We start from the raw sequence: 72,089 nt of genomic DNA, 5'->3' as shown, positions 1-72,089 counted from the left end.
AGACAGATTGTTTCTAAGATGAGACACAGCAACAAGGGGTCACAAATGGAAGCTGAAAACTCAGATGAGTCACAGGGATGTTAGGAAGTATTTCTTCAGTCATAGAGTTTCCAGGAAGTGGAACAACCTGGAGAATGATGTAGTGGAGACAGTATCCATACATAGCTTTAAGAAGAGTTATGATAAAGCTCATGGAGGAGGAAGAGAGTGGACCTAGTAGCGACCAGTGAAGAGGCGGGGCCAAGAGCTGTTAATCAACCCCTGCAACCACATATAGGTGAGTACACACATACACACCAGTAAGCCCGATCGACAAAACTTAAACACGGAGGACAGGAGCCGTGTACTCGACCCCCACAAACACAAATGAGTTAGGACAGAACTGTCACACAGCATTTCACAGGTAAATCTGAGAGGAGAACCTGATTCTTCCTCTTTAGTCTACCTGGGAGGGAAGAGAGCATTGATCCTGGAGCACTGGGTGATGCTGCTCCACTCTCACATCCTGCACGAGGAAGCCAATGTTTTCTCTGCTCAGAGAGAGAGAGAGAGAGAGAGAGAGAGAGAGAGAGAGAGAGAGAGAGGTGGCTCCAACTTCATCCTGTCCCATATCTGCATGTCTCATAACAACAAACAGGCTTTCAAATGAGCTGATTTAGGTAACAGCTTTTAGCTTGTAAATAAAGTTAGGAACCCTTAACCTAACCCTGTAAAACTGTGGAGAGAGAGAGAGAGAGAGAGAAAGTACCACACTTAGATCCACTTCGAGGACAGCGTGAAACAAGCTTTTATGCCACAAGACGGGCAGAAAGCAGCAACTTCGCTCTGGCTGTACCCTTCTCCAGAACATCACTCCATCTGAGATCATATATATCCAGGATGACTCGTGTATGGAACACATTCGTACAGAATAATGATGTCAACGAGATAAAGTCAGTTGATCACATGAAAATGCTGGTCCACAGATGGCTCCACCTTCATCCTGTTCCCTACTTGCATGTCACATAACAATAAAAATGCTTTCAAATGAGCTGATGCAGGTAACAGCTCTTAGCTTGCCAATAAAGTTAGGAATCCTTAACCTGTAAATAGCTTGTCAATAAAGCTAGGGATCCTTAACCATGTCAAACCCTGTGTAAAAAAAAAAAAAAGAGAGAGAAAGAGAGAGAGGGGAGGGGGGGAGAGATCATCAGCCTATACAAGACAGACCATGATAAGAGGTAAACTGAGCTAGATACAAACACTCTTAAGTACCGAAGTAAAAAACTGTTCACTCCTGAACAAAAGAAACAGTCTACCCAAATGTGACACCAGAACAAAACACTGTACTCAACCTCCACACCAGAACAAAACACTGTACTCAACTTCCACACCAGAACAAAACACTGTACTCAACCTCCACACCAGAACAAAACACTGTACTCAACCTCCGCACCAGAACAAAACACTGTACTCAACCTCCACACCAGAACAAAACACTGTACTCAACCTCCACACCAGAACAAAACACTGTACTCAACCTCCACACCAGAACAAAACATTGTACTCAACCTCCACACCAGAACAAAACACTGTACTCAACCTCCACACCAGAACAAAACACTGTACTCAACCTCCACACCAGAACAAAACACTGTACTCAACCTCTGCACGAGAACAAAACACTGTACTCAACCTCCACACCAGAACAAAACACTGTACTCAACCTCTGCACGAGAACAAAACACTGTACTCAACCTCCACACCAGAACAAAACACTGTACTCAACCTCCGCACCAGAACAAAACACTGTACTCAACCTCTGCACGAGAACAAAACACTGTAATCAACCTCCACACCAGAACAAAACACTGTACTCAACTTCCACACCAGAACAAAACACTGTACTCAACTTCCACACCAGAACAAAACACTGTACTCAACTTCCACACCAGAACAAAACACTGTACTCAACCTCCGCACCAGAACAAAACACTGTACTCAACCTCTGCACGAGAACAAAACACTGTACTCAACCTCCACACCAGAACAAAACACTGTACTCAACCTCCACACCAGAACAAAACACTGTACTCAACCTCCACACCAGAACAAAACACTGTACTCAACCTCCACACCAGAACAAAACACTGTACTCAACCTCCACACCAGAACAAAACACTGTACTCAACCTCCACACCAGAACAAAACACTGTACTCAACCTCCACACCAGAACAAAACACTGTACTCAACCTCTGCACGAGAACAAAACACTGTACTCAACCTCCACACCAGAACAAAACACTGCACTCAACCTCTGCACGAGAACAAAACACTGTACTCAACCTCCACACCAGAACAAAACACTGTACTCAACCTCCGCACCAGAACAAAACACTGTACTCAACCTCTGCACGAGAACAAAACACTGTAATCAACCTCCACACCAGAACAAAACACTGTACTCAACCTCCGCACCAGAACAAAACACTGTACTCAACCTCTGCACGAGAACAAAACACTGTACTCAACCTCCACACCAGAACAAAACACTGTACTCAACCTCCACACCAGAACAAAACACTGTACTCAACCTCCACACCAGAACAAAACACTGTACTCAACCTCCACACCAGAACAAAACACTGTACTCAACCTCTGCACGAGAACAAAACACTGTACTCAACCTCCACACCAGAACAAAACACTGTACTCAACCTCCACACCAGAACAAAACACTGTACTCAACCTCCTGGCTAGAGAAAAGCTAGCCAAACTCTAGATTGGAATCGGTGAGTACAACTAGGGACTCAAGAGCTCTAGCCAATATTTACAACAAAACTTGCTAGTGTTGTACTTAGGAGCCACTGCTCATAGAATCTCGGTTCCGTCTCCATGTCATTTTTCTTTTTAGTCACACTACAATAGCTGCAAGATATCTCTCTCTCTCTCTCTCCACTATAATAGCTGCAAGATCTCTCTCTCTCTCCACTACAATAGCTGCAAGATATCTCTCTCTCTCTCTTTCTCTCTCTCCACTACAATAGCTGCAAGATATCTCTCTCTCTCTCTTTCTCTCTCTCCACTATAATAGCTGCAAGATCTCTCTCTCTCTCTCTCCACTACAATAGCTGCAAGATAACTCTCTCTCACCACTATAATAGCTGCAAGATCTTTCTCTCCACTACAATAGTCGCAAGATCTCTCTCTCTGTGTGTCTCTCTCTCTCTCTCTGTCATTAAGGGCAATATAATTGGTAACATCCTCAACTCACAAACTGACCATCTGTGGTTTGATCCCTGGTACGGACGAAAACATTAGGTATACATATTTTTTGTACCTGTTGCCTCTGTTCAACTAGAAGTAAATAAGTACCTGAGATATTAGTCAACTGTTGTAGGTTGCATCCCAGGGTGGGACGCAATCCATAACAGTTGAGAGATGACTTTTTTAAAATAAGATGAAGGAGGATAACTCTTAACTTGTAAGTTCAACTATGTAAATAATGCCATTACTGCGTTATAAGTAAGTAAGTTTATTCAGGTATACACAAATACAGTTACATAAAATTATCATACACAGCAGCATATGTGTAGAGAACCTAGAATAACCCAAAAAAGTCAGTCAGAGTGACTTATTTCCACCAGCAGTAATAATAACAACAAAAACAATAATAATAATAATATCTTTATTTACTACCAGTATATGTACAAGGTATACAGACCATAGATGACATCACTGACATACTACTATATAGAAAGTACCTTGTTATGCAGAGCATTTCCCGCAAATTAGGTCAATTTTGTCCCCAGGATGAGACCCACACCAGTCCACTAACATCCAGGTATCTATTTACTAATGGGTGAACAAGGACGGTAGGTGTCTTGTGGAAACGCGTCCTAATGTTTTCCAGTTGTACCAGTGATATGCGAGTCATTTTAGACGTTCATACATCACATATTAGACTTTAACAACAGAATACATAAAGCCCAACATAAAGCTTGTCTTACATACTGTGTAATACCTGCGAGTATTACACTTCTACAGCCTCTCATTAGTAGGCGCCAACTAATTACTATGGTAATTCCTCGAAGCTAACAATGAGATAGAAAAAAAATGTCGATAATGAGTGAAATTGAAAGGATGTGAATGGAATATAGATAAATGAGTCACAGAACTGACAAGTTGATAAATTAGACACATGTGCAACATTTGGGTATCTTTGTGGAAATATTTCGTCACACAGTGGCTTCATCAGTCCTATACAAAGAAGAATGAGGAAGATCAGAAGGCGTTTGAGATAATCAGTCTTTCAGCCTAGAGTTTATTTAATCAGTCTATCAATCTTTTCAAGAGTGGTGGACTGATTACATCGACTGATTAACTCAAACTCCTTCTGACCATCACTATTCTTCTTTATATAGGACTGATGAAGACACTGTGTGGCGGAATATTTTCTCAATAAACATATCCAAGTATTGAACATGTGTCTAAATTATCAAAATATGGATGGAGAGGGGGGGTAGGTATTGAACATGTGTCTAAATTATCAAAATATGGATGGAGAGGGGGGGTAGGTATTGAACATGTGTCTAATTTATCAAAACAGGGATGGAGAGGGGGGGTAGGTATTGAACATGTGTCTAATTTATCAAAATATGGATGGAGAGGGGGGGTAGGTATTGAACATGTGTCTAATTTATCAAAATATGGATGGAGAGGGGGGGGGTAGGTATTGAACATGTGTCTAAATTATCAAAATATGGATGGAGAGGGGGGTAGGTATTGAACATGTGTCTAATTCATCAAAATATGGATGGAGAGGGGGGTAGGTATTGAACATGTGTCTAAATTATCAAAATATGGATGGAGAGGGGGGTAGGTATTGTACATGTGTCTAATTCATCAAAATATGGATGGAGAGGGGGGTAGGTATTGAACATGTGTCTAAATTATCAAAATATGGATGGAGAGGGGGGGGTAGGTATTGAACATGTGTCTAATTTATCAAAATATGGATGGAGAGGGGGGGTAGGTATTGAACATGTGTCTAATTTATCAAAATATGGATGGAGAGGGGGGGTAGGTATTGAACATGTGTCTAATTTATCAAAATATGGATGGAGAGGGGGGTAGGTATTGAACATGTGTCTAATTCATCAAAATAGGGATGGAGAGGGGGGGTAGGTATTGAACATGTGTCTAATTTATCAAAATAGGGATGGAGAGGGGGGGTAGGTATTGAACATGTGTCTAATTTATCAAAATAGGGATGAAGGGGAGGGGGGGGAGGTAATGAACATGTGTCTAATTTATCAAAATAGGGATGAAGGGGAGGGGGGGGAGGTAATGAACATGTGTCTAATTTATCAAAATAGGGATGGAGAGGGAGGGTAGGTATTGAACATGTGTCTAAATTATCAAAATAGGGATGGAGAGGGGGGGTAGGTATTGAACATGTGTCTAAATTATCAAAATAGGGATGGAGAGGGGGGGGTAGGTATTGAACATGTGTCTAATTTATCAAAATAGGGATGAAGGGGAGGGGGGGGTAGGTATTGAACATCTGTCTAATTTATCAAAATAGGGATGAAGGGGAGGGGGGGGAGGTAATGAACATGTGTCTAATTTATCAAAATAGGGATGAAGGGGAGGGGGGGTAATGAACATGTGTCTAATTTATCAAAATAGGGATGACGGGGAGGGGGGGGAGGTAATGAACATGTGTCTAATTTATCAAAATAGGGATGAAGGGGAGGGGGGGGGAGGTAATGAACATGTGTCTAATTTATCAAAATAGGGATGGAGAGGGGGTAGGTATTGAACATGTGTCTAATTTATCAAAATAGGGATGGAGAGGGGGGGTAGGTATTGAACATGTGTCTAATTTATCAAAATAGGGATGGAGAGGGGGGGGTTAGGTATTGAACATGTGTCTAATTTATCAAAATAGGGATGGAGAGGGGGGGTATGCATTGAACATGTGTCTAATTTATCAAAATAGGGATGGAGAGGAGGGGGGGTAGGTATTGAACATGTGTCTAATTTATCAAAATAGAGATGGAGAGGGGGGTAGGTATTGAACATGTGTCTAATTTATCAAAATAGGGATGGAGAGGGGGGGTAGGTATTGAACATGTGTCTAATTTATCAAAATAGGGATGGAGAGGGGGTATGAATTGAACATGTGTCTAATTTATCAAAATAGGGATGGAGAGGGGGGGTAGGTATTGAACATGTGTCTAATTTATCAAAATAGGGATGGAGAGGGGGGGTAGGTATTGAACATGTGTCTAATTTATCAAAATAGGGATGGAGAGGGGGGGTAGGTATTGAACATGTGTCTAATTTATCAAAATAGGGATGGAGAGGGGGGGGTAGGTATTGAACATGTGTCTAATTTATCAAAATAGGGATGGAGAGGGGGGGGTAGGTATTGAACATGTGTCTAATTTATCAAAATAGGGATGGAGAGGGGGGGTAGGTATTGAACATGTGTCTAATTTATCAAAATAGGGATGGAGAGGGGGGGTAGGTATTGAACATGTGTCTAATTTATCAAAATAGGGATGGAAGGGAGGGGGGTAGGTATTGAACATGTGTCTAATTTATCAAAATAGGGATGGAGGGGAGGGGGGGTGGTAGGTATTAAGAAAACTAGTTTGTCAAAAGTCAGAAGAAGAGTCAGGAGTGAAAGTTGGAAGTGGAGGTAAAATACTGGCCCTAATGATCTCTAGTCTGGTTGAGAGTTAACGACCCACCATTGCCAATGATCTTCCCTGGTGTCCCGTGGCTTGGTTGGTTATGCACTCTCCTCACACAGTGTCCGTGGTTCAATCCCCGAGTGGAAATGTTGGTCATCTTTCTTTACACCTTCTGTCCCTGTTCACCTAGCAGTAGGCAGTAACCTGGGTGTTAATCACCTTTACACCAGCTGTCCCTGTTCACCTAGCAGTAGGCAGTAACCTGGGTGTTAATCACCTTTACACCAGCTGTCTCTGTTCACCTAGCAGTAGGCAGTAACCTGGGTGTTAATCACCTTTACACCTGCTGTCTCTGTTCACCTAGCAGTAGGCAGTAACCTGGGTGTTGATCACCTTTACACCTGCTGCCTCTGTTCACCTAGCAGTAGGCAGTAACCTGGGTGTTAATCACCTTTACACCAGCTGCCTCTGTTCACCTAGCAGTAAGGAGATACCTGGGTGTTAGTGGACTGGTGTGCATGGCAACCAGAGGGACAAGATTGAAAGACCACAATGGAAATAAGCCAGACAGTCCTGGGAGGCTAAACCAATCCCTGGCTAAAAGTCCCAAGAAATCTTATCTTAACGACCCACCATCGTCAATGGCTTATGACCCTTCACATAGATAAATGGCCTATTCATAGGTCGACAACTTACGACCCATCCATAAATCGTTAACCAAATTGCATGACGTAATTCCTACCTCTGGTAGATTTTAATTCACTTGTTGACTAAAATAAAGACGCTAGAAAATGAGTTTTTTATTAATAGTCATTTAATAAAGTCTCCTTACTGTCTTTGTCCGATTTATCCTCCTGCAGTTTGTCTCTCATTTCAACTTAGCCATTGTTCCAACTCGAAGGTAAAAGATCAAAGCATTCGAACACAGGGTAAAAGACAGAGAATCGAACAACAGAAACTGATCGACAATTTCTCGGATATTTTACCACCAATAAAAGTGAACAGTTTAATATATAAAGTCTTGGTAAAACAATACATGAAGAGTATCAAAGCTTTCTACGGGTTCTTAACTACCCAGGGTTGATAAACCAAAAAAGTCAAGCAGTTTGGCTTGTTTCCGATAGAAATAAGTCACTTTGACTTTTTTGGGGCTATCCTGGTGGGTAATTTACACTAGGTATAATAACTGCACTTATGTCTACCTGTACCTAAATATATTTACTTGAAGTCCTTAGATACTCTTTTCTAAGACGCCACCCAAATAGTTAACTAACACCCAGCCAACCCAAGTACCTATTTACTGCTAGGGGAGATGGGGCAGTACGCGTGAGATTTCATCTTACACTGCCCAGAATGCCACTATAAGAGCTGGCTAACACGCAGGTACCTATTTACTGATAGAGGGGGTAGAGGCAGTAGATGTAAGAAATGTACATACATGGTCATGTTCTGGTTATTTGTGTATTGTCTACTGAAAACGGTACCCCATGACCTGGTGGCTAAAGCTCTCGCTTCACACGGTTAGTTTTAGGGTTCGATTCCCAGCGAGGGTAGAAACATTGGGCATGTTTCTTTACACCGGTTGTCTATGTTCACCCATCAGTAAAATAGGTACCTGGGTGTTAGTGGACTGGTGTGGGTCGCATCCTGGGACAAAACTGACCTAATTTGCGGGAAATGCTCATCATAAGAAGGGGATCTCTATATAGTAGTATGTCACTGATGTCAGCTATAGTCTGTATACCTTGTTCTTGTAGAAATAAAGGTACTACATTATATTATTATACATCTCATCCTGCCTACGATGCCACCCAAAACAGTTGAATAATACTGTGGTACCTATTTACTGTTGAGTTAACAGGTACAACTGGCGTAAGGGAACTTACATATTCGTCTACCAACCACTACTTTCTAAGACTTTGATACTTATATCCTCTGTTCCATGATTCTATTTTTTTGATCGACACCATGCCCAGCCCTTCTAGGGTAGGGTAGGTGCCTGAGCCCGAGCTTACAGCTCACAAGCCTGTCATTCCCATTTGCCCCCTTGGGGCGGGGATGGCAGACCAGAGAGGCCTAGCTTGTGGCTAGGCCTGGGGACAGTTGGTCCCAAAGTTGAGGAGGTACTTGTACCTCCTCCCATGGGAGACTTAGGTCTCAGACACTCCCTAAAGAGGGAGCCAAGGCCGGGCCACCACTTGGAAAAGGCCCGGGCCGGGAGAATACCGGCTAATCTTTAATAATAATAATAATAATCTATTTTATTTTCATGACCCTTGATATTTATCCTCTGTTGCATGATTCTGTTATATTCTCATGTCCCTGACATTTGTCCTTTGTTGCATGATTCTATTATATTCTCATGACCTTGACGTTTATCCTGTGTTGCCTCATTCAGTAATATTTCAGAACCTCACAGGTCATCACTCTAATGTAATTTGCTTTTTACATTATTGTTCACCTTTCCTCTTGTGTTTGTTGTGTGTCAGACAGTGATTACACTGTCCCAAGTGCACTCACGCCCTGCCTGCCTCGTAGTGTGTCTGGCAGTGATTACACTGTCCCAAGTGCACTCACGCCCTGCCTGCCTCGTAGTGTGTCACGCAGTGATTACACTGTCCCAAGTGCACTCACGCCCTGCCTGCCTCGTAGTGTGTCAGACAGTGATTACACTGTCCCAAGTGTACTCACGCCCTGCCTGCCTCGTAGTGTGTCAGACAGTGATTACACTGTCCCAAGTGCACTCACGCCCTGCCTGCCTCGTAGTGTGTCAGGCAGTTATTACACTGTCCCAAGTGCACTCACGCCCTGCCTGCCTCGTAGTGTGTCACGCAGTGATTACACTGTCCCAAGTGCACTCACGCCCTGCCTGCCTCGTAGTGTGTCAGGCAGTTATTACACTGTCCCAAGTGCACTCACGCCCTGCCTGCCTCGTAGTGTGTCACGCAGTGATTACACTGTCCCAAGTGCACTCACGCCCTGCCTGCCTCGTAGTGTGTCACGCAGTGATTACTCTGTCCCAAGTGCACTCACGCCCTGCCTGCCTCGTAGTGTGTCAGGTAGAGTGATTACACTGTCCCAAGTGCACTCAGGCCCTGCCTGCCTCGTAGTGTGTCAGGTAGAGTGATTACACTGTCCCAAGTGCACTCAGGCCCTGCCTGCCTCGTAGTGTGTCAAGTAGAGTGATTACACTGTCACAAGTGTACTCTGCCTGCCTCGTAGTGTGTCAGGCAGTTATTACACTGTCCCAAGTGCACTCACGCCCTGCCTGCCTCGTAGTGTGTCAGGTAGAGTGATTACACTGTCCCAAGTGTACTCACTCTGCCTGCCTCGTAGAGTGAATTCACTTTCACTGCCTCGTAAGTAAATGGACACAGCTGTAACTAATGTGACATTTTTTTAGCAACGTTTCGTTCTCCAGGAGCTTTGTCAAGATGTTACCAAAGCTCCCGGAGAGCGAAACGTTGCCGCAATAAAATGTTACATTAGTTGCATCTGTGTCCATTTACGTAACATTCTCAAAGACAGTTATTTTTCTTCAGTTAGCCTAGGGTTATTTCCCATTTTTTTCAATGTTTATATTTTACCGTTTTCTTTTTAGTTTCCGTTTTATCAGCGCTAACCATTTTATTTATAATAATAATAATAATAATAATAATAATAATAATAATAATAATAATAATAATAATAATATCTTTATTTACTACAAGTACATGTACATGGTATACAGGCCTAGTTGACATCAGTGACATACTACTATATAGAAAGCCCCTTGTTATGCTGAGCATTTCGGGCAAATTAGGTCAGTGTCCCAGGTTGCGACCCACACCGATCGACACCATGCCTAACCCTTCTAGGGTAGGGTAGGTGCCTGAGCCCGAGCCTTTAGCTCATAAGACTGTCATTCCCATTAGTCCCCTTGGGGTGGGGATGACAGACCAGAGAGGCCTAGCTTGTGGCTAGGCCTGGGGACAGTTGGTCCCAAAGATGAGGAGGTACTTGTGCCTCCTCCCATGGGAGACTTAGGCCTCAGACACTCCCTAAAGAGGGAGCCAAGGCCGGGCCACCACTTGGACAAGGCCCGGGCCGGGAGACCACCGGCTAATCTTTAACTAACTAACGACCCACACCAGTCGACAAACACCCAGGTATACCTATCTTACTGACGGGGAACATAGACAACAGGTGGAAAGTAACACGCCCAATGTTTCTACCCTGGCTGGCAATCGAACCCAGACCCTCGCCGTGTGAAGCGACAGCTTTAACTTAACACCGGTTAAACTCTGCCTTCTTGATACATTTTTATTACTGGTTTTATTTAGGCAGAGGTGGAGGGAGGTAGAAGGAAAGGACCCAGCATGTATATTCACCGGGAAACATACATCTCTCCGTGTATATAGACATACCTCTCGGTGTATATACACTGAGAAACATACACCTCTTGGTGCATAGACATTGACAAACATATATCTATCGATGTGTATACAATGAGGGAATTATGTACATCTCAGTGTATAAACAATGATGGACATACATCTCTCGGTGTATATACACTAACAAACATACATCTCTCAGTGGGTATATACACTAAGACATTTTTTGTTTCACTGTGACTTGCTTCCATTAGGTGTTCTTAATAATAATAATAATAATAATAATAATAATAATAATAATAATAATAATAATAATAATAATAATACTATCCTTATTTACCACAAGTACATATACAAGGTATACAGACCATAACTGACATACTACTATATAGAAAGCCCCTTGTTATGCAGAATATTTCCCGCAAATTAGGTCAATTTTGTCTCAGGCTGCGACCCGCACCAGTCCACTAACACCCAGGATGTGACCCGCACCAGTCCACTAATACCCAGGGTGTGACCCGCACCAGTCCACTAACACCCAGGGTGTGACCCGCACCAGTCCACTAACACCCAGGGTGTGACCCGCACCAGTCCACTAACACCCAGGGTGTGACCCGCACCAGTCCACTAACACCCAGGGTGTGACCCGCACCAGTCCACTAACACCCAGGGTGTGACCCGCACCAGTCCACTAACACCCAGGTACCCATTTTACTGCTAGGTGAATATGGACAGCACGTTCTAATGTTTTCCTGCTCAGTGTGAGAGCTGAGTGCGCTAGAGATCAAGCTACGGGACACCTGGTGAGCAAAAGCTCCACCAAAGGCTACCCCGTAGCCTGGTGGCAAAAGCTCTCGCTTCACATAGTGAGGTATCCGAGTTCGATTCCCGGCGAGGGTAGAAACACTGGCAGTGTTTCCTTATACCGGTTGTCCACATTCACCCATCAGTAATAATGGATACTTGGGTGTTAGTGGACTGGTGTGGGTCGTATCCTGGGACAAAACTGACTTAATTTACCCGAAATACTCTGCGTAAAAAGCGGCTTTCTATACAGTAGTATGTCACTGATGTCAGCTAGGCCTGTATACCTTGTACTTGTAGAAATAAAGATACTAAATATTAGGAGAGTGAAAGAGAGCGAGGAAACCTACCTGAGAGTGGTATTTGGGTAGAACTCCAAGAGCTCTGGCACGGGTACGAGCGTTCAGAACGTGATGAAGCAGCAGGGAAGGTTCTCTTGGAGAGACGCCTCCTCCTCCAGCTGTTCCTCCCACTTCACTACTCTTCTCTACAACCTCTTCCTCTTCCTCCTCTTCCTCTTCCTGAGATGCCTGCAACCACAAACTCTTTATTGCATTCAACTTTCGATATTTTTTAAAGAATAAGATCAACTTTCATACAATTTTAGCTGTATAGCTCTCTGTGTATATACTCGGTGTATTTCTCATTGTATACACATAGGGTTGTATGTTTCTAAGTCGATAGGTGTATATCTCTCCGTATGCATATACCGTATGTATACTTAATGGCGTCTATCAGCATATATACACCGTGAGGTATCTATCTCTCAGTGTATATACACAGTTGTCTATCTCTCTATACATACACCAAGGTGTCTATCAGTGTATATACAAAGAGTTGTCTATCTCTCTCTATACATACACCAAGGTATCTATCAGTGTATATACACAGAGTTGTCTATCTCTATATACATACACTGAGGTATCTACCTCTGTGTATATACACAAGAGTTGTCTATCTCTCTATACATACACCGATGTATCTATCAGTGTATATACAGAGTTGTCTATCTAACTATACATACACCAAGGTATCTATCTCTCAGTGTATATACACAGAGTTGTCTATCTATATGTACACCAAGGTATCTATCTCTCAGTGTATATACACAGAGTTGTCTATCTCTCTATATATATACACCAAGGTATCTATCTCTTAGTGTATATACACAGAGTTGTCTATTTATACGTACACCAAGGTATCTATCTCTCAGTGTATATACACAGAGTTGTCTATTTATACGTACACCAAGGTATCTATCTCTCAGTGTATATACACAAAGTTGTCTATCTATATGTACACCAAGGTATCTATCTCTCAGTGTATATACACAGAGTTGTCTATCTCTCAGTGTATATACACAGAGTTGTCTATCTCTCAGTGTATATACACAGAATTGTCTATCTCTCAGTGTATATACACAGAGTTGTCTATCTCTCAGTGTATATACACAGAGTTGTCTATCTCTCAGTGTATATACACAGAGTTGTCTATCTCTCTATACATACACCGAGGTATCTATCTCTCAGTGTATATACACAGAATTGTCTATCTCTCAGTGTATATACACAGAGTTGTCTATCTCTCTATACATACACCGAGGTATCTATCTCTCAGTGTATATACACATAGTTGTCTATCTCTGTGTATATATATCGAGGTGAAGCGTTAACAACCCTCGCGAATTAGATAGACTTGAAACCTAACAAACTAGCCAACTAACTCGTTATTTGTTAAATAACAAAAAAGTCACAATACCGTGACTGGAACAATACACAGATAACCCGCACATAGAAGAGAGGAGCTTACGACGACGTTTCGGTCCGACTTGCACCATTTACAAAGTCACACAAAATGCGTGACTTTGTAAATGGCCCAAGTGGGACCGAAACGTCGTCGTAAGCTCCTCTCTTCTACGTGCGGGTTATTTGTGTATTGTTATTTGTTTTTATTGTTGTTGATTGTTGTAGTTATTGTTGATGATTGTTGTAGTTATTGTTGATGATTGTTGTTGTTGTTGATTGTTGTAGTTATTGTTGGTGATTGTTGTTGATGACTGTTGTAGTTATTGTTGGTGATTGTTGTTGATGACTGTTGTAGTTATTGTTGGTGATTGTTGTTGTTGTTGATTGTTGTAGTTATTGTTGGTGATTGTTGTTGTTGTTGATTGTTGTAGTTATTGTTGGTGATTGTTGTTGATGACTGTTGTAGTTATTGTTGGTGATTGTTGTTGATGACTGTTGTAGTTATTGTTGGTGATTGTTGTTGATGACTGTTGTAGTTATTGTTGGTGTTGTAGCTATTGTTGGTGTTGTAGTTATTGTTGGTGTTGTAGCTATTGTTGATGTTGTAGTTATTGTTGGTGTTGTAGCTATTGTTGGTGTTGTAGCTATTGTTGATGTTGTAGTTATTGTTGGTGTTGTAGTTATTGTTGGTGATTGTTGTTGTTGTTGATGACTGTTGTAGCTATTGTTGATTGTTGTTGTTGATGACTGTTGTAGTTATTGATGATTGTTGTTGTTACTGTTGTAGTTACTGTTGATTGTTGTTGTTACTGTTGTAGTTACTGTTGATTGTTGTTGTTATTGTTGTAGTTATTGTTGATGATTGTTGTTGTTGTTGATTGTTGTAGTTATTGTTGGTGATTGTTGTTGTTGTTGATGACTGTTGTAGTTATTGATGATTGTTGTTGTTACTGTTGTAGTTATTGTTGATGATTGCTGTTGTTGTTGATGTAATTATTCTCAGTTCTCCTCCTCCACTTCTCCTCCTCCTCCTCTTCCACTTCTCCTCCTCCTCCACTTCTTCTCCTCCTCCTCCTCTTCCACTTCTCCTCCACTTCTTCTCCTCCTCCTCTTCCACTTCTCCTCCTCCTCCTCTTCCACTTCTCCTCCACTTCTTCTTCTCCTCCTCCTCTTCCACTTCTCCTCCTCCTCCTCTTCCACTTCTCCTCCACTTCTTCTCCTCCTCCTCCTCTTCCACTTCTCCTCCTCCTCCACTTCTTCTCCTCCTCTTCCTCTTCCTGCTTCACCCACCAGTGTTATTATCCTTGCTCTGACCATGTACTCACTCTATCATAAACATTTAAATATCTCACATCATTGCTACTCAAGGCTCCTTTTTTGCCTGGGTGTTCCATTATTCTAGTGTTACTGTTCCGTTTAACAGGCTTCCTGCCAGAGTGCAAAATATTTAACAGGCTTCCGTTTCACATTCATTCAGCAGGGCGGTAGTACCTCCCTTTATGGTTGCTATCTACCAACCTGCTATCTATTGTGAAGTAGATGTAATTGTTACAATCACGGTATTGTGGGCAGTGTATCGTTGCAGCCATGGTATTGTGGGTTGAGTATCGTTGCAGCCATGGTATTGTGGGTTGTGTATCGTTGCAGCCATGGTATTGTGGGTTGAGTATCGTTGCAGCCATGGTATTGTGGGTTGAGTATCGTTGCAGCCATGGTATTGTGGGTTGTGTATCGTTGCAGCCATGGTATTGTGGGTTGAGTATCGTTGCAGCCATGGTATTGTGGGTTGTGTATCGTTGCAGCCATGGTATTGTGGGTTGTGTATCGTTGCAGCCATGGTATTGTGGGTTGTGTATCGTTGCAGCCATGGTATTGTGGGTTGAGTATCGTTGCAGCCATGGTATTGTGGGTTGTGTATCGTTGCAGCCATGGTATTGTGGGTTGTGTATCGTTGCAGCCATGGTATTGTGGGTTGTGTATCGTTGCAGCCATGGTATTGTGGGTTGTGTATCGTTGCAGCCATGGTATTGTGGGTTGTGTATCGTTGCAGCCATGGTATTGTGGGTTGTGTATCGTTGCAGCCATGGTATTGTGGGTTGTGTATCGTTGCAGCCATGGTATTGTGGGTTGTGTATCGTTGAAGCCATGGTATTGTGGGTTGTGTATCGTTGCAGCCACGGTATTGTGGGTTGTGTATTTCTCTAGCCAATGTATTGTGGATTATGTATTACCTGGAGTTTACCTGGAGAGAGTTTCGGGGGTCAACGCCCCCGCGGCCCGGTCTGTGACCAGGCCTCCTGGTGGATCAGCGCCTGATCAACCAGGCTGTTGCTGCTGGCTGCACGCAAACCAACGTACGAGCCACAGCCCGGCTGATCAGGAACTGACTTTAGTTGCTTGTCCAGTGCCAGCTTGAAGACTGCCAGGGGTCTGTTGGTAATCCCCCTTATGTGTGCTGGGAGGCAGTTGAACAGTCTCGGGCCCCTGACACTTATTGTATGGTCTCTTAACGTGCTAGTGACACCCCTGCTTTTCATTGGGGGGATGGTGCATCGTCTGCCAAGTCTTTTGCTTTCGTAGTGAGTGATTTTCGTGTGCAAGTTTGGTACTAGTCCCTCTAGGATTTTCCAGGTGTATATAATCATGTATCTCTCCCTCCTGCGTTCCAGGGAATACAGGTTTAGAAACCTCAAGCGCTCCCAGTAATTGAGGTGTTTTATCTCCGTTATGCGCGCCGTGAAAGTTCTCTGTACATTTTCTAGGTCGGCAATTTCACCTGCCTTGAAAGGTGCTGTTAGAGTGCAGCAATATTCCAGCCTAGATAGAACAAGTGACCTGAAGAGTGTCATCATGGGCTTGGCCTCCCTAGTTTTGAAGGTTCTCATTATCCATCCTGTCATTTTTCTAGCAGATGCGATTGATACAATGTTATGGTCCTTGAAGGTGAGATCCTCCGACATAATCACTCCTAGGTCTTTGACGTTGGTGTTTCGCTCTATTTTGTGGCCAGAATTTGTTTTGTACTCTGATGAAGATTTAATTTCCTCATGTTTACCATATCTGAGTAATTGAAATTTCTCATCGTTGAACTTCATATTGTTTTCTGCAGCCCACTGAAAGATTTGGTTGATGTCCGCCTGGAGCCTTTCAGTGTCTGCAATGGAAGACACTGTCATGCAGATTCGGGTGTCATCTGCAAAGGAAGACACGGTGCTGTGGCTGACATCCTTGTCTATGTCGGATATGAGGATGAGGAACAAGATGGGAGCTAGTACTGTGCCTTGTGGGACAGAGCTTTTCACCGTAGCTGCCTCGGACTTTACTCTGTTGACGACTACTCTCTGTGTTCTGTTAGTGAGGAAATTATAGATCCATCGACCGACTTTTCCTGTTATTCCTTTAGCGCGCATTTTGTGCGCTATTACGCCATGGTCACACTTGTCGAAGGCTTTTGCAAAGTCTGTATATATTACATCTGCATTCTTTTTGTCTTCTAGTGCATTTAGGACCTTGTCGTAGTGATCCAGTAGTTGAGACAGACAGGAGCGACCTGTTCTAAACCCATGTTGCCCTGGGTTGTGTAACTGATGGGTTTCTAGATGGGTGGTGATCTTGCTTCTTAGGACCCTTTCAAAGATTTTTATGATATGGGATGTTAGTGCTATTGGTCTGTAGTTCTTTGCTGTTGCTTTACTGCCCCCTTTGTGGAGTGGGGCTATGTCTGTTGTTTTTAGTAACTGAGGGACGACCCCCGTGTCCATGCTCCCTCTCCATAGGATGGAAAAGGCTCGTGATAGGGGCTTCTTGCAGTTCTTGATGAACACAGAGTTCCATGAGTCTGGCCCTGGGGCAGAGTGCATGGGCATGTCATTTATCGCCTGTTCGAAGTCATTTGGCGTCAGGATAACATCGGATAGGCTTGTGTTAGTCAAATTTTGTGGCTCTCTCATAAAAAATTCATTTTGGTCTTCGACTCTCAGTCTGGTTAGCGGCTTGCTAAAAACTGAGTCATATTGGGACTTGAGTAGCTCACTCATTTCCTTGCTGTCATCTGTGTAGGACCCATCTTGTTTAAGTAGGGGCCCAATACTGGACGTTGTTCTCGATTTTGATTTGGCATAGGAGAAGAAATACTTTGGGTTTCTTTCGATTTCATTTATGGCTTTTAGTTCTTCCCGCGATTCCTGACTCCTAAAGGATTCTTTTAGCTTAAGTTCGATGCTTGCTATTTCTCTGACCAGTGTCTCCCTGCGCATTTCAGATATATTGACCTCTTTTAGCCGCTCTGTTATTCTTTTCCGTCGCCTGTAAAGGGAGCGCCTGTCTCTTTCTATTTTACATCTACTCCTCCTTTTTCTTAGAGGAATAAGCCTTGTGCATACATCGAGTGCCACCGAGTTAATCTGTTCTAGGCATAAGTTTGGGTCTGTGTTGCTTAGTATATCTTCCCAGCTTATATCGGTTAGGACTTGGTTTACTTGGTCCCACTTTATGTTTTTGTTATTGAAGTTGAATTTGGTGAATGCTCCCTCGTGACTAGTCTCATTTTGTCGGTCTGGGGCTCCATGCATACATGTCTGAACCTCAATTATGTTGTGATCTGAGTATATTGTTTTTGATATGGTGACATTTCTTATCAGATCATCATTGTTAGTGAAGATGAGGTCTAGTGTATTCTCCAGTCTTGTAGGCTCTATTATTTGCTGGTTTAAATTGAATTTTGTGCAGAGATTTAAAAGCTCGTGTGAGTGTGAGTTTTCATCAGAGCTGCCTCCTGGTGTTATTACTGCAACAATATTATTTGCTATATTCCTCCATTTTAGGTGCCTTAAGTTGAAATCCCCCAGGAGCAGGATGTTGGGTGCAGGAGCTGGAAGATTTTCCAGACAGTGGTCAATTTTTAACAGCTGTTCCTGGAATTGCTGGGATGTTGCATCCGGAGGCTTGTAGACTACCACAATGACTAGGTTTTGGTTCTCGACCTTTACTGCTAAAACTTCCACTACGTCATTTGAGGCATTAAGCAGTTCTGTGCAAACAAGTGACTCTGCAATGTACAGGCCAACCCCCCCCTTTTGCCTGTTCACTCTGTCACATCTGTATAGGTTGTAACCTGGGATCCATACTTCGTTGTCCAAGTGATCCTTTATGTGGGTCTCAGTGAAAGCCGCGAACATTGCCTTTGCCTCTGCAAGCAGTCCACGGATGAAAGGTATTTTGTTGTTTGTAGCTGGCTTTAGACCCTGTATATTTGCAAAGAAGAATGTTATCGGACTGGTGGTATTGTTGGTACTGGGGGGGGATTTTTTTTCCGGCATTAGTATCTGTATCTGTTGGTTTGGAGTGGAGGCCATCGACTGTGGTTCCACTCCAGGAATGACTGGATTTGGTGTACGATTTCTGCCATTTCCTGCCAGTTTTTTTTCCTTCCTGGCACTAAAAAACCTCTCCCTCTTGAGTGGCTGTGGCTACCCAGGTTTTCCCATGGCCTGGATGTTTTGTATCTTTTTGTCCCCTTTAGATGGTATGCCTGGCAATTTAAGTTATAGCACAGTCTTTCCTGTACTGAAGAGGTACACATTTCAGGGTGAAAAAGCTTACAGGAAGGGAGTTTGCATTTTCCTGTTTTCATATGGGCATGGCATTTTCTAGGGTGGTCATAGTTGCATGTCCCATCTGTTTTTCCAGATTTCCCATGCCAGCAGATACCAAGTGCATAGTATGTGCACAGGCTTGGTTTCCGCTTGCCTTGGGTTTCTGTGACTGTATTCCCTGTTGGTGCATGTTTCCCTGTCTTACTTCTATCCTCCCTAGCACCAACAATGGAGCTCCCACCAGTTGTTTTTGGTAATTTATCCTCACTATTGCTATTGGAGTCCTCTTGTTTGCTATTTCCTGCGGTATTTCTAGTTTGCAATATTGGTTTTATCTTATCTTTGACTACACTTGTTTCCCTACTATGGCTCCTGTCCCCTATGAGATCATTTATATGTATTCCTTCCTGCGTATAATTCCCGACTACCTGGACAATATCTCCAGCTTCACCATTTCTGTCTCCCAGGACAGTATCTCCAGCTTCACCATTTCTGTCTCCCAGGACAGCACCTCCAGCTTCACCATTACTGTCTCCCAGGACAGTATCTCCAGCTTCACCATTTCTGTCTCCCAGGACAGCACCTCCAGCTTCACCATTTCTGTCTCCCAGGACAGTATCTCCAGCTTCACCATTTCTGTCTCCCAGGACAGCACCTCCAGCTTCACCATTACTGTCTCCCAGGACAGCACCTCCAGCTTCACCATTACTGTCTCCCAGGACAGCACCTCCAGCTTCACCATTACTGTCTCCCAGGACAGCACTATCAGCCCCACATTTACTGACTACCAGGACATCACCTCCAGCCTTACAGTTTATGACTACATGGCCAGTATCAAGGGCAGTACCATTCAGCCCAGACATTTTATGTTCCCATCTGTTGTAGAAAGCTTCCAGGTTTTCTATGAAAGCAGCTTTGATGTTGTCCTCTTTTAATACCCTTGTGATTTTAGTCCACAGATTTTCCTCATTTGAGCATACCCAAAAACACTTCTCTGTTTTAATACTGCTTGTAGCTAGTTCTGGGATATCTGCACAAGGGGCGTGACACCAATTTCCACAAAAATGACAATTTATCCATGTGGAAGCCCGTTTGTTTGACTGACCACAGACTACACAGGGCTTCATAATGATTTGAATGGTTGATTTACTGCAAATTCTACTAGCAACCTCTTGAAAATTCTATTAATAACCTTAAATGAAGCTCTAGCTATTTGTATTTCTGTTTCTAACTCTTTTTGTATATTGGACAGCTTACCGTCACGTTCCTGATTTTTAATGTTTTAATGTTTGTTAGCTACGGAATTGTAGGTTGAATATTGTTGCAGCCATAGTATTTTGGATTGTATATTGTTGTAGCCCAGGTATTGTGACACCAGACTGAGGTACAGCTAGCCAACTCCAGGCTCTCTCATGGTATTGTGACACCAGACTGAGGTACAGCTAGTCAGCTCCAGGCTCTCTCATGGTATTGTGACACCAGACTGAGGTACAGCTAGCCAGCTCCAGGCTCTCTCATGGTATTGTGACACCAGACTGAGGTACAGCTAGCCAGCTCCAGGCTCTCTCATGGTATTGTGACACCAGACTGAGGTACAGCTAGCCAGCTCCAGGCTCTCTCATGGTATTGTGACACCAGACTGAGGTACAGCTAGCCAGCTCCAGGCTCTCTCATGGTATTGTGACACCAGACTGAGGTACAGCTAGCCAGCTCCAGGCTCTCTCATGGTATTGTGACACCAGACTGAGGTAAAGCTAGCCAGCTCCAGGCTCTCTCATGGTATTGTGACACCAGACTGAGGTACAGCTAGCCAGCTCCAGGCTCTCTCATGGTATTGTGACACCAGACTGAGGTACAGCTAGCCAGCTCCAGGCTCTCTCATGGTATTGTGACACCAGACTGAGGTACAGCTAGCCAGCTCCAGGCTCTCTCATGGTATTGTGACACCAGACTGAGGTACAGCTAGCCAGCTCCAGGCTCTCTCATGGTATTGTGACACCAGACTGAGGTACAGCTAGCCAGCTCCAGGCTCTCTCATGGTATTGTGACACCAGACTGAGGTACAGCTAGCCAGCTCCAGGCTCTCTCATGGTATTGTGACACCAGACTGAGGTACAGCTAGCCAGCTCCAGGCTCTCTTACTAACAAGAATCCTGACCAGATCTAAAACCCGTTTTAATTGGTTTTTGTGAAGCGTTAAAGTTGTCTCAGCTGTGGTTTATAGTCTTGGTTTGCAGAGCGTGGTTTATTTAACACTTGTGGGAATATAAACCCGTATAAAACAAAATGTTTTATTATTGTATTATGTACTATTGTCACTCAGGAACTTTTGTCACTCAGGAACTCTTGTTACTCAGGAAATTTTGTCACTCAGGCACTCTTGTTACTCAGGAACTTTTGTTACTCAGGCACTCTTGTTACTCAGGAACTTTTGTTACTCAGTCGGAAACTTTTTCACGGTGAACCACTAAACCCTGATGAACGGGAGGTAATCAGCTTTGATTCGTGGAATGAGAGTAGCTCCTATACCCTGAATCAAGAGCCCTTCACCATGTGCATTATTTTATAGGTCCCTGATTATGATAGGTACCTGATTACGTTAGGTACCTGATTATGATAGTTACCCGACTGTTAGATACCTGATTATGGTATGTACCTGATTATAGTAGGTACATGATTATGATAGGTACCTGATTTTGTTAAGTACCTGATTATGATAACTACCTGATTATATTAGGTACCTGATTATGATAGGTACCTGATTATGGTACGTACAAGAAAATGTCAAGTACCTAGTTATGTTAGGTATCTGATTATGCTGGGTACCTGATTATGTTAGGTACCTGATTATGTTAGGTACCTGATTATGTTACTAACAAGTGTTGTCCCCCAGTGGCTGGTGTTATCGGTATTTTGTGGTGCTCACAGTGCCGGTATCTGGCACTATCTTATCAGGGCTAGATGACTGTTGATAAGCAGAACTGTGGCAGCCATTTGTAAAAGGCAGGAGGTTGTGTGACTAGCCTTGGAGATGTCTGCCTATCCCTGCACTCCTCAGGGTAAGTTCCTGTGCCTACTCTCTCTTTCTCTGTGGCGTAGGTACTCATTCTCCAGTTGTCTTGCATGGCGAGTTTGTTGTCCTCCCTGGAGTGTGTGTTGTTCTCCCTAGAGTTACTTGTCCTCCCTGGAGAGTGTATTGTCCTCCCTGGAGAGTGTGTTGTCCTCCCTTGAGAGTGTGCTGCCCTCCTTGGAGTGTGTGTTGTCCTCCCTGAAGAGTGTGTTGTCCTCCCTGGAGAGTGTGTTGTCCTCCCTGGAGAGTGTGTTGTCCTCCCTGGAGAGTGTGCTGCCCTCCTTGGAGTGTGTGTTGTCTTCCCTGAGGAGTGTGTTGTCTTCCCTGGAGAGTGTGTTGTCTTCCCTGGAGAGTGTGTTGTCTTCCCTGGAGAGTGTGTTGTTCTCCCTGGAGAGTGTGTTGTCTTCCCTGGAGAGTGTGTTGTCTTCCCTGGAGAGTGTGTTGTCCTTCCTGGAGAGTGTGTTGTTCTCCCTGGAGAGTGTGTTGTCCTTCCTGGAGAGTGTGTTATCCTCCCTGGAGTGTGTGTTGTCTTTCCTGGAGAGTGTGTTGTCCTCCCTGGAGTGTGTGTTGTCTTTCCTGGAGAGTGTGTTGTCCTCCCTGGAGTGTGTGTTGTCCTCCCTGGAGTGTGTGTTGTCTTTCCTGGAGAGTGTGTTGTACTCCCTGGAGAGTGTGTTGTCCTTCCTGGAGAGTGTGTTGTCCTTCCTGGAGAGTGTGTTGTCCTTCCTGGAGAGTGTGTTGTTCTCCCTGGAGAGTGTGTTGTCCTTCCTGGAGAGTGTGTTGTCCTCCCTGGAGAGTGTGTTGTCCTTCCTGGAGAGTGTGTTATCCTCCCTGGAGAGTGTGTTGTCCTTCCTGGAGAGTGTGTTGTCCTTCCTGGAGAGTGTGTTGTTCTCCCTGGAGAGTGTGTTGTCCTTCCTGGAGAGTGTGCTGTCCTCCCTGGAGAGTGTGTTGTCCTTCCTGGAGAGTGTGTTATCCTCCCTGGAGAGTGTGTTGTACTCCCTGGAGAGTGTGTTGTCCTTCCTGGAGAGTGTGTTGTCCTTCCTGGAGAGTGTGTTGTCCTTCCTGGAGAGTGTGTTGTCCTTCCTGGAGAGTGTGTTGTACTCCCTGGAGAGTGTGTTGTCCTTCCTGGAGAGTGTGTTGTCCTTCCTGGAGAGTGTGTTGTCCTTCCTGGAGAGTGTGTTGTCCTTCCTGGAGAGTGTGTTGTCCTTCCTGGAGAGTGTGTTGTCCTTCCTGGAGAGTGTGTTGTCCTTCCTGGAGAGTGTGTTGTACTCCCTGGAGAGTCTGTTGTCTTTCCTGGAGAGTGTGTTGTCCTTCCTGGAGAGTGTGTTGTCCTTCCTGGAGAGTGTGTTGTCTTTCCTGGAGAGTGTGTTGTACTCCCTGGAGAGTGTGTTGTACTCCCTGGAGTGTGTGTTGTCTTTCCTGGAGAGTGTGTTGTACTCCCTGGAGAGTGTGTTGTCCTTCCTGGAGAGTGTGTTGTCCTTCCTGGAGAGTGTGTTGTCCTTCCTGGAGAGTGTGTTGTCCTTCCTGGAGAGTGTGTTGTCCTTCCTGGAGAGTGTGTTGTACTCCCTGGAGAGTGTGTTGTACTCCCTGGAGAGTGTGTTGTACTCCCTGGAGAGTGTGTTGTCCTTCCTGGAGAGTGCGTTGTACTCCCTGGAGTGTGTGTTGTCCTTCCTGGAGAGTGTGTTGTCCTTCCTGGAGAGTGTGTTGTCCTTCCTGGAGAGTGTGTTGTACTCCCTGGAGAGTGTGTTGTACTCCCTGGAGAGTGTGTTGTCCTTCCTGGAGAGTGCGTTGTACTCCCTGGAGTGTGTGTTGTCCTTCCTGGAGAGTGTGTTGTACTCCCTGGAGTGTGTGTTGTCCTTCCTGGAGAGTGTGTTGTACTCCCTGGAGAGTGTGTTGTCCTTCCTGGAGAGTGTGTTGTACTCCCTGGAGAGTGTGTTGTACTCCCTGGAGAGTGTGTTGTCCTTCCTGGAGAGTGCGTTGTACTCCCTGGAGTGTGTGTTGTCCTTCCTGGAGAGTGTGTTGTCCTTCCTGGAGAGTGTGTTGTCCTTCCTGGAGAGTGTGTTGTACTCCCTGGAGAGTGTGTTGTCCTTCCTGGAGAGTGTGTTGTACTCCCTGGAGAGTCTGTTGTCCTTCCTGGAGAGTGTGTTGTTCTCCCTGGAGAGTGTGTTGTCCTTCCTGGAGAGTGCGTTGTACTCCCTGGAGAGTGTGTTGTCTTCCCTGGAGAGTGTGTTGTACTCCCTGGAGTGTGTGTTGTCCTTCCTGGAGAGTGTGTTGTCCTTCCTGGAGAGTGTGTTGTCCTTCCTGGAGAGTGCGTTGTACTCCCTGGAGAGTGTGTTGTCCTTCCTGGAGAGTGTGCTGTCTTCCCTGGAGAGTGTGTTGTACTCCCTGGAGAGTGTGTTGTCCTTCCTGGAGAGTGCGTTGTACTCCCTGGAGAGTGTGTTGTACTCCCTGGAGAGTGTGTTGTCCTTCCTGGAGAGTGTGTTGTCCTTCCTGGAGAGTCTGTTGTCCTTCCTGGAGAGTCTGTTGTTCTCCCTGGAGAGTGTGTTGTACTCCCTGGAGAGTGTGTTGTACTCCCTGGAGAGTGTGTTGTCCTTCCTGGAGAGTGCGTTGTACTCCCTGGAGAGTGTGTTGTCTTTCCTGGAGAGTGTGTTGTACTCCCTGGAGAGTGTGTTGTCCTTCCTGGAGAGTGTGTTGTACTCCCTGGAGTGTGTGTTGTCCTTCCTGGAGAGTGTGTTGTACTCCCTGGAGAGTGTGTTGTCCTTCCTGGAGAGTGTGTTGTACTCCCTGGAGAGTGTGTTGTCCTTCCTGGAGAGTGTGTTGTCCTTCCTGGAGAGTGTGTTGTCTTTCCTGGAGAGTGTGTTGTACTCCCTGGAGAGTGTGTTGTACTCCCTGGAGAGTGTGTTGTACTCCCTGGAGAGTGTGTTGTACTCCCTGGAGAGTGTGTTGTACTCCCTGGAGAGTGTGTTGTCCTCCCTGGAGAGTGTGTTGTCTTTCCTGGAGAGTGTGTTGTCCTCCCTGGAGAGTGTGTTGTCCTTCCTGGAGAGTGTGTTGTCTTTCCTGGAGAGTGTGTTGTACTCCCTGGAGAGTGTGTTGTACTCCCTGGAGAGTGTGTTGTCCTTCCTGGAGAGTGTGTTGTCCTTCCTGGAGAGTGTGTTGTACTCCCTGGAGAGTGTGTTGTCCTTCCTGGAGAGTGTGTTGTACTCCCTGGAGAGTGTGTTGTACTCCCTGGAGAGTGTGTTGTCCTTCCTGGAGAGTGTGTTGTCCTTCCTGGAGAGTGTGTTGTCCTTCCTGGAGAGTGTGTTGTACTCCCTGGAGAGTGTGTTGTACTCCCTGGAGAGTGTGTTGTACTCCCTGGAGAGTGTGTTGTCCTTCCTGGAGAGTGTGTTGTCTTTCCTGGAGAGTGTGTTGTCCTTCCTGGAGAGTGTGTTGTCCTTCCTGGAGAGTGTGTTGTACTCCCTGGAGAGTGTGTTATCCTCCCTGGAGAGTGTGTTGTTCTCCCTGGAGAGTCTGTTGTCCTTCCTGGAGAGTCTGTTGTCCTTCCTGGAGAGTCTGTTGTCCTTCCTGGAGAGTGTGTTGTTCTCCCTGGAGAGTCTGTTGTCCTTCCTGGAGAGTCTGTTGTCCTTCCTGGAGAGTGTGTTATCCTCCCTGGAGAGTGTGTTGTCCTTCCTGGAGAGTCTGTTGTCCTTCCTGGAGAGTCTGTTGTCCTTCCTGGAGAGTCTGTTGTCCTTCCTGGAGAGTGTGTTGTACTCCCTGGAGTGTGTGTTGTCTTTCCTGGAGAGTGTGTTGTACTCCCTGGAGAGTGTGTTATCCTCCCTGGAGAGTGTGTTGTTCTCCCTGGAGAGTCTGTTGTCCTTCCTGGAGAGTCTGTTGTCCTTCCTGGAGAGTCTGTTGTCCTTCCTGGAGAGTGTGTTGTTCTCCCTGGAGAGTCTGTTGTCCTTCCTGGAGAGTCTGTTGTCCTTCCTGGAGAGTCTGTTGTCCTTCCTGGAGAGTGTGTTATCCTCCCTGGAGAGTGTGTTGTCCTTCCTGGAGAGTCTGTTGTCCTTCCTGGAGAGTCTGTTGTCCTTCCTGGAGAGTCTGTTGTCCTTCCTGGAGAGTGTGTTGTTCTCCCTGGAGAGTCTGTTGTCCTTCCTGGAGAGTCTGTTGTCCTTCCTGGAGAGTCTGTTGTCCTTCCTGGAGAGTCTGTTGTCCTTCCTGGAGAGTGTGTTGTACTCACCTAATTGTACTCACCTAATTGTGGTTGCAGGGGTCGAGACTCAGCTCCTGGCCCCGCCTCTTCACTGATCGCTACTGGATCCTCTCTCTCTCTGCTTCCTGAGCTTTGTCATACCTCTTCTTAAAACTATGTATGGTTCCTGCCTCCACTACTTCACTTGCTAGGCTATTCCACTTGCTGACAACTCTATGACTGAAGAAATACTTCCTAACGTCCCTGTGACCCGTCTGAGTCTTCAGCTTCCAGTTGTGACCCCTTGTCCCTGTGTCCCCTCTCTGGAACATCCTATCTCTGTCCACCTTGTCTATTCCCCGCAGTATCTTGTATGTCGTTATCATGTCTCCCCTGACCCTTCTGTCCTCCAGTGTCGTCAGTCCGATTTCCCTTAACCTTTCCTCGTACGACATTCCCTTGAGCTCTGGGACTAGCCTTGTTGCAAACCTTTGTACTTTCTCTAACTTCTTGACGTGCTTGACCAGGTGTGGGTTCCAGACTGGTGCTGCATACTCCAGTATGGGTCTAACATACACAGTGTACAGTGTCTTGAACGATTCCTTATTAAGGTATCGGAACGCTATTCTCAGGTTTGCCAGGCGCCCGTATGCTGCAGCGGTTATTTGGTTGATGTGTGCCTCCGGTGATGTGCTCGGTGTTATGGTCACCCCCAAGGTCTTTCTCCCTGAGTGAGGTCTGTAGTCTTTGTCCACCTAGCCTATATTCTGTCTGCGGTCTTCTTTGCCCCTCCCCAATCTTCATGACTTTGCATTTGGCTGGATTGAATTCGAGGAGCCAGTTACTGGACCACATGTCCAGCCTCTCCAGGTCTCTTTGCAGTCCTGCCTCATCCTCGTCCGATTTAATTCTTCTCATCAACTTCACGTCATCTGCGAACAGGGACATTTCAGAGTCTATTCCTTCCATCATGTCGTTCACATATATCAAAAATAGCACTGGTCCTAGAACTGACCCCTGTGGGACCCCGCTCGTAACAGGCGCCCACTGTGATACCTCTTCACGTACCATGACTCGTTGCTGCCTCCCTGTCAGGTATTCCCTTATCCATTGCAGTGCCCTTCCTTTTACGTGTGCCTGATCCTCCAGCTTCTGCACTAATCTCTTGTGGGGAACTGTGTCAAAGGCCTTCCTGCAGTCTAGGAAAACGCAATCTACCCAACCCTCTCTCTCGTGTCTCACTTCTGTTACCTTGTCATAAAACTCCAGGAGGTTTGTGATACAAGATTTGCCTTCCATGAACCCATGCTGGTTTTCATTTATAATCTTGTTCCTTTCCAGGTGTTCGACCACTCTCCTCCTGATAATCTTCTCCATGACTTTGCACACAATACATGTCAGAGACACAGGTCTGTAGTTTAGTGCCTCGTTTCTGTTTCCTTTCTTAAATATGGGGACTACATTAGCTGTCTTCCATTTCTCAGGTAGTTGCCCAGTTTCAAGGGATGTGTTGAAGATTGTGGTTAGAGGCACACACAGCATCTCTGCTCCTTCTCTAAGGACCCATGGGGAGATGTTGTCCGGTCCCATCGCCTTTGAGGTGTCAAGGTCACTTAAGAGCTTCTTCACCTCCTCCTCAGTTGTTCGTATGTCATCCAACACTTGTTGGTATATTCCCTCTTGATGTTCCCTTCTGTGCTGTCTTCCCACAGCCCTTCCTGTCTCTACTGTAAAAACTTCCTTAAATCTCCTGTTCAGCTCCTCACATACCTCCTGATCATTTCTTGTGAGTTCTCCACCTTCTGTCCTTAATCTGATCACCTGGTCTTTGACTGTTGTCTTCCTCCTGATGTGGCTATACAACAGTTTTGGGTCAGTCTTGATTCTCGATGCTATGTCATTTTCATACTGTCGCTGGGCCTCCCTCCTTACCTGTGCGTACTCGTTCCTGGCTCTGCGACTGATCTCCCTATTTTCGTGTGTTCTCTGCCTTCTGTACTTTTTCCATTCTCTATTGCACTTTGTTTTTGCCTCCTTACACCGTCGGGTAAACCAGGGGCTTGTTCTGGTCTTCCCGTTGTTACTGTTGCCCTTGGGAATGAACCTTTCCACTGCCTCCTTGCATTTTGTTGCTACATATTCCATCATTTCATTTACTGGCTTTCCTGCCAGTTCTCTGTCCCACTGGACCTCCCGCAGGAAGTTCTTCAACCCTATGTAGTACCCTCTTTTATAGTCAGGCTTTTCCCATTCTACTCCTGTTATTCTCTCCACTTGCAGCTCTACTATGTATTCAAAGCACAGAACCACGTGGTCGCTAGCTCCTAGGGGACTCTCATACTTGATGTCCTCAATGTCTGAGCTGCCCAGGGTGAACACAAGATCCAATCTTGCTGGTTCATCCTCCCCTCTCACTCTGGTAGTGTAGTTAACATGTTGGTGCATGAGGTTTTCCAGCACCACGTCCAACATCCTGGCTCTCCATGTTTCGGGACCCCCATGTGGCTCCAGGTTTTCCCAGTCAATCTCCCTGTGGTTGAAATCCCCCATAACCAGCAACTTTGCTCTGCTGGAGTGAGCTCTTCTTGCCACCTCAGCAAGTGTGTCCACCATTGCTCTGTTGCTCTCTTCATATTCCTCTCTTGGCCTCCTGCAGTTCTGTGGTGGATTATACATCACTGCAATGACCACTTTGTGTTCCCCAGACTGAAGTGTACCTGCTATGTAGTCTCTTTCTCCTGTCTCATCTATTCCTTCCATTTTCTCGAATTTCCATCTGTTTTTTACGAGCAGAGCAACCCCACCTCCCCCCCTACCCCTTCTATCTTTCCTCATGATCTGGTATCCTGGTGGGAAGATTGCATCTGTTATTGTCTCCATGAGTTTTGTTTCTGTAACTGCTATGATGTCTGGGGACTTCTCATTGATTCTTTCTTGCCATTCCTCATGTTTATTCGTTAATCCATCTGCATTTGTGTACCAAACCTTCAACTTCTGTTCTAATACTGTAACTGTGGTGCGGGGGGTGGAGAGTGTGTTGTCCTCCCTGGAGAGTGTGTTGTCCTCCCTGGAGAGTGTGTTGTCCTCCCTGGAGAGTGTGTTGTCCTCCCTGGAGAGTGTGTTGTCCTCTCTGGAGAGTGTGTTGTCCTCTCTGGAGAGTGTGTTGTCCTCCCTGGAGAGTGTGTTGTCCTCCCTGGAGAGTGTGTTGTCCTCCCTGGAGAGTGTGCTGTCCTCCCTGGAGAGTGTGTTGTCCTCCCTGGAGAGTGTGTTGTCCTCCCTGGAGAGTGTGTTGTCCTCCCTGGAGAGTGTGCTTCAGTCTCCTGTGACACTGTTACAGAGGCTGAAAAATGCCTATTGCATTACATTTTCTGGCACTGTAACTCAGTCTACTGACCTAGGCCAGGCTGTTACTACTAACACTCACCCAGACCTACCCGTAAGAACGTACAGAGGAACGCATCTAGTTCCTTTCTAAATCCTTTCTTCCCTTTTAAATTCTTTCTTCCCTTCTAAATCTTAATTTGTCCACCTTAAATCATTGTCTGGGTATCTTGTCTGGTTAAATGACTTCACCACCTTATTCATAGCTCCTTTTATTTACATATTTCTTACCCTTGTATACTTCATTGATATCTTCCCTTCATTCTACGTCTTTCAAGAGTTTATGTTCAGGGTACTGTAATCCAACGGAATGTATTGTATGGAGACCAGAAGTGTCCCACATAATCTAAGTCAGGAATTACTCTCTCGTATACCTGGAGACGGTTTTGGGGATTAACACCCTCGTGGCCTGGTCTGTGACCATGTGGCCTGGTCTGTGACCAGACCGCATTATAACACTTGTACTTCTGTTACTTATTTCTTTATTTCTACAAGTACATATACAAGGTATACAGACCATAGCTGACATCAGTGACATACTACTATATAGAAAGTCCCTTGTTATGCTGAGCATTTCCCGCAAATTAGGTCAGTTTTGTCCCAGGATGCGACCCACACCAGTCCACTAACACCCAGGTACCCATTTTACTGATGGTGAACATAGACAACCGGAGTAAGGAAACACGTTCAATGTTTCCACCCTTGTGCCGAGAATCGAACCCGGACCCTCACCGTGTGAAGCGAGAGCTTTGCCACCAGGTCACGGGGCACCGTACTTAAAGTTCTTGATAAAAATCCATGCAATCTGTTAGCCTTAATAGGCGTACTTAGGCACTGTTGCCTTGGCTTCAAATTTCTGCTCACCATGACTCCCAAGAGCTTTGCACATTCTGTATGATCAAGTTGTACATTATTTAGTTTACAAGTGCTGGGGTTGTTGACAGAATCAATGATTAGGACTTTAAATCCTCTCCACACTGAACTGTAGCTGCCACTTTTCAGACCATACCAAACCAAATCTTTTATATAGTCTGCCAATTTACTCAACTTAATCCATCATCAAGGTCATTAATGTATAAGGTGTTTCACTCGTAGGAGGCCCCGAGTTGGTACTCCCGGAGTTACAACTGTCTTGTTTGTATATTATGTCTGGATCTTCTACTCGTAGGAGGCCCCGAGTTGGTACTCCCGGAGTTACAACTGTCTTGTTTGTATATTATGTCTGGATCTTCTACTCGTAGGAGGCCCCGAGTTGGTACTCCCGGAGTTACAACTGTCTTGTTTGTATATTATGTCTGGATCTTCTACTCGTAGGAGGCCCCGAGTTGGTACTCCCGGAGTTACAACTGTCTTGTTTGTATATTATGTCTGGATCTTCTACTCGTAGGAGGCCCCGAGTTGGTACTCCCGGAGTTACAACTGTCTTGTTTGTATATTATGTCTGGATCTTCTACTCGTAGGAGGCCCCGAGTTGGTACTCCCGGAGTTACAACTGTCTTGTTTGTATATTATGTCTGGATCTTCTACTCGTAGGAGGCCCCGAGTTGGTACTCCCGGAGTTACAACTGTCTTGTTTGTATATTATGTCTGGATCTTCTACTCGTAGGAGGCCCCGAGTTGGTACTCCCGGAGTTACAACTGTCTTGTTTGTATATTATGTCTGGATCTTCTACTCGTAGGAGGCCCCGAGTTGGTACTCCCGGAGTTACAACTGTCTTGTTTGTATATTATGTCTGGATCTTCTACTCGTAGGAGGCCACGAGTTGGTACTCCCGGAGTTACAACTGTCTTGTTTGTATATTATGTCTGGATCTTCTACTCGTAGGAGGCCCACAGTTATCGTTTGCTACAGACATGATATACTGACAACTACGGGAGTACCAATTCGGGGCCTCCTACGAGTGACACACCCTGTAGATTACGGAGAAGGGGTCCAGAAGTGATCCTTGTCGAACGCCACTTGTGACTGGTCCCCCACACTCTAGCTTCACCCAATGTATGATAGCAGTTTGCCGCCTCGATTCGCAAGAGGATTTTATCCTGCAATACCATGTGCTGCCACTTTCTTCAACATTCTCCTGTGTAGGTAAATAACCTTAAGTCTTCATGCGAGCTGTTAACATTAACAGTTACTCCATTAACAAATACATAAACAAGATAACGGAATATAACCCACAATACCCTGACTGCAACTATTCACAACTAACCCACAATACTCTGGCTGCAACCAATTACAACTAACCCAAAATACTTAGGCTGCGACAGTTCACAACTAACCCACAATACCCTGGCTGCGACAGTTCACAGCTAACCCACAATACCCTGGCTGCAGCTATTCACAACTAACCCACAATACCCTGGCTGCAACCAATCACAACTAACCCACAATACTCTGGCTGCAACAATTCATAAATAACCCACAATACCCAGGCTGCAACCAAACACAACTAACCCACAATACTCTGGCTGCAACAATTCACAAATAACCCACAATACCCTGGCTGCAACAATTCACAACTAACCCCCCACAATACCCTGGCTGCAACAATTCACAACTAACCCACAATACCCTGGCTGCAACGATTCACAACTAACCCACAGTACCCTGGTTGCAACAATTCACAACTAACCCACAATACCCTGGCTGCAACAATTCACAACTAACCCACAATACCCTGGCTGCAACGATTCACAACTAACCCACAGTACCCTGGTTGCAACAATTCACAACTAACCCACAATACCCTGGCTGCAACAATTCACAACTAACCCCCACAATACCCTGGCTGCAACAATTCACAACTAACCCACAATACCCTGGTTGCAACAATTCACAACTAACACACAATACCCTGGTTGCAACAATTCACAACTAGCCCACTATACCCTGGCTGCAACAATTCACAACTAACCCCCCACAATACCCTGGCTGCAACAATTCACAACTAACCCACAATACCCTGGTTGTAACAATTCACAACTAACCCACAATACTCTGGTTGCAACAATTCACAACTAACCCACAATACCCTGGTTGCAACAATTCACAACTAACCCACAATACCCTGGCTGGAACAATTCACAACTAACCCACAATACCCTGGCTTCAACAATTCACAACTAACCCACAATACCCTGGTTGCAACAATTCACAACTAACCCACAATACCCTGGCTGCGACAGTTCACAACTAACCCACAATACCCTGGCTGCGCCAATTCACAACTAACCCACAATACCGTCTAAAGTTTACTCTCCAAAGTGAGAGTTATTTGTGAGAAGTAAATAATATCGTTCTCATATTTCCTGCTCCGACTTTCTCATCACCAGCCCACAAGATCCAATGTTGGAAGAAACTCACATCACTCCGAATGTCTCATTACAGTTAGTGTTACAAGACTCCTGTATATCTCTCATCACAGTTAGTGTTACAAGACTCCTGTATCTCTCTCATCACAGTTAGTGCTACAAGACTCATGTATCTCATTACAGTTAGTGTTACAAGACTCCTGTATCTCTCTCATCACAGTCAGTGCTACAAGACTCATGTATCTCATTACAGTTAGTGTTACAAGACTCCTGTATCTCTCTCATCACAGTTAGTGCTACAAGACTCCTGTATCTCTCTCATCACAGTTAGTGCTACAAGACTCCTGTATCTCTCTCATCACAGTTAGTGCTACAAGACTCATGTATCTCATTACAGTTAGTGTTACATGACTCCTGTATCTCTCTCATCACAGTCATTGCTACAAGACTCATGTATCTCATTACAGTTAGTGTTACATGACTCCTGTATCTCTCTCATCACAGTTAGTGCTACAAGACTCATGTATCTCATTACAGTTAGTGTTACATGACTCCTGTATCTCTCTCATCACAGTCATTGCTACAAGACTCATGTATCTCATTACAGTTAGTGTTACAAGACTCCTGTATCTCTCTCATCACAGTCAGTGCTACAAGACTCATGTATCTCATTACAGTTAGTGTTACAAGACTCCTGTATCTCTCTCATCACAGTTAGTGCTACAAGACTCCTGTATCTCTCTCATCACAGTTAGTGCTACAAGACTCCTGTATCTCTCTCATCACAGTTAGTGCTACAAGACTCATGTATCTCATTACAGTTAGTGTTACATGACTCCTGTATCTCTCTCATCACAGTCATTGCTACAAGACTCATGTATCTCATTACAGTTAGTGTTACATGACTCCTGTATCTCTCTCATCACAGTTAGTGCTACAAGACTCATGTATCTCATTACAGTTAGTGTTACATGACTCCTGTATCTCTCTCATCACAGTCATTGCTACAAGACTCATGTATCTCATTACAGTTAGTGTTACATGACTCCTGTATCTCTCTCATCACAGTTAGTGCTACAAGACTCATGTATCTCATTACAGTTAGTGTTACATGACTCCTGTATCTCTCTCATCACAGTTAGTGCTACAAGACTCATGTATCTCATTACAGTTAGTGTTACATGACTCCTGTATCTCTCTCATCACAGTCATTGCTACAAGACTCATGTATCTCATTACAGTTAGTGTTACATGACTCCTGTATCTCTCTCATCACAGTTAGTGCTACAAGACTCCTGCATCTCTCTCATCACAGTCAGTGCTACAAGACTCATGTATCTCATTACAGTTAGTGCTACAAGACTCCTGTATCTCTCTCATCACAGTCAGTGCTACAAGACTCATGTATCTCATCACAGTTAGTGCTACAAGACTCCTGTATCTCTCTCATCACAGTTAGTGCTACAAGACTCCTGTATCTCTCTCATCACAGTTAGTGCTACAAGACTCCTGTATCTCTCTCATCACAGTCAGTGCTACAAGACTCATGTATCTCATCACAGTTAGTGCTACAAGACTCCTGTATCTCTCTCATCACAGTTAGTGTTACATGACTCCTGTATCTCTCTCATCACAGTTAGTGCTACAAGACTCCTGTATCTCTCTCATCACAGTTAGTGCTACAAGACTCATGTATCTCATTACAGTTAGTGTTACATGACTCCTGTATCTCTCTCATCACAGTGCTACAAGACTCCTGTATCTCTCTCATCACAGTCAGTGCTACAAGACTCATGTATCTCATCACAGTTAGTGCTACAAGACTCCTGTATCTCATTACAGTTAGTGTTACATGACTCCTGTATCTCTCATGACAGTGTTACATGACTCAAGTATCTCTCATGACAGTGTTACATGACTCCTGTATCTCTCATGACAGTGTTACATGACTCCTGTATCTCTCATGACAGTGTTACAAAACTCCTGTATCTCTCATGACAGTGTTACATGACTCCTGTATCTCTCATGACAGTGTCACAAAACTCCTGTATCTCTCATGACAGTGTTACAAAACTCCTGTATCTCTCATGACAGTGTTACAAAACTCCTGTATCTCTCATGACAGTGTTACATGACTCCTGTATCTCTCATGACAGTGTTACATGACTCCTGTATCTCTCATGACAGTGTTACAAAACTCCTGTATCTCTCTCATCACAGTGTTACAAGACTGCTGTATCTTTCTCATTACAGCTAGCGTTACGAGGCTCCTGTATCTCTCATTACAGTTAGTGTTAAGACTTCTGTATCTCTCACTGACAGTGAACACTTTCATTACTGTTGAAACACTAAATGCGTAGGGGTCACATAACGTCTGGGGACATGGGAAGTAATCACGTTTGGTCCAATGGAGACGAACGCTGTCTTTTACTTTATTGGATCAAGAGCCCTTCACCATCATGACACCCTTCACCACCATGACACCCTTCACCATCATGACACCCTTCACCACCATGACACCCTTCACCACCATGACACCCTTATTCAACAAGAGGAGCGTTGCTACTTAAGGCAAAATCGCAAGTTTTACCTATTCGGCACGACGTTTATATATATATATATATAATATATATATATATATATATATATATATAATATATATATATATATATATATATATATATGTGTGTGTGTGTGTGTGTGTGTGTGTGTGTGTGTATGTATATATATATATATATATATATATATATATATATATATATATATATATATATATATATATATATATATGTACATATATATATATATATATATATATATATATATATATATATATATATATATATATATATATATATATATATATATATATATATATATTTATATATAAATAATGAAAGATGCGCGTCTCTCAGTGTATATACAGAGAGAGAAGCATCTCAATGTATACATAGACTGAGAGACAAATATCTGTGTGTATACACCCTTGAAACACCCAGGAAGGTAAAAAGTGGCCAAGTGTCAGTAGCAGCTGTCAAACAAGTGTACAAGGTGGTCGTGTTTACACCTGACCACCATCACGCTGGCAGCACCACAACAAGTCAGTTGTGACAAGTTTAACGTTGAGAACGGTGCTACACGCCACCACCTTCCCTTTAACACTACGCTAGATATTATACTTCTAGAGTATCAACAACTCTAGGTGGCTCTGTGTTTACCCCGAGGCTCTATGTGTGTAGAGGCCACTAAGGTGTGCGGATTTACCGGCCAGTGCACTAGAAATCACCCATGGCAAGGGTAGGTTGCTCTCATCAAGGGGGAGCGCTAAACCCGTATTATTATAATCAAGGGGGAAGCGCTAAACCCGGAGGATTATGCAGCGCCTGGGGGGGATGTGGAAGGCATTCAGGCTTAATTCGGGGAACTGGAGCACAGATCCAATTCCCTAAATCAAGAGCCCCTCACCAACATCAAGGAACCTTCCTTGAGGGGCTAAACCCGTAGAGATTATACAGTGCATGTGTGTGTGGGGGATGGAAGGCAGTTAGGGAACTGGAGTACAGATCCAATTCCCTAGATCAAGAGCCTCTCTCACCAGCGTCAAGGAACCTCCCTTGAGGGGGCAATGGTAACTCATTATTCTCCCTTTTCCACCCATCTAGGGAGGTGAATTGATGCTGCTTAAGAGCTCTTGATGCAAGGATTGAGCCATCCTCGGGGCCAAACTGATTACCTCACAAAGGCGTTGTAATGGCCCTTGCGGTTTTAGACCTTCCTTGTGAATGACTGATGACAAGAGTTTAAATTTAGTTCATTTTTTTTAATATTCTGGAATATGTAAACCTCAAGTCTGTGTCTGCGTGTTTGTGTGTGTGTGTGTGTATAATTATCATGGGTGTGGGATGGGGGGGGGGGTTGAGAGAGCTGAGGTTGTGGGTATGGAGGGGCCAGCAGAACCCCTGCATCATCATACCTGTTGTAACTCCGTACGGAATTTTCAACACCGGTGGGGAAGGGGAAGGTTGAGAGAAGGGGGCTAACATTACCAAAGGTTAATTAGTATGATCACCCATGATAACACTTATCAGTGTTATCAGAGGGTGTTATCACCACTATTAACTACCCTGCTGTTATCACTATTGTAACGCATATTACACTACTTTTCAAGTCCTCTCTAAAAATTCTTTAAGACGCAACTGATGAGCAAAATCTAGCTCATTCTCTTTAAATTCGGCGACTTCTTCACAAGTTAGCCTTATTTGTTCTTAATCCAGCGCATTTATTTTAAATTAGCCCAATATTTTATATTCTAGCTTGTACAAGTATGTGTGTGTATAGGTTTGTAAACATGTATATTGCTCTATATGCGTGTGCAGATGCATACTCATGCGCGTGGTGTTGCGTGTATGCATAATATATACGCACATGCATACATGTGTACGAATGGTATATAATACCGACAAGATGAGATTAAGACACATGTGCAACATCTGGGTATCTTTATTGTAGACGTTTCGCCATCCAGTGGCTTTATCAATACAAATTCTAGGACATAACTTGAAGACAGTAGAACTATGTACAGAAGATGAGGTAATCAGTCCCTCAACCAAGGAGTAGGTGCGAAGAGCACCATAGTCGTGGAGATTCAGAAACTCCACGACTATGGTGCTCTTCGCACCTACTGCTAGGTTGAGGGACTGATTACCTCATCTTCTGTACATAGTTCTACTGTCTTCAAGTTATGTCCTAGAATTTGTATTGATAAAGCCACTGGATGGCGAAACGTCTACAATAAAGATACCCAGATGTTGCACATGTCTTAATCTCACATGCATACATCCAAAAAATTACACATGTAAAGACAGACATACATATGCACACAGATACATGTATGCACAAACAAACACTTGTATATAATTTTAGATTTTTCAGCTTTGTAATTCTGATCACCTTCCACTACTCCTGTTGCATGCACTGAGATAGAGGAGGCTGGACTTAGGGATCTCGGGATGCCTTTATAGGGTCGCATAGCTACCCCAATACATCGACTTTGTCTTAACAATTAAAGTGCATTAAGGCTGCAATGTTGTCTGTTCACCGGTCAAGAATACCTGAATATCTAAAATAGGGGAAATATAAACACATATGCAGTATGTGATCCTTTATTGACTACGTTTCGCCCACACAGTGGGCTTTTTCAAGTCACAAACAGAACTACCTGGGGTGGAAGGAACGCGAGTATTTATAGTCAGGTTCAGAATGCTGAGGTCAGGTGGAGAATGCTGCATCTGATGTACCGAGTGGGGTTATAGAGTCTACAATCTTGGGTAGCTTGGAAAGGAGATTGGACAAGTTTGTGAGCAGACCTTCTACAGTGTTCTTATGTGGGATAGCGATGAAGAAGCTTCTTGGCAAGTGGTTCAGCTATGTTATAGAAGCCACTATTCTGGTTGAAGTTGTCGGATATAGAAATAAGTGATGATTCCAGGATTCTTCGGTATTGAGTGTTGTCTTCTGTGGCGATAAGTCTTGAGTTTCTGTAGTTTATCAAGTGGTTGTGTGAATTACGGTGTTGTACGCAGGCATTCCTTGTGTCGTCAGACCTGCTTGCGTATTGGTGTTCTGAAATACGTGTTTGGAGGTCCCTTGATGTTTCGACCACGTATAACTTGTTGCAGTCATTACAAGGGATTATGTATACCCCTGCAGAGGGTGGAAGCTTGACCTGTCTATCACTGGTAATGCCCTTGATGGTCGTGGTTGTGGAGGTAGATACTTGAAATGAGGTATTGGAAAAGATGTTGGAAACGTGTTTAGCAATGGAGTTGGTGGGGAGGACTATGTATCTCTTCTCGGCAGTGTCTTCTCTGGGTGTGTTGAAGATGTTTAATGCCCGTCGTCCGCAGTCTCTGATGAAGTGACGAGGATAGTGGAGTTTAGAAAATACTTGTTCAATCATCGTGCATTCTGACTGCAACAAGTTATACGTGGGCGAAACATCAAGGGACCTCCAAATACGTATTTCAGAACACCAATACGCAAGCAGGTCTGACGACACAAGGAATGCCTGCGTACAACACCGTAATTCACACAACCACTTGATAAACTACAGAAACTCAAGACTTATCGCCACAGAAGACAACACTCAATACCGAAGAATCCTGGAATCATCACTTATTTCTATATCCGACAACTTCAACCAGAATAGTGGCTTCTATAACATAGCTGAACCACTTGCCAAGAAACTTCTTCATCGCTATCCCACATAAGAACACTGTAGAAGGTCTGCTCACAAACTTATCCAATCTCCTTTCCAAGCTACCCAAGATTTTAGACTCTATAACCCCACTCGGTACATCATCAGATGCAGCATTCTCCACCTGACCTCAGCATTCTGAACCTGACTATAAATACTCGCGTTCCTTCCACCCCAGGTAGTTCTGTTTGTGACTTGAAAAAGCGCACTGTGTGGGCGAAACGTAGTCAATAAAGGATCACATTATACTGCATATGTGTTTATATTTCCATTGTGTCGGTATTTTATACCATTTATTTCCATCTAAAATAGGGATTAATATCTGTATATACTGGGACGTGTACCTCTGTATATATATACTGGGACGTGTACCTCTGTATATATATACTGGGACGTGCACCTCTGTATATATATACTGGGACGTGTACCTCTGTATATATATACTGGGACGTGTACCTCTGTATATATATACTGGGACGTGTACCTCTGTATATATATACTGGGACGTGTACCTCTGTATATATATACTGGGACGTGTACCTCTGTATATATATACTGGGACGTGTACCTCTGTATATATATACTGGGACGTGTACCTCTGTATATATATACTGGGACGTGTACCTCTGTATATATATACTGGGACGTGTACCTCTGTATATATATACTGGGACGTGTACCTCTGTATATATACTGGGACGTGTACCTCTGTATATATACTGGGACGCGTACCTCTGTATATATACTGGGACGCATACCTCTGTATATATATACTGGGACATGTACCTCTGTATATATATACTGGGACGTGTACCTCTGTATTCACTGGGACGTGTACCACTGTGTGCATACTGGGACGTGTACCACTGTGTATACTGGGACGTGTACCACTGTGTATACTGGGACGTGTACCACTGTGTATACTGGGACGTGTACCACTGTGTATACTGGGACGTGTACCTCTGTATATATACTGGGACGCGTACCTCTGTATATATACTGGGACGCGTACCTCTGTATATATACTGGGACGCGTACCTCTGTATATATACTGGGACGCGTACCTCTGTATATATACTGGGACGCGTACCTCTGTATATATACTGGGACGCGTACCTCTGTATATATACTGGGACGCGTACCTCTGTATATATACTGGGACGCGTACCTCTGTATATATACTGGGACGCGTACCTCTGTATATATACTGGGACGCGTACCTCTGTATATATACTGGGACGCGTACCTCTGTATATATACTGGGATGCGTACCTCTGTATATATACTGGGACGCGTACCTCTGTATATATACTGGGACGCGTACCTCTGTATATATACTGGGATGCGTACCTCTGTATATATACTGGGACGTGTACCTCTGTATATATATACTGGGACGTGTACCTCTGTATATATATACTGGGACGTGTACCTCTATATATACTGTGACGTGTACCTCTGTATACATACTGGGATGCGTACCTCTGTGTATATATATAGTGGGACGTGTACCTCTGTATTCACTGGGACGTGTACCACTGTGTGCATACTGGGACGTGTACCACTGTGTGCATACTGGGACGTGTACCACTGTGTGCATACTGGGACGTGTACCACTGTGTGTATACTGGGACGTGTACCACTGTGTATACTGGGACGTGTACCACTGTGTATACTGGGACGTGTACCACTGTGTATACTGGGACGTGTACCACTGTGTATACTGGGACGTGTACCACTGTGTGTATACTGGGACGTGTACCACTGTGTGTATACTGGGACGTGTACCACTGTGTATACTGGGACGTGTACCTCTGTATATATACTGGGACGTGTACCTCTGTATATATACTGGGACGCGTACCTCTGTATATATACTGGGACGCGTACCTCTGTATATATACTGGGACGCGTACCTCTGTATATATACTGGGACGCGTACCTCTGTATATATACTGGGACGCGTACCTCTGTATATATACTGGGACGCGTACCTCTGTATATATACTGGGACGCGTACCTCTGTATATATACTGGGACGCGTACCTCTGTATATATACTGGGACGCGTACCTCTGTATATATACTGGGACGCGTACCTCTGTATATATACTGGGACGCGTACCTCTGTGTATATATATAGTGGGACGTGTACCTCTGTATTCACTGGGACGTGTACCACTGTGTGTATACTGGGACGTGTACCACTGTGTGTATACTGGGACGTGTACCACTGTGTGTATACTGGGACGTGTACCACTGTGTGTATACTGGGACGTGTACCACTGTGTGTATACTGGGACGTGTACCACTGTGTGTATACTGGGACGTGTACCACTGTGTGTATACTGGGACGTGTACCACTGTGTGTATACTGGGACGTGTACCACTGTGTGTATACTGGGACGTGTACCACTGTGTGTATACTGGGACGCGTACCTATGTATATATACTGGGACGTGTACCACTGTGTGTATACTGGGACGTGTACCACTGTGTGTATACTGGGACTTGTACCACTGTGTGTATACTGGGACGTGTACCACTGTGTGTATACTGGGACTTGTACCACTGTGTGTATACTGGGACGTGTGGCACTGTGGGTATACTGGGACGTGTACCTCTGTATATATATTGGGACGTGTACCTCTGTATATATATTGGGACGTGTACCTCTGTATATATATTGGGACGTGTACCTCTGTATATATACTGGGACGTGTACCTCTGTATATACTGGGACGCGTACCTATGTATATATACTGGGACGCGTACCACTGTGTGTATACTGGGACGCATACCACTGTGTGTATACTGGGACGTGTACCACTGTGTGTATACTGGGACGTGTACCACTGTGTGTATACTGGGACGTGTACCACTGTGTATACTGGGACGTGTACCACTGTGTGTATTCTGGGACGTGTACCACTGTGTGTATTCTGGGACGTGTACCACTGTGTGTATTCTGGGACGTGTACCACTGTGTGTATACTGGGACGTGTACCACTGTGTGTATACTGGGACGTGTACCACTGTGTGTATACTGGGACGTGTACCACTGTGTGTATACTGGGACGTGTACCACTGTGTGTATACTGGGACGTGTACCACTGTGTGTATACTGGGACGTGTACCACTGTGTGTATACTGGGACGTGTACCACTGTGTGTATACTGGGACGTGTACCACTGTGTGTATACTGGGACGTGCACCCCTGTGTGTATACTGGGACGTGTACCACTGTGTATACTGGGACGTGTACCACTGTGTGTACACTGGGAGTGTACCACTGTGTGTACACTGGGAGTGTACCACTGTGTGTACACTGGGACGTGTACCACTGTTTATACTGGGACGTGTACCACTGTGTATACTGGGACGTGTACCACTGTGTATACTGGGACGTGCACCACTGTGTGTATACTGGGACGTGCACCACTGTGTGTATACTGGGACGTGCACCACTGTGTATACTGGGACGTGCACCACTGTGTGTATACTGGGACGTGCACCACTGTGTATACTGGGACGTGCACCACAGTGTATACTGGGACGTGTACCACTGTGTGTATACTGGGACGCGTACCACTGTGTGTATACTGGGACGCGTACCACTGTGTATACTGGGACGCGTACCACTGTGTGTATACTGGGACGCGTACCACTGTGTGTATACTGGGGCGCGTACCACTGTGTATACTGGGGCGCGTACCACTGTATGCATGCTGGGACGCGTACCACTGTGTGTGTGCTGGGACGCGTACCACTGTGTGTGTGCTGGGACGCGTACCACTGTGTGTGTGCTGGGACGCGTACCACTGTGTGTATGCTGGGACGCGTACCTCTGTTTGGATGCTGGGACGCGTACCACTGTGTGTATGCTGGGACGCGTACCACTGTGTGTATGCTGGGACGCGTACCACTGTGTGTATGCTGGGACGTGTACCACTGTGTGTATGCTGGGACGTGTACCACTGTGTATGCTGGGACGTGTACCACTGTGTGTATGCTGGGACGTGTACCACTGTGTGTATGCTGGGACGTGTACCACTGTGTGTATGCTGGGACGTGTACCACTGTGTGTATGCTGGGACGTGTACCACTGTGTGTATGCTGGGACGTGTACCACTGTGTGTATGCTGGGACGTGTACCACTGTGTGTATGCTGGGACGTGTACCACTGTGTGTATGCTGGGACGTGTACCACTGTGTATGCTGGGACGTGTACCACTGTGTGTATACTGGGACGTGTACCACTGTGTGTATACTGGGACGTGCACCACTGTGTGTATACTGGGACGTGCACCACTGTGTATAGTGGTACGTGCAACACTGTGTATACTGGGACGTGCAACACTGTGTATACTGGGACGTGTACCACTGTGTATACTGGGACGTGTACCACTGTGTATACTGGGACGTGTACCACTGTGTATACTGGGACGTGTACCACTGTGTATACTGGGACGTGTACCACTGTGTATACTGGGACGTGTACCACTGTGTATACTGGGACGTGTACCACTGTGTATACTGGGACGTGTACCACTGTGTACTGGGACGTGTACTACTGTGTATACTGGGACGTGTACCACTGTGTATACTGGGACGTGTACCACTGTGTATACTGGGACGTGTACCACTGTATACTGGGACGTGTACCACTGTGTATACTGGGACGTGTACCACTGTATACTGGGACGTGTACCACTGTGTATACTGGGACGTGTACCACTGTGTATACTGGGACGTGTACCACTGTGTATACTGGGACGTGTACCACTGTGTGTACTGGGACTTGTACCACTGTGTGTACTGGGACGTGTACCACCTGGAGGGGAGGGTTACGATGGGATAATAATGCGATTAAATCTTTATTTTGATAGCATCCGTAATGTAATGCTTCGTTAAGGGATCAGATACTATCATTTATTGCTGATTGTCGTTATGTCTTAAGTGGAATCTGAACGCAACCTGAATGTAAGTTATAGACGGCGAAAACTTGCTGGTGTTGTCTTGAATCCTGATAAACGAGTTTCAATACTTTATAGTTTGACCAGTGTGCAGTATTTGTTTGTTGACACTAATTTGATTAGAGACGACATATTTGTATTAACCCAGAAGGGTTAATAATCCAGGATAAGCCAAGAAAGCCAAGCATGTGGCTTTATATCATGTTGGTCCTTAGGTTCTCTCCTCTGCCACCCACAACAGTCTACTAACATATAGGTACCACAAATATATAATTACTACCAGTACATGTACAAGGTATACAGACCATAGCTGACATCTATGACATACTACTATATAGAAAGACCTTTGTTATGCAGAGCATTTCCCGCAAATTAGGTCAGTTTTGTCCCAGGATACGACCCACACCAGTCCACTAACACCCAGGTACCAATTATTATTGATGGGTGAACACAGACAACTGGTGTAAGGAAACACGTCCAATGTTTCTACCCCTTCGCCAGGAATCGAACTCGGACCCTCGCCGTGTGAAGCGAGAGCTTTTGCCACCAGACCACGGGGTATACAATACCGACAAGATGAATTAAGGCACGTGTGTGACATCTGGGTGTTTTCATTTGTAGACGTTAAGCCAGATGGCGAAACGTCTACAAATACAGATATCCAGATGTTGAACCTGTCTAATTAAAACATCTGGGTATCTATTTTCTGCTAGGTGAACTTAGGACCCATAAATATTACTAGAGTTGATATTTTTTATACAATTTACCATTCCCATTCTCGTGTAATTAACATATTAATTATAATTATTAACATTTTAGTGTACAATTTAATTACCTTAATACTGCGGTACTATCAAAATTAGAGATCAAATTAGTTACCCTCGTTAATACCATGGTTTACATTCAAAATACCCAGGTGTAGTCCCGGGCAGATAGACTTGGGGGCAAATCTCTCATTTGCTGCCCCTCTTCACCCGAACAGTAAATAAATACCTGGGTGTTAGTAGACTCGTGGGTTGTGTCGTGAGCAGGAAGAGACGTATGGGCTACTTCGCTCCCCAAGAGATAAACTGGTTATAAATGACCATAATTTTTAAAGGGGTGGACCGGTAAGCCAGCGGAAGGCCTCGGTCAGATGACCAAAATCTCCAAAGGCGGGTCATCATCTGACTAAGACCCGCGTCAGGAAACATTTGTCCTGTTTCCTGACGAACCTTACCTACCTACCTTCGCTCCCCAATGTTCACCTAGCAGTACATAAAGCTCTTGAAGATTTAGTAACGAATCTTAAATTAACATATGTAAATTTATTGAGGCAGAGGTACACTAAGTGTAATTATCATACATAGTGTAAATTAGCAATAGATCCCAGAGTGTCTTCGAGTGTGCTAGACAGGCACCTAAAGTCAGTTCCTGACCAGCCGGGCTGTGGTTCCTACGTTGGTTTGCGTGCCTGGTTTAATGGCCCTGGTACACCGCCAGGCTTCGTTGTGGCCCGGGCCGCAGGGTTGTTGTCCCCCTGGAACACCCTCAAGGAATAACTCGCTCACTTCCACTGAGGTCAACTGCTTAACCATATTTACGATCAATTCAGTAAGTAGCAAGTTAGCCACCTACCCACGTACACGGGAAGATAACACTCCCAGGCACAGGAGAAGTTAACCTCCCAACCCACGTACAGTGGAAGGTAACCCCTCCCCCACTCCTCCATTTAGAGAAAACTGGAGTCCCAAAGTTAGCTGCTGTCGTAGGCACGTTAATCACATTTACAGGAACGTTAATCACATGTGTAGGCACGTTAATCACTGTTGCCTGTAACCAAGTATTGATCATTGTTGTAGTGGTGACAGCATAGTTGCTACAGATTAAGAATTAATCACACCCATAGGCGATTAAGGTATTAAAAATGGCGGCCGTTGGCAGAGAGGTTATCAGAAATGAACTGAACAACTGTACTTGACTGTGCACAGTGACCACACATCTCTACTTCAACACTTATCACTACCTTGAGTAGTTCTCAGAACAGTGATGTTCGGTCTCTACACCCATTATGTGCCTCTGTAATCTTTTGACCACCCATGTGTGTGTCTGTCTGTCTGTCTGTCTCTGTCTGTGTCTGTCTGTGTCTCTCATGGAGATGGGTGCTTCTTCGTCAGGACACGACACTTGGCCTGACATGGGTCTTAATCATATAATGACACGTTTATGCCCCTCCCCCCCTCGTGTGTTGCACGACCTTCATTGGTTTAGCGTTCCATCCTGGAAACAAATTTACTTTTATTGCTTTATCTCTGAAATGAAAAGGCGGATATTAATGCGTCTATTTTTTTTTTTTAGGTTCCTGGCGCCCGAAATGAAAGGAAGATGTCGGCAGCGTCCCTGGCATCGTACGTCATTGGTAAACTGTCGAGAAGCGCGCCCCTGGAAACGGCAGGCAACGACATGACTGGAAGGTCGCGAAGTGCATCATCTACTCCAAGACTTACGGCTGTATGGAGGGTCAAATCAACTCCGTACGAAATTCCTGTTCCGAACACATCGCCGTTTAAGGAAGATGGATCTTTGTTGAGGCTCCTGAGGGCTAAGTCCATGCCATCGCTGGTCAGGGAAGTAGATTTCACTTCACGAAGTGTAAGAGTCTCTTCACCTACGTCATTCCTCACTCCTGGTGATAGGTACACCAGAAGCCCTTCCCCCTCCCCTCTTAGGAGTAGCTTGGTGAATCCAAGATTAAGTTTCGACCTCGGTGAGGGATCAGACTCCACAGGTGCTTCACTGATTACTCCGATGAATAGTCCCCGTGACGAGTCCCCGGCAGAGCACCGCAAACTCACCCGCTCTGCCTCTGATGGACACATCTGGGCCAGACGCAAGACACATCTCAGAGATGTTAGAGACGAATTTCCCGCTGGTACTCTGCCTTCAGTCAAGAATCTGAAGATCAAGTTTGACAGGAACCTAGAAGGGAAACCCGAAAATAACGCTGAAAGGCACGGGAGAACCGTTTCTAGAAAATTACCACACAGTTCATCAGATGAAGGTGACTGTCCTGGAGGTGACACTGCATCGCAACATGTTACCACGAGGAGAAATAGTAGACACGAAAGTTTGGAGAGGTGGGAAACAGATGCTGTCGAAGTTGCTCGCTTAGACCTGCAGAAACCTCGGAAGTCGATCGGGGAACTTAAACAACGTTTTGAAGTTTGTGTGTCCAGCACAGAGGATGACACACTCCCCACAACACAACTCGGTATACACCAGACGAATCTAGAGACGCGTGTGAGGTATACCGAGGAAACTTCACCACCACGAAAACCCATCACCGTTGAAAGTCAGTCTGAGAGGAAATCTAGGCACAGAGTGAAGAACATAGATGGAACCGCTCGCCCTCGAGCCAAGAGTGAACCAAACCCTTCAGCCATCCGGCGGCTGAGGTACGAGCCTTCACATGTATCAGTGCGGAAGCTCAAGATGCAGTTTGAAATACAGGCAACAATAGAGACAGACTACTCAAAGAAGCCTGTCCCTATACAGAAAACTAGTGAACAACTCCCGAAAACACTGCCCAAGGAACCATCACTCCTACCAACTGCAGTAAATATGGTGTCTGCTCAAAATATAGTAAAGGAAAACGAAAAAGAGAGACGATTTAGGTCTGAACTCCCAGAACGTAGCACACAACCCACACAAGTAAGCATTGATAGCAAGATAACTCCTTCAGTGAAGAAACTTAAGAAGCAGTTCGAAGAGGCAGTATTGGCTCAATATCAAGGTAAGAGCGTTGAAAGAGATGATCCCAACAGGCCAAGAACAACTATTAAATCTCAGCTCAGGACCCCTTTCGAAGGCAATAATGACAGTCAAGAGTCCGATAACACGAAGAGGGAGGCAGACCAAGCGCCTGCACCTCAAGCACTCTCATCTACTTTGGTAAAAGATCTTCTACGGCAGTTTGAGACCCTTTCCCCCGAAGAATATCCCTACGAAGGAGGCCAGAAATTCTTATTTGAGCAGGTTCCTGAAACAAAAATCGAGCAGAAGCCTCCTGATGATGCCAAAGCTGCAGAAGTTGTCTCACACACTCTTGCAGCAAAGAGATTAGAAACAGAATCTATCTTCAAGGTTGATGAATACAGTTTCCCAGATGACAAGGAGTCTACGATCGCGAGTAAGATAGAGGAGATTCACAAGAGGTCAGCATCTTCCAGTGATGAAATTCTTATTACAAGAATGACATGTAATATAACTGACGATGCTCAGGAGAGGAACCAGAAAGTCGATGACGATTGGTCAAAGAAAGAGAAAGAAGTGAAAAATGAGAGTAAAGAGCCAAAACGGATAACTGAAGGAAAAAATGTGCAAGAACATGAAAAAGCAGAAGAGACGACCAAAGACAAAATACATAATGGACAAGAGAAACAGCAACTGGAGGGAAGACAAAGAGTAGAAGACAGCGAGAAAGAGGAAACGGAGCGGAAACTAAAGCAGGCAAAACCAAGAGAATGTAAAGAGAAAGAAATACTTCAAGAACGAAAGAATAAAGAGAAAATTTCACAAGACAGAAAAAAGACGGAGAAAATTGAAACTCAAAACAAGGACAAGGAAAAAGTGAAGAAACAAGCAGATGAACGAGAGGAGGAAGTAAAACCCGGGAGAGAGAGAAAGGAGAAACCAGAAGAAACTAAAGAAAAACACAGAGAAAATGGGAATGAAATGGAAGGTAAGAGCCAACTAACGCTAGATACAGAAGAATGGCAGGAAAGTGAAGAGAAAGTGAACTTACATATTCCCTCTGATAAAAAGGAAGAGCTTATGAAGGGAAAAAGTGGAAGTATTGAGACAACAGCTGAAATAAAACAAGAACGCCAACCAGAGGGATTTGAAGACAATGGACAAAAAACGAGTGTGTTTACTGATGAGTTCGCCAGCACTCGGGGTAATGAGTGCACAAGTGACCAGTCCAGAAACGTTCTCTTGCAGCTAGAGGATTCTCCTCTTCAGTCTTCCGAACACAAAGTAGGTCAACTGATTGATAGGTTTACTAACCTCCTCGATGTTGATTTTGATAAACTAGAGATTGGTCAGCCTCAGTCCAGTGAAGATGAGGAGAGGCGTCTCTCCGATGTTGCAGCACTGGTCGGCAAGTTTGCCAAGTTAAATAAGATCAGACACTCTTCCTCAGAGTCTGATGAAGCTTCTGAAGGTCCCACAAGTGCTGGGAAGACGGAGGCTGCGCCAATCCCAACTATTCCAGCCAATACAATACCAGGAAAAGTCCGCACGCTTAAAGCTGACGAATTACGTTTCTTCGAGACTGGCAACACCAGCGAGCCATTCATCAGGAGTCAGTCTCTCAGGACGAAGAAAACCGAGCCGCCTCCATTCGTAAAACGTCGAAGTGGATCAATGCGAGAAAAGAAAAGTGGGAATACTTTGCTGCCACCAGAGGACAGCACCAATGCAGCCAAAGCTCTACCACGAAATTGCCGACCACTTCGACCTGATGAACTTCGCTTTTTTGGCATGGGGAATAACAATATATACACCGTAAGGGAAGTAAATACATCCAAAGAGGAAGTGAAAGAGAACAAACAAGAGTCAGAATTCAACCAGGATTTTCGTCTAGCTAGCCAGGGAAATCAGTGTCAACACAACGGATTCCCTGGCGATGATCAAAAGCCCTCAACAAACTACGATTCTGACTCTGATTCAGAAGCAAGCATCCTGAGAGATTGTGACTCGTGTGATTCAGATGAAATTCAACTCGTAGATGAAACAATTGAGTTAGGTGATACCTTTAAGAGTTCCGAAGAAACTGAAATCTCTGATTGTGAGGAGAATCTGAGCTGTGAAATAAAAGAAATCGCTTTAATGAATACTGGAACTGAAGAACTATTGGAACCAGTCGAATGGGACCAAGTGGGTGAGGAAAATTTCCTTGTATTCTCCCTTAGAGGTTCCACAATTAATGAAGAGTATGGCCTTACAAGTATGGCTAAAAAAGAAAATGGGTGTGCCACTGCAGTCACAGAAAACGATGCTTCTATTTACATTAGAGAGGGAACTATACTAGAGACGAGAAGTGTAACAGAAAATACATTGCAAGGTGCGAAGGGCATACTGGCAGAAGCTAAGCTGTGCAGAAACGGCAGTGGGTGTTACAGGGAGATGCACGAAGTTAGTAACAGAGAAGTACAGTGGACAGAGAAAGTTACTCTAAGAAATATTGCAAATTCAGCAACTGTGTTGAAAGATTTTCATGTGCAGATACCACCACTGCCTCATGTTGACACGTACAGTAGTGGGAGAGGAGAATTTACCGAAGAATTAGGAAGTGCGGAACAGAGAGTAGCACAACTGAAGGTAGAGTCGGAACTAATACAATTTTCAGAGAACACCAGTCAAGATAATCACAAGAACATTGACCAGCTTCAGCAAGTGACGGGTTATGAGGCAAAAGACGACGCTGCACACTGCATCCAAGAAACTGAGAATAACATAAATGATGAGCCCCAGAGGTTATATAATATACCAGTGAGTGTCAGAGCCTCAAGTAACTATGAAGAGGAACTGGTTACTCCAGAGGACGCGTGTGAGAGGGAGGAGGAGGAGGACGACGACAGTGAGAACACCAGCTCAGACACTGATCTTGGACTCGTCGACGAAGCCTTCTTGAAAATGGAAGACGAAATCGACCAAGAAACTTGTGCAGTTCCACTCAGCTTCGAAATAGACTGGTTACAACCTGATTTAAATAAACTGACGGGAAAAGCAGAAAGAGTAAAAGCTGAGAAACACACTAATACTGTTAAAAGCACACCGAGTTTCTTGCACAATGCAGAAGACCTGTTGTGCCTGGGAGGCCTGAGTGACGATGTTATAAACCACGATGAGCAAGCCGTGACTGACAGTAAGATCTCACTTCTTGGGAGAGAGAGAAGTGAAGAGGTGAGAGAGATATATCTTGCTTGTTCTGGGAAGGACGAGGAAGAAGAAAGGATAGAAGACGTGTACCTAGAGTGTTTTGACTTCAGTAATGAGCAACACGTTACTTTATTCAGCCTCTTAGTGTCAGCAGTGACGCTCATGATAGCATTAGCCTCCAATTATTTCTTATCCTGATTGACCTTAATGTTGAAATTAGAAAAGTATAACATTTATTAGTCATAATTGTAAGGCAACTTTATCAAATTAATTTAAGTGTTATATAAAATACCTGTTTAACATTTACCCAACAGTGTAGCAAACATTGAGAATTTTCCCTACATTGACTGTAAACATTAATGGCATTGTCTGTGGCACTAGGTGCTCCCCCCTCATCCCAAGACGCTGTATGACCCCCCCTCATCCCAAGACGCTGTATGACCCCCCCCTCATCCCAAGACGCTGTATGACCCCCCTCATCCCAAGACGCTGTATGACCCCCCCCTCATCCCAAGACGCTGTATGACCCCCCCCTCATCCCAAGACGCTGTATGACCCCCCCCTCATCCCAAGACGCTGTATGACCCCCCCCTCATCCCAAGACGCTGTATGACCCCCCCCTCATCCCAAGACGCTGTATGACCCCCCCCTCATCCCAAGACGCTGTATGACCCCCCCCTCATCCCAAGAATCTGTATGCCCCCCCCCCCCGTGATTAATCTATCCCTCAGGCTGGAAAGTTGTTATTCAACTACAGGAACAAATAAATCTTTTAAGAAAGTTTAAGTATTTAATAATTTTTATCAAGTGAAAAACTTGGTTTTCCTAATGATTGTTTTTGGTGAAAATTGTTGACTTAATACGAATTATAATGGAAAGTTGACATGTTTTTTTCTCCTTAATTCTTAAATTAAAAATAACGGGTATGAGATAGTTTTTAAGCGCAATGTACTGTGTACTGTGCGGTACTGTACCACTAGTGTATCGTGCAGTACTGTGAATACCACTAGTATATCGTGCAGTACTGTGAGTACTAGTATATCGTGCAGTACTGTGAGTACTAGTATATCGTGCAGTACTGTGAGTACCACTAGTATATCGTGCAGTACTGTGAGTACCACTAGTATATCGTGCAGTACTGTGAGTAGTATATCGTGCAGCACTGTGAGTACCACTAGTATATCGTGCAGTACTGTGAGTACTAGTATATCGTGCAGCACTGTGAGTACTAGTATATCGTGCAGCACTGTGAGTACCACTAGTATATCGTGCAGCACTGTGAGTACCACTAGTATATCGTGCAGTACTGTGAGTACCACTAGTATATCGTGCAGTACTGTGAGTACCACTAGTATATCGTGCAGTACTGTGAGTACTAGTATATCGTGCAGCACTGAGTACCACTAGTATATCGTGCAGTACTGTGAGTACCACTAGTATATCGTGCAGCACTGTGAGTACCACTAGTATATCGTGCAGTACTGTGAGTACTAGTATATCGTGCAGTATTGCGAGTACCACTAGTATATCGTGCAGTACTGTGAGTACTAGTATATCGTGCAGCACTGTGAGTACCACTAGTATATCGTGCAGTACTGTGAGCACCGCCAGTGTATCGTGCAGTACTGAGTACCGCCAGTGGCGTATAGTGCAGTACTGTGAGCACCGCCAGTGGTGTATCGTGCAGTACTGTGAGCACCGCCAGTGTATCGAGGAGTACTGTGAGCACCGCCAGTGTATCGTGTGGTACTGTGAGCACCGCCAGTGTAGCGTGCAGTACTGTGAATACCACTAGTATATCGTGCAGTACTGTGAGTACCACTAGTATATCGTGTAGCACTGTGAGTACCACTAGTATAACGTGCGGTACTGTGAGCGCCAGTGTATCGTGCAGTACCGTGAGCACCGCCAGTGTATCGTGTGGTACCGTGAGCACCGCCAGTGTATCGTGCAGTACTGAGTACCGCCAGTGGCGTATCGTGCAGTACTGAGTACCGCCAGTGGCGTATAGTGCAGTACTGTGAGCACCGCCAGTGGTGTATCGTGCAGTACTGTGAGCACCGCCAGTGTAGCGTGCAGTACTGTGAGCACCGCCAGTGTATCGTGTGGTACTGTGAGCACCGCCAGTGTAGCGTGCAGTACTGTGAGCACCGCTAGTGTATCGTGTGGCACTGTGAGCACCGCCAGTGTAGCGTGCAGTACTGTGAACACCAGTGTATGGTGTGGTACTGTGAGCCCCGCCAATGTATCGTGTGGTACTGTGAGCACCGCCAGTGTATCGTGTGGTACTGTGAGCACCGCCAGTGTAGCGTGCAGTACTGTGAGCACCACCAGTGTATGGTTTGGTACTGTGAGCACCACCAGTGTATCGTGCGGTAGTGTGAGCACCGCCAGTGTATCGTGCGATACTGTGAGCGCCAGTGTATCGTGCAGTACTGTGAGCACCAGTGTATGGTGTGGTACTGTGAACCCCGCCAGTGTATGGTGTGGTACTGTGAGCACCACCAGTGTATCGTGCGGTAGTGTGAGCACCGCCAGTGTATCGTGCAGTACTGTGAGCAGTGTATGGTGTGGTACTGTGAGCACCGCCAGTGTATGGTGTGGTACTGTGAGCACCACCAGTGTATCGTGCAGTACTGTGAGTACCACTAGTATATCGTGCAGTACTGTGAGTAGTATATCGTGCAGTACTGTGAGTAGTATATCGTGCAGTACTGTGAGTACCACTAGTATATCGTGCAGCACTGTGAGTACCACTAGTATATCGTGCAGCACTGTGAGTACCACTAGTATATCGTGCAGTACTTTGAGTACTAATATACCGTGCAGTACTGTGAGCACCGCCAGTGTATCGTGCTGTACCTGAGCACCGCCAGTGTATCGTGTGGTACCGTGAGCACCGCCAGTGTATCGTGCAGTACTGAGTACCGCCAATGGCGTATAGTGCAGTACTGTAAGCACCGCAAGTGGTGTATCGTGCAGTACTGTGAGCACCGCCAGTGTAGCGTGCAGTACTGTGAGCACCGCCAGTGTATCGTGTGGTACTGTGAGCACCGCCAGTGTATCGTGTGGTACTGTGAGCACCGCCAGTGTATCATGTGGTACTGTGAGCACCGCCAGTGTAGCGTGCAGTACTGTGAGCACCACCAGTGTATGGTGTGGTACTGTGAGCACCGCCAGTGTATCGTGCGGTACTGTGAGCGCCAGTGTATCATGCAGTACTGTGAGCACCACCAGTGTATGGTGTGGTACTGTGAGCACCGCCAGTATCGTGGGGTACTGTGAGCACCGCCAATGTATCGTGCGGTACTGTGAGCACCGCCAATGTATCGTGCGGTACTGTGAGCACCGCTAGTGTATCGTGCGGTACTGTGAGCGCCAGTGTATCGTGCAGTACTGTGAGCACCAGTGTATGGTGTGGTACTGTGAGCACCGCCAATGTATCGTGCGGTACTGTGAGCACCGCTAGTGTATCGTGCGGTACTGTGAGCGCCAGTGTATCGTGCAGTACTGTGAGCACCACCAGTGTATGGTGTGGTACTGTGAGCACCGCCAGTATCGTGCGGTACTGTGAGCACCGCCAATGTATCGTGCGGTACTGTGAGCACCGCCAATGTATCGTGCGGTACTGTGAGCACCGCTAGTGTATCGTGCGGTACTGTGAGCATCGCCAATGTATCGTGCGGTACTGTGAGCACCGCTAGTGTATCGTGCGGTACTGTGAGCACCGCCAATGTATCGTGCGGTACTGTGAGCACCGCTAGTGTATCGTGCGGTACTGTGAGCACCGCCAATGTATCGTGCGGTACTGTGAGCGCCAGTGTATCGTGCGGTACTGTGAGCGCCAGAGTATCGTGCGGTACTGTGAGCGCCAGTGTATCGTGCGGTACTGTGAGCGCCAGTGTATCGTGCGGTACTGTGAGCGCTAGTGTATCGTGCGGTACTGTGAGCGCCAGTGTATCGTGCGGTACTGTGAGCGCCAGTGTATCGTGCGGTACTGTGAGCGCCAGTGTATCGTGCAGTACTTTAAGCGCCACCAGTGTATGGTGTGGTACTGTGAGCACCGCCAGTATCGTGCGGTACTGTGAGCACCGCCAATGTATCGTGCAGTACTTTAAGCGCCACCAAACATTCACATTTACCCTCCATCTATTCTGAACTCAGCAACAGCCTGAATGATCACACACTGGGACCAGATTAATTGAATGGAGAATAGACCCCGCACCTTCCATTGTGCAGAACGACCCTCAAGCATTTAGCGCTCCCCATTATTATAAATTATCGTATGATCATTTTCCGTTACAGCTTAAGCTGTTTCTCTCTCTCTCTCTCTCTCTCTCTCTCTCTCTCTCTCTCTCTCTCTCTCTCTCTCTCTCACTCACCTATTTGTATTTCTGTATTGTTTTGTTTATCTCCAAAGTCTGCTATGTATTTTAGATTTGTATTAATCAGAAATTTATGAAATTCACATTACATATACATTTATACATCAAAGGTAATCTTGTATACAGGTATAAATCAAAGGTAATCTTGTATACATGTATAAATCAAAGGTAATCTTGTATACATGTATAAATCAAAGGTAATCTTTTATACATGTATAAATCAAAGGTAATCTTGTATATAGGTATTAATCAAAGGTAATCTTGTATACAGGTATTAATCAAAGGTAATCTTGTATACAGGTATTAAACAAAGGTAATCTTTTAAACAGGAATAAATCAAAGGTAATATTGTATACAGGTATAAATCAAAGGTAATCTTGTATACAGGTATAAATCAAAGGTAATCTTGTATACAGGTATAAATCAAAGGTAATCTTGTATACAGGTATAAATCAAAGGTAATCTTGTATACAGGTATAAATCAAAGGTAATCTTGTATACAGGTATAAATCAAAGGTAATCTTGTATACAGGTATAAATCAAAGGTAACAGACACGAATTAGTGAAGACTTCATTTTAAAACCGGATGTAAAAGACCCATACGAGTTCAGCGCTTCCCAAAATATATAATAAATTTGATATTGGATGAGTTCTAATTCTTTTGTTCAATTTTTGTATAAATACTTCATATTTCCCTTTTATGTGGGAGGGAGACTGATCCCTGCGGGCTTAGCGCTTCCCTGTGTATGTCACGGTGTTCGACTCGTAACCGAGAGGACCGAAGTTTGACTCTCGGGTTAGGGAGAGACATGGTCGTCACCTTACATCTGCTGCTACCCCCCCCCCCTGTTAACCTAGCAGTAATTAGGTACCTGGATACTGGATTCCTTTCACTTACTACTGCTCTTCACCTAGCAGTAAGTAGGTGCCCTGGTATTGGATTCCGTGCACCTGCTACTATTCACCTAACCGTAAGTAGGTACCTGGGTGTTAGGAGACTGGTGTGGGTGGCATCCTGGGAGAAGAGAACTAAGGACATCAAGGGAATTAAGCCACACTGCCTGGCTTTCTTGGGTTGTTAACTGCTAAGCCATTTCAAGGTGAGTGCTCCTATGTTGAACGGCTCTTCATCCAAAGAATCGAAACTCCTTCCTTGTATAAGGGTGATTGTGCCTAATTTCCCTTGAGCTGTATGACCCTTAAGGGTTTAATGCTTCCCCGTGAATAATAGTGTTTGTCTATTCCTTCTCGTCCTGCTTTTCGGTATCTCATTTACACTTTCTCACTTTCTCTTTCTTTCTTTCTCTCTCTTTCTTTCTTTCTCTCTCTCTCTCTCTCTCTCTCTCTCTCTCTCTCTCTCTCTCTCTCTCTCTCTCTCTCTCTCCATTTTCTCAATTCTTGGTCTCTAGTTTGTTTACCCGTGTAGTTTGTGGAGAGCTCAGCTTCAAACAAGACAGCTGCCCCACCCACCAACCTCACACACCTGTTACCTGCAGCTGCTCCACAATCACCTGGTCTATACTCATCTCTCACACACCCGTTACCCGCACTTGTTCGGCACTCACCTGGTCTATACTCATCTCACACACCTGTTACCTGCACTTGTTCGGCACTCGCCTGGTCTATACTCATCTCACACACCTGTTACCTGCACTTGTTCGGCACTCACCTGGTCTATACTCATCTCACACACCTGTTACCTGCACCTGTTGACTACTATTCCACCTGTTACTGCCTTGATGCCGGTGAAGGTGTACCTGGAGTATACATGGAGAGGGTTTCAGGGGTCAACGCCCCCGCGGCCCTGTTCGTGACCAGGCCTCGCGGTGGTTCAGGGCCTGATCAACCACGTTGTTACTACTGGCTGCAAGGTAGTCCAACGTACGAACCACAGCCCGGTGGTTCAGGTACTGACATTAGGTGACTGTCCAGCTCCCTCTTGAGCCAGAGGGCTATTGGTAATTCCCTTTATGTAGGGAGGCTGTTGAACAGTCTCTTGTTCCAAGGAATTAGTTTCCCTGGATAGCTCTCTATATCACTATTTATCGCTGTCAATAACTGCGTATCAGTATCGATCACTGTATTGAGCTGTCTATCGCTCTATCACTGTTGCTGTCTATCGTGCGCTCCGTTACTTTCTGTAAGAAAAATTTAGAAACTCATCATATATGAAGGGCGCCTCAATTAATAACTCTCCCACATCAAACACTCGTTAACGATTCCGCTAATGGCAAGGAGGATAAAAACCTGGAAAATCAGTGGTAAGCCTCTTGGATTCCTTGTAAGTGATGCTCGTAGAAGTCACAGGGTATTCAGTGGTTCCAAGCCTCTTCCCCTCAAGGAAGGTTCCTTGATGTTGGTGAGGGGCTCTTGATTTAGGGAATTAGATCTGTGCTCCAGTTCCCCGAATTAAGCCTGAATGCCTTCCACATCCCCCCCCCCAGGCGCTGTATAATCCTCCGGGTTTAGCGCTTCCCCCTTGATTATAATAATCCAAGCCTCTTGGATTTGTGCAGTACTGTGAGTACCACCAGTGTATCGTGCAGTACTGCGAGTACCACTAGTGTATCGTGCAGTACTGCGAGTACCACTAGTGTATCGTGCAGTACTGAGAGTATCACTAGTGCAGTGGTTCCCAAACTGGGGGTAAATTACCCCCTGGGGGTAATTTAACCATTTTTGGGGGGTAATGGAGGGGTGACAAAAAAAGTTATGAATTATGAAAATCAAGAAAACAATGCGGTACCCGGTATGAGGATTATTGTTAACTTTGTCTTAGTATATAAAGTTGTAAAGTAAACCTATTATAAGTAAGTAATAAAGTTAAACCAAATAACAATAAACATCAAAAACTAATATACAGTATTAGAAAAGAAGAAATATATAGCTAAGTGTGTGGAAACCCAAAAGTATTTTGACAAGTATGCTTCAGGACAAAAGTCACTCAGTAGCCCAGATCGACCTGTCCAGTACGCGTCACTCACTTCCTGAGGCTGCCTCTATTTCACACTGTCAGTTTATCTGTGAGCATCAGCCGAGGTAGACATAAGCTGGTATGTATGTGTACTGCCCTGTGCAGTATATAGTTTGTATTTACCCACTGTTACTGTGAATTTGTAGCTATTATTAATTTTATATATAATGTATGTGTGGTTCTTACGTTTTCAATGGTTTTGCTAGGATTAGCAGAGTATGCGAGGCTGTATACGTTCACGTTTAGCCATATATATCAATAATAACAACATTTTGTGAAAGGGGTAACATGCTTTATGTGGCATGTTAAATTGGGTAACAAGCTGAAAAAGTTTTGGAACCACCGCACTAGTGTATCGTGCAGTACTGCGAGTACCACTAGTGTATCGTGCAGTACTGTACCACCAGTGTATCGTGCAGTACTGTGAGCACCAGTGTATCGTGCAGTACTGTGAGTACCACCAGTGTATCGTGCAGTACTGTGAGTACCACCAGTGTATCGTGCAGTACTGTGAGTACCACCAGTGTATCGTGCAGTACTGTGAGTACCACCAGTGTATCGTGCAGTACTGTGAGTACCACCAGTGTATCGTGCAGTACTGTGAGTACCACCAGTGTATCGTGCAGTACTGTGAGTACCACCAGTGTATCGTGCAGTACTGTGAGTACCACCAGTGTATCGTGCAGTACTGTGAGTACCACCAGTGTATCGTGCAGTACTGAGTACCACCAGTGTATCGTGCAGTACTGAGAGTACCACCAGTGTATCGTGCAGTACTGTACTACCACCAGTGTATCGTGCAGTACTGAATACCACCAGTGTATCGTGCAGTACTGAGTACCACCAGTGTATCGTGCGGTACTGAGTACCACCAGTGTATCGTGCGGTACTGTGAGTACCACCAGTGTATCGTGCAGTACAGTGAGTACCACCAGTGTATCGTGCAGTACTGTGAGCACCACCAGTGTATCGTGCAGTACTGTACCACCAGTGTATCGTGCAGTACTGTGAGTACCACCAGTGTATCGTGCAGTACTGAGAGTACCATCAGTGTATCGTGCAGTACTGTGAGTACCACCAGTGTATCGTGCAGTACTGTGAGCACCACCAGTGTATCGTGCAGTACTGTGAGTACCACCAGTGTATCGTGCAGTACTGTACCACCAGTGTATCGTGCAGTACTGTGAGCACCACCAGTGTATCGTGCAGTACTGTGAGTACCACCAGTGTATCGTGCAGTACTGTACCACCAGTGTATCGTGCAGTACTGTGAGTATCACCAGTGTATCGTGCAGTACTGTGAGTACCACCAGTAGAAGTCAAGGCGTATTAAGTGGTTGCAAGTGTATGAATCCGCTTGAGCGACAACGTCAAAATGAACAAGGTTAGCATATATTACGTAAAGTTTTTTTTTAAACATAAGTGTATGACCCTAATGGGTTTAGCGCTTCTTTTTTTATTATAATTGGATATGAATTTTCAACTTTCCTTGAGAGGAGGCTGTGTCTAGATGCTGGTGACGGGCTCTTGATCTACGGAATTGGATCTGTGCTCTGCTTCCCTCATCTCGCCCTAAATACCTTCCACAACCCCCCCCCCCCACAAGCGCTGTATAATTCCTGCGAGCTTAGCGCTCCCCCATTACCTGGAGTTTACCTGGGGAGAGTTCCGGGGGTCAACGCCCCCGCGGCCCGGTCTGTGACCAGGCCTCCTGGTGGATCAGAGCCTGATCAACCAGGCTGTTGCTGCATAATTATAATAATTATCTCTTTCACTTCCCCATGATTATAATAATTTTCTCTCGTCAACTTTAACACACTCATTTTAATACTTCTTATAGCACTCCACTAGTCTGTCTCGGTGTATAACCCTTGTGGGTTTAGCGCCTACTAATGATTATAATTCAAAGAGGAGGTGCCTAGAGCTGCCCTCTTCTTGGATCAGCGCTTCTTTTTGATTATAATAATCTTGGATCAATCCTCATCACCACTTGGTCCCCGGCACTACCCTAGTGGGTTTACCGCTTATGGTTATAATTCCCCAGGTGCTGCAGTACCCCTACGGGTTTAGTGAGGATAATATCAGGTACTGAAAAACTTGAAACGGGATTACGGGGATTATAACTGTCTGACAAACTAATTTTAGGTCAATGTTGACTAGCAAGCGGATACTGGCCTCTAGATAACGAGTGATCGTTAAGCCTGACTGCTGGCTGTTACCACCGAGAGGATGATCCGCCCTGGATTACCCAAGAGGATTTAACACTCCCCAACTTGGTTTTAACTGCCCATTACCGTAGAAGTTGCGCCAGCACACACGCAGGTCTGGTACGAGAAGTGGCTGCTGGAGTTTAACCCCAGCAATTGCAAAGTTATGAAGATTGGGAAAGGTAAAGAAGATAGCAGACGGAGTATAGGCTCGGGGAGCAAAGACTGAAAACCTCGCTTATGGAGGATCTGGGGTAATTACTGCACCGATCATATTCCTTAAGAGAGGTTCCTTGATGCTGAGAAGGGGCTCTAATGTGAGCAATTGGACCTGAACTCAAATTCGTTCAATCGAGTCTGAATACCTTCCATTCCCCCAGTTGCATGCTCCCCTACGTATTTTGCGCTCCCTGATGATTGTAATAATATAGCAAGCATATCACCCGAGGCGCACATAAACCAAACACCTGATGTGGCTTCTTCAGTCCTGAAAAACTCGCTTGTGGCGAAATCTTTCCTTTGTAATAAATATCCTGAACGTTAATGACTTTTTCCACACCTTGTCTGTATTACCATTTTTCCAACTGCTGCAGCAAACTCGCGTCTAGCAAATCTAAGACTACCTTTCAGAAATGTAAGTCTGGATATCCAGGGCACTGTATAGTGAACGTCAGGCCTATACTGGAGTATGCAACACCAGTATGGACCTACACTTGGTCAAGCATGTCAAAAAAAAAATGGAGAAAGTACTTAAGTTTGCAACAAGACCAGTCCCTAGGAGGAGAGGTTAAGGGAACTCAACCTGATAACACTTAGAGGAAGGAAGGATTAGGGGTGATATGATAATTTTCAAAATAATCAGAGGAATTGATGGGGCGGACAGATACAGGTTGTTAAAGAGACGGGAAAAAGGAACACAAATGGAAGTTGAAAATACACAAGTCACAGGAATATTAGAAAGTATTTCTTCAGCCTTAGTCAGGAACTGGAACGACCTGGAGAATGAAGTGGTAAAGGCAGAATCCATACATAACATTAAGAAGAGGTATGATAAGATGAACCCAGGAGTGAATCCAGTACCGGCTAGAGAAGAGGCGGAGACCAGAAGCTGAAACTCGACCCCCGTAACCGCACAGAGATAAGTATAAAAGTACGTACACACCTGATCATGCCAAAAAACTGGAAAAAGTGCAAACGTTCGCAACGAGATTAGTCCAGAACTGAAGGTTATGGCATTCCTCGAAATTTCTTCCCAGTAATCCTGTCAGAGTGCAACAATTTTACCAGGATTCTGTTTCACACTTATACAACAGGACAATAAATCCCTGGATGCTTTATTTACATTTACTGTGTAAATAAAACAACCACAATACATTTAGTAAATCGTACTTTCCTTATGTAAATGGTAAATTTACAACTGTAAATTCACACCAACACTGACACGCGGTAAATTTGTCTATTTTCACTTATATCCTCTCAGTGCACTCCCTCTCTCTCTCTCTCTCTCTCTCTCTCTCTCTCTCTCTCTCTCTCTCGGTGGCCCGGTGGCCTGGTGGCTAAAGCTCCCGCTTCACACACGGAGGGCCCGGGTTAGATTCCCGGCGGGTGGAAACATTCGACACGTTTCCTTACACCTGTTGTCCTGTTCACCTAGCAGCAAATAGGTACCTGGGTGTTAGTCGACTGGTGTGGGTCGCATCCTGGGGGACAAGATTAAGGACCCCAATGGAAATAAGTTAGACAGTCCTCGATGACGCACTGACTTTCTTGGGTTATCCTGGGTGGCTAACCCTCCGGGGTTAAAAATCCGAACGAAATCTTATCTTATCTCTCTCTCTCTCTCTCTCAGCATCTTGGTAACTCACGTGCTGGCAGCATCATCAGCAAACATCCTCTTCGTCAGGTCCTTATCAAGGGGTCGAGCGGTCTCTTAAATGTCCTCGCGTATCACCCAGGGTATCTTATCTCTACGTGACTTGTCCAGTTCCTCCGCCTCTTACACCCACATCCATACTATCTCTCTCTCCGTTTATATATATATATATATATATATATATATATATATATATATATATATATATATATATAAGACCACACCAGACCTGGTCTTGAATATAGGTCTGGTGTGGTCTCCATCACCAGTGCTCCACCCAGTACAAAACACATTCACTGCACTCTTAACATCCAGCGCACCACAACAGCCTGCTGTACCACTTCACCTTTACAGCGGACGGCTCCCCAAATGGGGTCAGGGGGGTACTAGCCTCCCTTTACCCCTTTACCTGCGTTCCCAAACATCCCACGCACAAAAACACAGCAAGTGGGAGGTGGCCCCTAACTGAGGTAAGTTTGGGAGAGCTGGTGCTTGGAATTACTTTCAACCACCCCAGCCTGGTCGTTACCTCAGGGTACAAGAGCATCACCCAACCATAAACCAGCAGCATCCTGCAGATTTTACCTGAGATGTAGACCTGCTGATCACCTTCGCTGCGCTCTAAAGTAGTTACAGTCTCCCACCTGTGTAAACTTTATGCTCTACTCTGTAAACTATTCTGTAAACTCTACTTTGTAAATGGAGCTGCGGGGTATATTCTAAGTAAAGCTGGTCAGGCTTTAGGCTGGTTAAGCTTCTTGTTGGTCTGACCTCTGGCTAGTCACACCTCTGGCTGGTCTGACCTCTGGCTAGTCACACCTCTGGCTGGTCTGACCTCTGCTAGTCACACCTCTGTCTAGTCTGACCTCTTTCTAGTCACACCTTTGGCTGGTCTGACCTCTGGCTGGTCTGACCTCTGGCTAGCCACACCTCTGGCTGGTCTGACCTCTGCTAGTCACACCTCTGTCTAGTCTGACCTCTTTCTAGTCACACCTTTGGCTGGTCTGACCTCTGGCTAGTCACACCTCTGGCTAATATGACCTCTGGCTAATATGACCTCTGGCTAGTCTGACCTCTGGCTAGTCACACCTCTGGCTGTTCTGACCTCTGACTAGTCACACTTCTGGCTGGTCTGACCTTTGGCTAGTCACACCTCTGGCTGGTCTGACCTCTGCTAGTCACACCTCTGTCTAGTCTGACCTCTTTCTAGTCACACCTTTGACTGGTCTGACCTCTGGCTGGTCTGACCTCTGGCTAGCCACACCTCTGGCTGGTCTGACCTCTGCTAGTCACACCTCTGTCTAGTCTGACCTCTTTCTAGTCACACCTTTGGCTGGTCTGACCTCTGGCTAGTCACACCTCTGGCTAATATGACCTCTGGCTAATATGACCTCTGGCTAGTCTGACCTCTGGCTAGTCACACCTCTGGCTGTTCTGACCTCTGACTAGTCACACCTCTGGCTAGTCTGAAATCTGGCTAGTCACACATCTGGTTGGTCACACCTCTGATTGGAATGACCTCTGTTCTACACAAACTAGGCTTAATAACTCTCACAGTGGTGATAAACAGAGATGTAATTACCATGTGTATCATTACCTCATCAACGCTTGTTAATGTGTTGTTGTTGGCTTTCGCTAATTGCCTGAATTTAAGCTGCCAATAAAAAGTAATGCTGAATTACTGCGAACTAACAGGGAAAGTTAAAGGTGATGTGCAACGGTTATGCCACAGCGTTAACAGGGGAGGCATAACAGTGAATGCTGGGGAATTAAAGGGAGAGGTTTAACAGTAATTCTGAAGGCTCTAACGGGGAATTTATGGAGATGCATGATGAACCTAGCAGGTTCTAAATCCTTGAACTTCACAGTATACACTGAACAACACGATGGATTAAATTCAGCAACGGTGAACCAGCAACCCGTTTTCTGACAAGGACTGAAAACCCCCAACACATCTTGGGGCAGACCTGAGAACCCACAATCAATCCTGGAACAGATGAGGCTCCACAACCAATCCTGGAACAGAACTGAGGATGATTCACAACCTAACTTTAGGTCAGAATTGAGCTTCGTTGCCAACCCCTAAGAACCCTCCAAGGAATGAGTGGCCCTTGATAATACAGTGAATGGTGAGTCTGGCTACATCAGTATCTGGGCGAGATTATAACCACACAATGGTAGGACTAAGAGAATCATAAGATGACCTAGTTCGTACGAAAGCAAGGAGGTAAACAATAGGATAAGCTGACAAGCGGTAATTTTAAACACACTTAAGGGATTTATTTGGGTTATAAACCGACAAGTAGATCAATAAGGCAGATGTGCCTCTCCTTGGTATCTTTGGTGTGGAGATGTTTTAGGGTTATCAAGACAAATGGATTGACCATTTCTTAGCAAGGCTGAGGAACTGATCACCTCAAAGTACTACCACTACATGTCTTCCACCGTCTCCTGTATGATTTTTATTTCTGAACTGAAAAATCCTTTAGTTAGCGAAACGTCTCCACGGTCAAGACACCCAAGTGTTATACACTTTAACATTCTCTGGAAAAAAAAAATCTCTGAGACACGAAGGAACGGTGAAAATTGTTTACACTTGCGCCGGGAACCCAAACACTCACTCAGAGGTCCTCTTCAGCAGATCATCTACTGAGGCTTCCTGACTCCGAGTGAGACATGCAGGTCTCTCATATAAACTTGTGTTTCACGTTTTGTGAAACATTCAGGAGTGTATGAATGTAATTAAGCTTTCCAAAGAGGTATGGAAGAATGTCATTAAGCTTAATCACAGAGGTATAGAAGAATCTCGTTAAGCTTATCAATAGTGGCGTGTAAGAATCTCATTAAGTTTACTCATAGAGGTATAGAAGATTGTTATTAAGCTTCCAAACAAATGTGAAAGAATGTCATTAAGCTTACCCATAGAAGCGTGAAAAAATGTTATTAAGTTTACACATAAAGAAGTGTAAGCTTGTCCATGGGAGAATATAGAGCTACAACGGATAAAAAAAATTCGCTCAAAAAGAGAAAACTTCCGGCTTTGTAAAAGCTCACCTTTGAACGAAACATAATGGTATGAAGTCTTTCTGAGTTACATTTCGAAACATTTGGGAATGTTTACCTTCCCACCAGACTTACCTAATACACATTATTACCTGCAGCGTATAATAGTACACGATATTGTATAGCACCGGGGGAATCCACTACACGGGGATTCCACACCACTGGGGGGTTCCATACCACTAGGGATTCCACACCATTGGGAACTCCACACCACTGGGAATTCAATACTCTTCAGCCACCATTCCTTTAACCACCACCTCTTATACCCACTTGTTCCATGTTCCAACCACAAACTTCCGCCCACTAACCACTACCACAATTCCAGGAAGCTCACTACCAGCCACCTACATTATCCCAGGAGTTACTCCCGCCATTTCACACAATGCTGCTCTTGCCTACATCTTAGTGGCTGCCTGGCTCTGTATGGCTCAGAGATTCTGAGTAGTTCTGAGTGATTCTTAGTGGTTCTGGGTGATTCTGAGTGATTCTAAGTGGCTATGAGTGGCTCTGTGTGATTCTGAGTGATTCTAAGTAGCTCGGAGAGATTGAGTGGCTCTGAGTGATTCTGGGTGGCTCTGAGTGATTGCGTAGCTCTGAGAGATTCTGAGCAGTTCTTAGTGACTCTGGGTGATTCTAGTGATTTCAAGTGGTTCTAGTGGCTTTTGTGATTTTTAGTGTTGTTGGTGTTTCAACTGACAAACAAGTGTTGCTGGTGTTTGACCTGACAAACAAGTGTTGCTGGTGTTTCAACTGACAAACAAGTGTTGCTGGTGTTTCAACTGACAAACAAGTGTTGCTGGTGTTTCAACTGACAAACAAGTGTTACTGGTGTTTCAACTGACAAACAAGTATTGCTGGTGTTTCAGAAACATAAGGACATAGGTACATGAATGTATACGTAAGTGCCTACGTAATTATACAAGTACCTACGTATAAGTCACTCTGTCTGACTTGTTTGGGTTATCCCAGGTTCTCTACACATATGCTGCTATGTATGATAATTCTATGTAACTGTATTTGTGTATACCTGAATAAACTTACTTACATGACCCTTGTAGGTTTAGCATTTAATATATGATTGCAATATAATAATAATAATAATAGGTAAGTACATACAAAAAATAAGGTACTCACGGTAAGTCCCTGAGACAGATGGTCGTTGAAGTAGTCAGCCAGAAGTCGTAGAGTGCGGTGAGATGGCGTACTACACGACTTTGCGTAGGCCTGTCTGCGCCTACGCCAGCCTGAGGTTTCCGTGGCGGCCACAGTGTGACTGGAGGAAGCCATGGTGCCGGTGGCCTCGACCCCCACCCCCTGCACGCTACACACACACACCACTAATGTTCCTTCTTGAAGACACAAGAATCGATGGGGGTTTCCGAGGTGTTCTGTACTTTCTCTAATTTCTGAGTAGTTTTCTTCTATCTTTATTTTTGTTCGTATTTTTTCTTACACTATCTCACATTTTTTAGTCTTTTCTTGTATTATCTCACAATTTTCATTCTTTTCTTCCACTATCTCATATTTTTCAGTATTTTCTTGCACTATCCCACATTTTCAGTCTTTTCTTTGCACTATCTCACATTTTTAAGTCTTTTTTTATGCACTCTCACATTTTTTAGCTGTTTTCTTGCACTATCTCACATTTTTTTTCAGTTTTCTTCCATTATCTCTATTTTTCAATTGTTTTCTTGCGCTATCAATATTTTTTAAGTCGTTTCTTCCACTATGTAAAAAAATCAGCCTTTTTCATTTCTGTATTAAATGGCATTTCTATTTTCACTGAGAAGAAAATCAAATTCACTAACCATATGTCTAAAAAAATTTTTTACGGTAACTCAAAAAAAAAAAAAAAAAAAATTCTAAGTATTTTTTGGCAGGTCGAAATGTTAACTAAATTTTATCTTTCTAGTGAAAATTATATAAAGTTATGATACAGAATTATAGTAAATATATAATGTACTAAATACCGTAGAGGTCTTCGTAAATGACTATAATTCTTCATATATTTTTTCATAAAAATATTTAATGTTGAGGTAAGATTTTGATATATGTCAGAGCAGATGATTTTGCCCCTCATTGAACAGTGAGCCTGTGTTGAACCTTCGTTGAACAGTGAGCCTGTGTTGAACCTTCGTTGAACAGTGAGCCTGTGTTGAACCTTCGTTGAACAGTGAGCCTGTGTTGAACCTTCGTTGAACAGTGAGTCTGTGTTGAACCTTCGTTGAACAGTGAGCCTGTGTTGAACCTTCAATGAACAGTGAGTCTGTGTTGAACCTTCGTTGAACAGTGAGCCTGTGTTGAACCTTCGTTGAACAGTGAGCCTGTGTTGAACCTTCGTTGAACAGTGAGCCTGTGTTGAACCTTCGTTGAACAGTGAGCCTGTGTTGAACCTTCGTTGAACAGTGAGTCTGTGTTGAACCTTCGTTGAACAGTGAGTCTGTGTTGAACCTTCAATGAACAATGAGTCTGTGTTGAACCCGTCGGTTTTGACAGGCAGGTCTGTGTCACAGGCTCTAGTGGTTGGCACTGTCCACAGACTGAAATACTCGGCAATGTTGTCAGTTCTGGTGGTTGACACTGTCTATAGGCTGAAATACTCGGCACTGTTGTCAATTCTGGTGGTTGGCACTGTGTATAGGCTCAAATACTTGGCACTGTTGTCAGTTCTGGTGGTTGGCACTGTGTATAGGCTGAAATACTCGGCACTGTTGTCAGTTCTTGTGGTTGGCACTGTGTATAGGCTCAAATACTTGGCACTGTTGTCAGTTCTGGTGGTTGGCAGTGTGTATAGGCTCAAGTGCTTGGCATTGAAATGTATACTGAGATCAATTCTAAGTCATAATGAGCGACTATCAATGAATGATCCTATTGTAAGCTCCGTAGGTGAGTGGTTAGTGTTGTGCTTGCTATATGCGTGCAACACAGCTCGAGTCCCCGGCCTTTCTCCTGTTTATTCTTGTACCGAGATGTATACTGACTCAGGTTGAATGTATACTGACTCAGGTTGAATGTATACTGACTGATTGGATGTATACTGACTCAGGTTGGATGTATACTGACAGGTTGGATGTATACTGACACAGGTTGGATGTATACTGACACAGGTTGATGATACATGAAGGTCAATATTTTGGGCGGTGTTTGGTAGCCTCAATATTGTCGTATAAATCATAGAAATGAACTTATATACGAAAACTCTCATCGCTTGAACAAAACTCCATTGCTTGATATTTAAATAAAAAAAAAATAAGAAAAGTTGCAACATATGCCATAGGTGCCACAGGTGCTAAAGGTGCCACAGATATCCATCCAAATAAGTGGTATTAATTTTCTAATATTTTTTTTAAAGAGGGATGCAAAGTAGTGTTTTATTTGTCAGGAAACAATTTTTCAACATTTCTGTCTCTTAAGACTAAACGTAGATCACTGGGCTATTTTCTGTCAGTGATTTACTTCCCCTAAGGGAAATACCCCAAAGACTGAGCCTTATGGAGATCAGTCCAAGTATGTTCATCAGTGTTCCTCGTTGGCTCGATCCTTCCTACCTGAAAAGAAGAGAAAAGATGCTTCTTGAAAACTGACACAGCTGATGGAGTTTTAATGACGCATTTAGACTCGTTTGGACTAAGGGTAAAAATAAATTGGTTTGGACTTTGAGACAAAATGTGGACTCTTAAATCCTCACATTTAGAAACTCCCCTACACTTCCTTACACCTTCCTACACTCTCCCTGCACTACATTTTCTTACACTCCCCTACACTTCCTTACGCTTTCGTACACTTCCTTACACCCCCTATACTTCCTTACACTCCCCTACACTTCCTTACACCCCGTATACTTCCTTACACTCCCCTACACTTCCTTACACTCCCCTACACTTCCTTACACTCCCCTACACTTCCTAACACTCCCCTTCACTTCCCTACACTTCCTTACACTCCCCTATACTTCCTTACACTTCCCTACACTTCCTTACACCCCGTATACTTCCTTACACTCCCCTACACTTCCTTACACCCCTACACTTCCTTACACTCCCCTACACTTCCTAACACTCGCCTTCACTTTCCTACACTTCCTTGCACTTGCCAAAAGGCAGCCTCAGTCTTCAGGAACCAGGCCAAGATGGTTAGTTCATCCTGACACAACATCGATTTATCTGACAACTTTAAGGTTACCCACATAAAGTTGCCATAGGAAAGAGTGAGAGAGAGTGAGAAAGAAATAGATAGAGAAAGCCGTGCAAGCATTCTCCTTCACTATATAAACACTATCTCTCGCTCTATTCTATATAACAGGAGTGTTTTTCGTTACTTGTCATTGTTAGTATGCAGTGGTATTAATTAGGCTATTGGAAAGTACAAAACAAGGAACAATACGTTATGCGCACGTGCGTGCACGCACACGCACTCTTTCTCTCTCTGAACACACACTCTCAAACATACTTTCTCTTTCAGACAAACTCTCACACACACACACACACACACACACACACACACTCAAACACACTTTCTCTTTCACCCCCACACACACTCAAACACACTTTCTTTCTCACCCCCACACACACTTTTTCTCTCACCCCCCACACACACACACACTTTCTCTTTCCCCCCACACACACCCACTTTCTCTTTCACCCCCACACACACTCAAACACACTTTCTCTCTCACCCCCCCCCACACACACACTTTCTCTCACCCCCCACACACACACACACACTTTCTCTTTCCCCCCACACACACACACTTTCTCTTTCACTCCCACACACACTCAAACACACTTTCTCTCTCACCCCCCCCACACACACACTTTCTCTCTCACCCCCCCACACACACACACTTTCTCTTTCCCCCCACACACACACACTTTCTCTTTCCCCCCACACACACACACTTTCTCTTTCACCCCCACACACACTCAAACACACTTTCTCTTTCACCCCCACACACACTCAAACACACTTTCTCTTTCCCCCCACACACACACACTTTCTCTTTCCCCCCACACACACACACTTTTTCTTTCACCCCCACACACACTCAAACACACTTTCTCTTTCACCCCCCACACACACACATAAATATATCTGAGAGAGAGAGAAATTAATAATAATATCAAGCGTAAGAAGACATTAACGTCTTATACAATATTCAGGGCGACTCACTCTGGGGATCTTTATCTTCAAACAAAATATTGCATTTACAAAGCAATTTTCTCAAAAATTTCTCTCAAGTATTTTCTCCACCAGCTCTTGGTGTGTACATGAGCTGAGGCAGGATAACAGCTCTTGGTGTGTACATGAGCTGAGGCAGGATAACAGCTCTTGGTGTGTACATGAGCTGAGGCAGGATAACAGCTCTTGGTGTGTACATGAGCTGAGGCAGGATAACAGCTCTTGGTGTGTACATGAGCTGAGGCAGGATAACAGCTCTTGGTGTGTACATGAGTTGAGGCAGGATAACAGCTCTTGGTGTGTACATGAGCTGAGGCAGGATAACAGCTCTTGGTGTGTACATGAGGTGAGGCAGGATAACAGCTCTTGGTGTGTACATGAGCTGAGGCAGGATAACAGCTCTTGGTGTGTACATGAGGTGAGGCAGGATAACAGCTCTTGGTGTGTACATGAGTTGAGGCAGGATAACAGCTCTTGGTGTGTACATGAGTTGAGGCAGGATAACAGCTCTTGGTGTGTACATGAGTTGAGGCAGGATAACAGCTCTTGGTGTGTACATGAGTTGAGGCAGGATAACAGCTCTTGGTGTGTACATGAGTTGAGGCAGGATAACAGCTCTTGGTGTGTACATGAGCTGAGGCAGGATAACAGCTCTTGGTGTGTACATGAGGTGAGGCAGGATAACAGCTCTTGGTGTGTACATGAGTTGAGGCAGGATAACAGCTCTTGGTGTGTACATGAGTTGAGGCAGGATAACAGCTCTTGGTGTGTACATGAGTTGAGGCAGGATAACAGCTCTTGGTGTGTACATGAGTTGAGGCAGGATAACAGCTCTTGGTGTGTACATGAGTTGAGGCAGGATAACAGCTCTTGGTGTGTACATGAGTTGAGGCAGGATAACAGCTCTTGGTGTGTACATGAGTTGAGGCAGGATAACAGCTCTTGGTGTGTACATGAAATGAGGCAGGATAACAGCTCTTGGTGTGTACATGAGTTGAGGCAGGATAACAGCTCTTGGTGTGTACATCAGCTGAGGCAGGATAACAGCTCTTGGTGTGTACATGAGTTGAGGCAGGATAACAGCTCTTGGTGTGTACATGAGATGAGGCAGGATAACAGCTCTTGGTGTGTA

At 44.8% G+C, this 72,089-nt stretch overlaps 1 protein-coding gene across 2 annotated transcripts; it reads left to right on the top strand.

Annotated features, from left to right (window-relative positions):
* Window positions 1-22,126: 22,126 nt before the first annotated feature.
* Window positions 22,127-52,155, top strand: LOC128704879 (uncharacterized). Of its 2 annotated transcripts, none has more exons than XM_070104300.1 (2): window positions 22,127-22,259; window positions 46,691-52,155. In XM_070104300.1, exon 2 carries the CDS (start codon window positions 46,718-46,720, stop codon window positions 51,473-51,475), a length of 4,758 nt encoding a protein of 1,585 aa, XP_069960401.1. In that variant the 5' UTR covers window positions 22,127-22,259; window positions 46,691-46,717; the 3' UTR covers window positions 51,476-52,155. The 2 variants fall into 2 exon arrangements, with proteins under 2 accessions (XP_069960401.1, XP_069960400.1); XM_070104299.1 differs by lacking the exon at window positions 22,127-22,259 and adding an exon at window positions 36,231-36,419.
* Window positions 52,156-72,089: the final 19,934 nt, after the last annotated feature.

Source organism: Cherax quadricarinatus, chromosome 91 (genome assembly GCF_038502225.1).
Source record: "Cherax quadricarinatus isolate ZL_2023a chromosome 91, ASM3850222v1, whole genome shotgun sequence".
NCBI lineage: Eukaryota > Metazoa > Arthropoda > Malacostraca > Decapoda > Parastacidae > Cherax > Cherax quadricarinatus.
Note: the sequence above shows the minus strand (reverse complement) of the source record. Positions and strands in the feature narration are given on the sequence as shown.